Below are 72,089 nucleotides of genomic sequence, written 5' to 3'. Positions count from 1 at the left end.
GATACTAATCAAAACCAAAAATAGTACTGAAACTTGATACTCATTTTTCGCAGGTTTTGATACTTTAAAAGTCCAATTCACAGGACAGAAATGAACCTTTCCTGAATATCTTTAGAATGATCTTGAGCTGTATCTTTCGAGTTTGAAATGTTTGTATCGTGACAACATTAATCCAGAATACTGTCATAGATGGATAAGGCACACTCATAACTATCCTCTAAATGTTCGTTCAGAGCTTTTAACCATGTTATAGTTATAGTTTCCTTCTTATTCACCCCCATTTTCACCTTCACTGGTGCACACCTGCTGTGACGTACTTGCTTTTTTCATCAATTTTATTTACTTAATTGGTGATACACGTAGCCTTTAGTGGGCCCTGAGCAGAATTTGCCTTAGGGGCTCTCACCACATCAGCAACTCCAACCAAGCTCAACTATTGATGGTACAAATCCCACATAGGATCTTGATACTGCGCATACTCTACAGATCTCTACAGATTACAGGCTGTATAAATAATACACTATACAGAAAGATGCGGTTACAAGCTTTTGTATAGAAATCAAGAATTTTAAGTCAGACACTGTAACCATATCAAAATAGGTGGTGCATTATACTGTGGTCCTGTTGGCTAAAGTGAGAATATAATTACAGGTTGTAAAAGCTATAAAATGAACAGGTTGTTTAGACAAAACCAGTTTTAACATAATATACTTTTTCCTTTATAAATTTATGTTTGATATGATAAACACTGCCAAGAGCAAGTGACTAATCAGTCAATTGTTAATAGATTAGTATACATAATATAATACAATATTGGCTATAACATTGAGTCTGTGTTCATATAAGAATTTCTCACTTTATCACAGGCACTTAGAGGTTATTTGTGATTATTACATTATTTATTAATTTATTTTGCATTCATATAACAATAAAAATGAAAGTACATAAAAAACAGGTGCAGGAAGAGGCAAAAAGCCTAAAAGGGCTTATATTAAAGCATCCACCTTATGAACACATATAATTGAACATTGGTGCATTGCATATGATACAAAAATGTATTTAACTTAAAAAGTGAATTCAAACATGGATTAAAATTCAATAAAACATCCAACAATTGAAATATTATTAAACATTACAGTGAAACATCAAACATTTCCTTAAACTCTTTTGAAATTATGTTTCAGATCTGCACCATGAGCCAGATGTGAACATCCAGACTTTACAGCCTCTGGATCACAGCAAAACCGAGCTCTTCATGTGACATAGTTTGGAACATGTAAATTGTAATTTTGAGTATTATATCTTTAAAGCTTCATCTCTGCTGTTTGCAGATGATGTTGTCCTGATGGCTTCTTCGAGCCAGGACTTGCAACAGGCACTGGGGCGATTTGCAGCCAAGTGTGAAGTGGCTGGGATGAAAATCAGCTCCTCCAAATCCGAGGCCATGGTTCTCGACCGGAAAAAGGTGGTTTGTCCTCTCTGTGTGGGTGGTGAGTCTCTGCCCCAAGTGGAGGAGTTCAAGTATCTCGGGGTCTTGTTCACGAGTGAGGGAAGGATGGAGCGGGAGATTGACAGGCGGATCGGTGCAGCGTCTGCAGTGATGCAGTCGCTGTATTGGTCCGTTGGGGTGAAGAAGGAGCTGAGCCCAAAGGCGAAGCTCTCGATTTACCGGTCAATCTACATTCCTACCCTCACCTATGGTCATGAGCTCTGGGTAATGACCGAAAGGACAAGGTTGCGGATACAAGCGGCTGAAATGGGCTTCCTCCGCAGAGTGGCCGGGCGCACGAAGCGCGCAACTTCGTGGCAGCACCGCACCTTGCACCCTTAGGGATAGGGTGAGGAGCTCGGTCACACGGGAGGAGCTCAGAGTCGAGCCGCTGCTCCTACACGTTGAGAGGAACCAGTTGAGGTGGCTCGGGCATCTGCTCAGGATGCCTCCTGGACGCCTCCCTAGGGAGGTGTTCTGGGCATGTCCCACCGGGAGGAGGCTCCGGGGAAGACCCAGGACACACTGGAGGGACTATGTCTCTCGGCTGGCCTGGGAACGCCTTGGGGTCCCCCCGGAGGAGCTGGAGGACGTGTCCGGGGTGAGGGAAGTCTGGGAGTCCCTGCTTAGACTGCTGCCCCCGCGACCCGGCCCCGGATAAGCGGAAGAAAATGGATGGATATACATCTTTAAAGCTGTACATTAGTTTTGAAGTAAAATGTGAAATGTTCAGTGATAGGGATTATAGTTATAATAGTCTCCCATTAGCTCCATCAATGCCCCAGAGCAATGCAGCACCAAACACTGCAGAGACAGAGACAGCAAGACAGCACTGACAGCACTGACAGCCACACAGCACTGATAGCACTGACAGCACTAACAGCCACACAGCACTGACAGCACTGACAGCCACACAGCACTGACAGTACTGACAGCACCGCGGGCCTTAACCTGGATTTAATATTAAGAGCTGCAGAACAGCAGATTTCCTGTTAACTGTCTAACAACAATACTGTATACTACACACACACACACACACACACCCACATGCACACCCACACACACCCCCACGCACACCCACACACCCACACACACCCCCCCACACCCACACACACACACCCACAAATACACTCACACACATATAATTTACGGGAAGGTAGATGAATATTACAATTTAAAATGTGCAAATTATAAAATGATCCACAGATTTAATAGATTGTAACTATAGAGCGGACACAAGTACGATAGCTCTGCTTTAAGTGCCTGATTGATGTATTGGTGAAATCACAAGCCTTACCTCTTTGACTTGATGCTTTTGTGCTTTTTCACAACCACTTCTCAACACCTCCATAAGGGCTTGTAAGAAGGACTTCACAGGAGGCAGCTCAGTGCAGGGAGAGGGCCAGGTGCGGCACAGCTGATGGACCAAAGATGAACCTACTAACATCACTTTGGGTCGTAACTCTGGGACTTCCAATAAAGCCTAGCACAACACCTTCAGTTAGTACAAACGTGAGATCAGTGTGGATAAAAGGTACGTGGTGGTCTCCTACATTGACTGAAGCGATGATCTGGGGCGTTGGGCGAGGTATTGGAGGTAAAGTGGACAGTATGGACAGAGCCTGCGCCTCCCTCAGCTCCGGGCTCCTCATCAAATCTGTCAGAAGCATGATGCAGTTTTCAGACGCACACGCTGATAAAGCCTCTAACAGGGGCTGCCTGCCAAAGACATACATGAAAAGAGATATGACTGTGAGCTCAAATGGTAAAGGGTAAATGGCCACATTTTATGCAGCGCTTTTCTGTCTTCAAGGCACTCAAAGCAATTTACATCAAGGAACCACTCACCCATTCACACACACATTCACACACCAGTGTACGCAGACACTGGGGGTGAGGTGGGATAGTGTCTTGCCCAAGGACACAACGACAGTATCATCTATGGGAGCTGGAATTGCACCGCCAACCTGACTGTTCAAACACTGATGTTTATGTCAAGAGCGGGATTCAAACCTCCAACCTTTGCATCCATGGACAAACACTCTAAACTGAGCTACCGCCACTACAAGTAGTAGATCATTCATCATTTATTGTTACACTGATACTGACCAGTCATTTGAACATTTGAAGGATGCTTCTTGCCAGAGCAGTTTTAGCTGAGATAGAGGCAGGTCTCTGAGCTGGAACACGAGCTGAAGGAGTGTGTGTGATATCTGCAAACACAAACCGAGCACTGTCAGGATCTCTCCATGTGTCACCCAAGTACTTAAATCACGCACCCAAGTATTTATATCACATAGTATATCAGAGTAACCCTGCTCTATGGCACGTTTGTTACTGTTTCCACGGTAACCAGTCCATGTTAAAGTGCGCCAGAATAGTTTTGTGTGAATAGCTTGTTCTAGGGTGGTCAGGTAACAAAAATAAGATACTAATTGATACAAAAACTAGCATCGAAACTAGATCCTCATTTGAGCAGGAATTGATACTAAAAAGTCCCATTCACAGGAAAAAGATTTACCTTTCCTGAATATCTTTAGAATGATTTCGAGCAATGTTAGAACATAGATCAGAAAATAGTGTAATATGAGCCCTTTAATGTTTAAAAATCACATTCTGTTGCTCTAACATTATATGGAAGGTGCACCTGCTGTGGATCACTGAGGCCACATAATGTCCAGACTGTGCGCGCTGCATCAGGAGCTAACACTTTGTTTCCTCTGGAGCCTTCATCCTCAAACTGCAGATCGGTGAGCTCGAAACCTGAAACATGCAACAAAGAACCACACACATGTAGGTTTCATTCACTGTACACACACACACTTAAGCCCCATTCACACATGCAGCCTGACCTGGAAATTTACCTGCATTTTGCCGGAACAGTTCACACTATGTATGTGTGAATGGGGCTACAGAGTATGTATGTGGTGACAAAGTATCATAAGAATCTTCATCATTAGAACTCAATAATAATATAAAAGCATTGCATAATAATGTTCTTAAAGAGAAGGTATTTTACTTCTATGGGGTTTTAAAAATAACACATATTGAGATCACTATGTTATCTTTTATTGTTTTGAAAATGCTGTATTCCCAAAACAACGTATTAACATGTTTTATAAGTTTCAGTTTTGTTTTCATGCTCTGAGACCCCCTCCCTTTGTTCCCCACCTTAAGTCACCCCCCCCCCCCTTCAGAGCCCTATCACAACACAATCAGTGTGAATCCCACTAATGAAACTACTGCACATCACATCAGGTTTGTGACATTGTAGTGTATTGTGGGCTGAGCTTTGGGCAGAATTGTGCAGTAAGGAGGGTTTGAATAGGGCCCGGCAGAAATCACTAGATTACTCAAACATGCATGGATGATATCTAAAGCCTAATCAGGCATGTTTTTTTCCATCTTACTAGGATTGCAGATGTTCCATACATTTACATATTGTGCATATGTTGTATATTACTGTGTATGTGTGTGTGTGTGTGTGTGTGTGTGTGGTGCTGACCTGAAGTCGGCACTGTGACTCCAGGCTGGGCTCTGAGCAGGACCAGAGTGGACCTTGTCTGAGTTCTGACTTGTCCTGGGTTTGGAGACAACATCGCCATGGTAACAGTCTCAGTACAGTTCACCTCCTCCATCACCGAAGGGCCGTGGCGCTGAACACACTGTAGCTCCGCCTGCAGAGCCTTGATGAGAGAAAACATCAGACTCCCTCCCACTGTGTCGAAGTTTTAGAATTTTTGGAACTGTATGTAAGATTTAGACATGAAATTTGATAACCATGATAAACATGATCTAACTGTGTCTCCAGGCACGAGGTAAACGTAAACTCAACACAATTTTAATGCTGACTTATTCTTAATTACAGAAACATTGGACTTGATGGCTATGTTGGTTGGTTTTGTTATAATTTGATGTTTTGGTTCAAGACACTTATCCAGTCAGAAAGCAGAATGAGCCTCATATAAGTGTCTCATTTGTGTTGCCATTTTCAATCCTGAAATCCAGTTGGTTTAAACCTAAAATGTCTCTCCCTGATCTGAATAGTCACTACCTAAACCCTAGCACCTGCAGCCAATCATGAATCAGTGCTAGTGCAGCCTCTGCAGCTCAGTGAGTGAATTTGGCAGGTTCTGAGTTTTCACATGAGGCCTGTCCATATAGTGAGAATAAGAAAAACATGTATGTGTCCTCTATCTGCAGGTTAACGCTCTGGACACAGTGAGATACTTTTTAAAACTCCAATAGTGCGGCCTGCATACAGTTCCTTTAAAGCACATGTGACAGCTGGAGATGTGTTCACAAAGAGAATTTATTCATTCTCACTGTCTGGTCAGACACTGTGACAGAGTGGGGCCACAGAGCAGCCAGTCTGGGCAGATGGCACTGGTTTAAATCCCGAGTCTTTAGTAGAAAAGCTCCTCGCCTCTCATATCTGCTACTGCATGTGCCGTGTATGTCAGTCTGAAACACAAAAGCAAATGCCATAAGGCCACAGAGAAATCACGCAAACACACACACCAGAGCAAAACTGAGACTAAACTGGGATTAAACCCAGAACTAAACCTAGAACAGAGCCTTGAAATGAATCCCAAATGGTAGGTTAGGCCTTAAAACAGAGTCATGTGGCTATTTGGAGTTTAATCTGGACTACACTGGGATTAGGACAGAACCAAAGTGGCTCAAAATAAAACCAAGTCAAGTTTGTGTGCGCCAGGAGATTAAAGAGTCAAACAGAGAAGCATAACCACAGTGAAGTACTCACTCAAACTCCAAACAGACCCACGAGACTCACTCAAATTCCATACAAACCCACGAGACTCACTCAAACTCCAAACAGACCCACGAGACTCACTCAAACTCCAAACAGACCCACGAGATTCACTCAAACTCCAAACAGACCCACGAGACTCACTCAAACTCCAAACAGACCCACGGGACTCACTCAAACTCCAAACAGACCCACGAGACTTAAACTCCAATCAGACCCATGAGACTCACTCAAACTCCAAACAGACCCACGAGACTCACTCAAACTCCGAACAGACCCACGGGACTCACTCAAACTCCAAACAGACCCACGGGACTCACTCAAACTCCAAACAGACCCACGGGACTCACTCAAACTCCAAACAGACCCAAGAGACTAAAACTCCAATCAGATCCATGAGACTCACTCAAACTCCAAACAGACCCACGAGACTTAAACTCCAAACAGACCCACGAGACTCACTCAAACTCCAAACAGACCCACGAGACTCACTCAAACTCCAAACAGGCCCACGGGACTCACTCAAACTCCAAACAGATCCAAGAGGCTAAAACTCCAATCAGATCCATGAGACTCACTCAAACTCCAAACAGACCCACGAGACTTAAACTCCAATCAGACCCATGAGACTCACTCAAACTCCAAACAGACCCACGAGACTCACTCAAACTCCAAACAGACCCACGGGACTCAAACTCCAATCAGACCCAAGAGACTCACTCAAACTCCAAACAGACCCACGAGACTCACTCAAACTCCAAACAGACCCACGGGACTCACTCAAACTCCAAACAGACCCACGAGACTTAAACTCCAATCAGACCCATGAGACTCACTCAAACTCCAAACAGACCCACGAGACTCACTCAAACTCCAAACAGACCCACGGGACTCACTCAAACTCCAAACAGACCCACGGGACTCACTCAAACTCCAAACAGACCCAAGAGACTTAAACTCCAATCAGACCCATGAGACTCACTCAAACTCCAAACAGACCCACGAGACTCACTCAAACTCCAAACAGACCCACGGGACTCACTCAAACTCCAATCAGACCCACGAGACTCACTCAAACTCCAATCAGACCCACGAGACTCACTCAAACTCCAATCAGACCCACGAGACTCACTCAAACTCCATACAAACCCACGAGACTCATTCAAACTCCAAACAGACCCACAAGACTCAAACTCCAAACAGACCCACGAGACTCAAACTCCAATCAGACCCACGAGACTCACTCAAACTCCAAACAGACCCACGAGACTCACTCAAACTTCAAAAAGACCCACTAGACTTACTCATGTGCTACAACAACTTTTGGAATCTTTTATATAAGAACATGAGCAGTTTTCTGTAGACTGCGTTTCACAATTAAAATGTAAAAATGATCCGACCTCAAAGCCATATTAAAACATTGCAGTTGCAATGTTCAGTCATTGGAATCTTTTACCAACAGAGATTCTAACCTGCAGCAAGAAGTGACACATATCTTAACACATTTGTATACTTTAGAGATGAGTGAGATTTGAATGATCAGGAGCATGTAGAACTATGGTGTGTGTGCATGTGTTCGGCCCATAGACTGTATATATAAATGGACATACATAGCTAACCTGTTGGCTGCTGCATTCCTAATATGGCTTGGCTTCATATTGGCCCTTATTTATTTTATTTCTTTATTTCAGGGACAGTGCATATTAATCAACATTTGCATATAAATATGCCAGAGTTAGCCAGACGGCTATTTTTCATCTGCTAGCCTGGATGAGCTATGGTGATATTGGTGATGTCACACTTGCATAGTTCGCTTCTTTATACAGTCCTTGATGCAGCGGGGAGGGGCTAAGGGGAGCAGAATATATGTGTTTATGTGTATGGCTGTATGTTGTTTTTAGAATAGTATAGATATTGCATAACATAAAAATGACCAATAAACAAATCTAATCTAATCTGTATCTTCAGCATTTCCACGACCTGCTCAGGGACGACACGTGTAAATGAGCATTCATGCTAGAGCCAGTGCCAGCATCTCTCCTGTCAATTTTATCTTGGTGGATATGTTGGTGTGAGATTTGAAAATTAGATTTTAAATATTACCAATTCATAAATGTGTTTTTTTTAATTCTTTTTAATGAAGCATTTGCAAATTAAATGTTCAATTTCTATTTGTTTTATTAATATTGAGAGATACTAAAAGATATTAATAGATTAATATATTAATTAATTAATTAATTAATATTAACTTATCTGGTTTGAAAAAAACTTTCTGAAAATTGTAGTCATTTACAATTTTGAAGGATAGAGTACTGGACTTTTAGTAAAAATGTAAAAATATGTGAGAAATACGGATTTTTTATATTTTTATTATTTATTGGACATTTTAGTTCTTCTAAATATTTGTAATATATTTCTACAGTCTTGATGGTATTTGAAATGCAAGGACTGTACGACATAACTAAATTGTTCTAAAACTGTCACTAGAGCACGCACAAATGTAAAACACTCCCCCTCACCTCGTTTTGTACAGTGTATCTGGCGGCTGTAGCTGAGGTTTGGAGCATGCTCAGTACGGCTCTCTGAATGTTTCGGACCCACACCTGCTGGCCCTCCTGCAGACACAGGGTCGTGACACTGCCCCCCCGCAGGGAGAACTGGAGGCGCGCTCTCTCCAGCAATTCCCTGGAAACACAAACAGAAGATTAAAGCCGCAAGCGGCAATGATGGCCCTCGCCCCCCTCGCGACCGCTCCCCCACATGACCGCCCGGGGCCGGCCACTGCCCCCACGCACCATTCCTCCCGCCCGGCCATCCCCCGTCCGCTATCCATCCCCCTTCAGAAAAATTTTATAAAATTGGAATCGGAAAAATGTCCCATGCCCCCTGACTCGACGGTGCCACCTAAAATTTGACCCTTACAGGAGAGGAGGCTGGTTAACTTTGGAATACACTCACAGAAATCAGAGCAGTGATAGGGCACCGTGAGACGAGCATAAAAATGAATTGAAGCACTGCTCTATGATGGACAGGAAGTCAGCTATATTGGATTTAAATTTCCATGCCACTTTGACAGATGGGAAGAACTGCGTAAGTGGCGATGCCAATAATAACAACAAACTGCGGAAAGGCCTCTCACGAAGTGAGTGGCAAGGGCCAATTACAGGAAATGTAATTGGCGAGAGCCAATTACAGGAAATGTAACAGGCGAGGGCCAATTACAGGAAATGCAACAGGAACCTGTGAAAATGTTAAGTGCTACATCTGAAAAGACATCTGCTGTAAAAAGCCATGCCATCATCATGTACAAATTTCTGCGCACGCTATCACTATGACTCTATAAGTAGACTTGTACCGTGTATGTCAATGGCTTGTCGAATTACCATTTTAGGGTAAGGGTCTGTGGCTTTGCACCAGCAACCTCATGCATAATACAGATATAGTTTATTTGACTTTTTTGCCCCTTTTGAGGTCCACAATTATCTCCCCAAGTTTCATGCCAATCGGACAAAGTTGTGTCTTTTAACTGTACTGTAGGGGGCACTATAGAGGCCACTGGCCACATGCTCATTATGGTTCTCTATTCACAGTTTTATTCTGCATAGTTGGTTAGAATTTGAGCTTTTTAGGCTGATCCATCTGTGAGCTTGAATCAGATAAACAGGAAACAAAGGCGTTTTTTGGCTGGGGCGTACAGGCGTGGCATTTGGAGAAAATGTGGATGTTTTATGAAAACCCATGTGTCTAGATGTGGCATGTGAAGTCTGAGCTCATTTGCACCAAAAATCTGGAACTAGATACGTTTTGAAAACACACTGCGAAAAAAACTTGGCGAATTTTCGATCCAATATGGCCGACTTCTTGTCCATCATGGGGCAGTGCTTCAATTTGTTTTTATGCTTGTCCCATGGTGCTCTATCACTGTTCCGATTTTTGTGCATGTATTCCAAAATTTATCAGGCTTCTCTCCCATAGGGGTCAAATTCTAGGTGGCACTGTCGAGTCAGGGGCCATGGGACATTGTCACGATGCCAATTTTATGAATTTTTTCCCCGAGACAGTCGATTCTATACCCCCATGTGAGACTTTTCGTGCATGTTCAGGGGGTGAAAAATGCGATTGTTTGGGCAGAAAAATAATAATAAGAGAAACCCAGCAAGAACAATGCCCCAATGAGTTCCTGTGGCCTGAGCACAGACCAGCGCAGCCTCTGCAGCGGATGACACTCAGAGAATACACAGAACGAACACATGTGTCTATAGGCCTGACCAAGGTAACATATGTAGTACCTCAGAGTCTTCAAACTTTGTACTGAATGCTCCTTCTGAGCGGAAACACGCTTAATCTGGGGGTTTCTCATCTGTAAAATAAAAACAGACAAACATATCCAAAAGTATCAAATGAAGTGACTAAAAGTGTTACACAGAGGCAGAGATGGGGAGTACTCAGTTACATTTATTCAGACACATTTACTTGAGTAACTTTTTAAAGAAATTGTACTTTTCAGAGTACTTTTGTAGCAGCACACTCTTACTCCTACACATTTTCCAGTGTTAAACCAACACTTAGAGTAAAATTTTACACTATTTCCGAATATATATGGTCCTTATCCTTATGTACAGAGTAAGATTTACTCTAGCTTGAGAGTAAAAATTTTCAGTGTCAATTTTACACTTATTGAGTAAGCTGATGACACTGACCAGTGTTTTCAGAATTTTACTCTAGCGGATTATTTACTCTACACAGAGTTAATAGTACTAAAAGTAATGTTCATTGTTTACTCTCTTGCAGTGCTAATAATGACACTTATGAGAGTGATTTTAATAACACATACACTGTAATTAATAACACATATACTGTATAGAGTAGAAATTACTCTTTGTAAGGGTCAAATTAAATCGTCACATTTACTCTTGCAAGAGTCAACTTCACTCCTTTTGTAGTGTAAACTACAATTTGCTACTAAATAAATAAAACCACAATTTGAAATATAAATTTAATTTTATTGATGTTAAAACCATTTCAATAAAACATTGACTTAAAATACAAAATCACAGTAAGGTACAATATACTTGGATGAATCCAAGGTTCCATACTTCATTTGAACATCAAATGACTTGTAGTAACACAACTCATTCACTGTAAAAACTTTTCAAACTGTGTGTGGATGCCGTCTGATCTTAAAAGCATAGAAATGTTGGTCAAAATAGACAGTGTCCATCAGTTCACCATAGAAGACAACAGTCTCATTGATCACAGAAATGGCTTTGATCATACAAAACACAGGCATTCCAGAAATTACCTCCATACAAACAATGCTTTCTGGATGATATTCTGTGCCTTGACATTTAACCCACTTAACAGAAAGCACATTTGTTGACAAGTCACACCTCAACTTGGAAGCAATATCTGGACCTTCTATGATCTGACAGAGTGGAATGATCTTTCCTGGACCTAAAGTCAGCTGTTCCTTGGTAAATGACTCCTGGCACAACGCCATGCAACTCTGGTGCTTCTTGGCTAAAGTCAGAGTGATGTTTTTGAAGTTTTTTAACTGTTTTTTAAAGAGGTTATGTTTGGCTTCATAGCGCATGCACCATAAGTGGAGGATTGGACCAACTTTCCTTATGCTACGGGGATAGTGGAGCATGAAATGATGCTTTGGAAGGAGATTCTTTGTTGGAAATAAGCGCTTAAAAAGTCTATGATGATCAGCGATTAAATGTTTTAGGTATATTGTCATACTTTTAGAAAGAACAGGAGAAAATATAATGTTGACAATTTGAAGAAGCAAAAGTAGAAGTTCCCAATGCTCATCTCCTGTCTCTATTAAATCCCCGAACAATAGCGGCAAGTTGCGCAGTAAGCACCAAGATTGTATAGCGTTAAGCCCCAAATCATTGCTTCCATCACACAATTTGACTCCTGGTGGACGATTTTGCTGCTGATTGTAACCATAATCAAAAGAATGACAATTAACGCCACAATCTGAGACTTCAGCCAATTCAGTAACTAGTACAGTATGGTCAGTGTGCTTGACATTTAAGTGCTTTCTAAACCCAGAGAAGGAACCAAAGACACGACCACATCCAGTCTCAACACATCTAAGACTGGAAGAAACCCATGAATCAGTTTGATATGCCTAACAAGCAAATCTGAACTCTCAAACTCAGCCCAGCAAACACCGCACTTCATAGAAACACTAATGAAGTAACCTTGCTCTTATTTCTGCAATACAAGGTCTCTCCCTCACCTTGCCAACATCAATATTGTAAACTGTGGACTGTATGAATGTGTACATGTTGCGCAACATGGTGCGGTATGATGTGCCAAACACAAAATGTGCCTTGAACAACTCATCAAAAGCACTTAAAGAAGAGTTAGACATACAAGGGATGGCATTCTTGTCCAGGATAATGAAGTACTGGCTGATCCTGTTCCTTTGGGTGCCAACTGCGAGGAGGTAAGGCTGAGTGCTCGAAGTGATGGTGTCGAGATGTTCTTCAATTCTTGTGCCACTCTAAAAAACATGTAAACGTTGTTTAGTTTTTTAATAATAACAAAGTTCATCTTTAGACAGGAAATAACATGTAGGTAGCTGCACACTGGTTAACATGATTAGAAACAAACAAAAATATATATTTTTTCAATGATGTAAGCCACAATCTGACCAGAAACCATGCACACCTTCTTGAAGACCACAAGATGTTTTTCTGCTCGAGATGCTGACATCTTCCCTTGAGCAGTGGGTGGAACAAGATGCAGAAGCAGCAAAATAGAAGAAATGTCACTATCCCAGCCTTTAAAAAAAGAAAAAACAACACAAATTTCCTTAAAAACAGATGTTAGTTTTGAATTGAGTTTTAAATTTCACAGAGGACATTCGCATGTTAAAGAATTTAAAAGTTGGCCAATAATTTGCCAAAATCAGCGCCACCAGCATCATCCTTCTGAGGATCTGCAGCCAACAGAAGGTCATCCAGGTCTGTGGTAGATGGAAGTTTTCTGCACTGCTTGATTATCTTCTCCTTGAACATTGTTGGCCAGTTCTCCAGAAGCTTGCCAGATACATCCTCACCAAACATCAGAACAAAATCTTGTTCGATCTGCATTAAGAGAACAGAATAGCTCAGGCCTACATGAATTCTCAGCTGATGGCACCTTTTGATTTACCATGAAGCTTAAATTGATCAGATCAGATTTATTTTATCAGTAGATGGCAGATGTGAAACCTGTCCCTGCTCTCACTCCTCCCTCACCTGACCTTTACTCAGGTACACCCTCCACTGGTGTCTGAAATAAGGCATCTAATGATGAATTCAATGGGAATAGGAAAATACATATTTGTCAGCAAATTTTTTATATATATATATATATATATATATATATATAAACTTGAAAGCTATCAGTAAAATAGGAATATATGTGTCATTGTAATATGACTTATAATATTAAATGATAAACTGATAAAATATGCACATAATGATGTCTGATATCTAGATATAATTTATTCTTAATTCCAAAAAGTGAATACATATTTGTTAAGCAACCTTTGAATCAGCCATTCTCTTTTTTTGACAATTACCAATCCTGTGACATCTTTGAATCGTGGAAAGTGTGACAGTACGTTGCTTGACAACTGGGAGTCCAGGACCATGCTTCGCCGATAAGCAAATTTTGCTTCATTTTCTTCTTTACTGTGTTTTCATCAGCTGAATGTGTCATCAGTGACATGGCTCCTCGACATTCTTTGTCACTCAGAGGTGCCTCTGGAAGATACTGGAACTCCCGTCAGGCAGTTGGTCCTCCCAACAGTGCTTCACCACTTATTCCTTCAGTAGAAGAGGCTAGAACACACAAATAACAATCAAGATAACTGTAAAACAAAAAAGAGTAAATAATATTCTGAAGTTACCTTCAACTGATCTTCTTTCTTGGGCATTGCATCTTTGAATGTATTTAAGCCTCCAAGCCAAGTAACCACTGTCACTTTTACCATCATAATAATGCTCCTGGATGTCGCCAAAAAAAAGAAAAAAATATATACCGTAAATTTCGGATTATAAGCCGCTACTTTTTTCCACGCTTTGAACCCTGCGGCCTATACAGCAGCGCGGCTTATTTATGGAATTTTTACTGGATAACGGCCCCTGGGGGGCGCGCTCTAGCTGTAAACGTAAAAATGAGACAGACGTGGGGAAAGATTCTGCTCTGAAGAATTCACTAGTTTTGATTTTGAACGATCATTTTGCGCATCATGAAATGGATATGATGCAGTTTTTAAGATAAAGAAGGAAATAGAGCAGGGGTCGGCCTTTAACATGCAAAGAGCCATTTGGACCCACTTTCCACGTAAAATAAAACACTGGGAGCCGCAAATACTTTTTGACATCTAAAATGAAGATAACACTGTGTATAATAATATAACGGAATAATGTAGGTTTTATTTTCACGGACAAGCCTTCTACACGTGGCAGATAAATATGGCAAAAACAACTTAAGTGCATTAAAAAAATACAACTCACCAAACCGCTGCATCAGTGTGAGCCCTGCGCCCTGCGATTATTTGATTATGTCTACTCTGCAGTTTCTTTAAAAAAAAAAAAACCTCTAAAAGCGTATCGTTTACTCCCAGGTGCTTATTCTCCTTTGGCCCAAAGCAGTTTTGAAGGTTTCATTGCCTTATTTGCTTTTCCCGTATGTTACGCAGAGCGGACTCTGTGCGTGAGAGTCACCTGCAGCGACAAACCCAGATTTTAAGTAGGCATTGTCTGTTAAATTTATGTTTCTTTTTCTTGGAGGTCGTAGTCTCCTCTTCTGGCTCCTCATTTGGCCTTTTCTCCGTTGTTAAAAAGCTCTCCAAAGACTTTTGTTTTGGCTCATTTTCACTCGCTTGTGGCTCTACTTTTGGGGGACGTGTCTGATGTGTTATACGTGATACGTCATCGCGGAGACGAGAGCAGATAATATACTTGCTACTACATCAAATAGATTTCTGTGGCGATTTCCAGCAGGATTTTCATGATACATCTACGGACGAGCTTATTAGTGTGTCATTAGGGACGGGCGAAAGTTGCTCCTGACCCCTGTGCGCACAGCGTCTGAAAGTCAGGGCTCTTTACGCAGGACAGTGAGCCGTGTCTGTGTCTGTGAGGCATGAGCGGTGTTTGTTTTGAACATTGTTCCGCGAGTGTGACGCTTATTTTGAGCAACGAAAAATAAGAAAATATCATTTTATATTAAGATCATAATAATCTTCCAATTTAAACTACAACAAAAAAGAGCCAACACAAATAAAATACACTTCAGCCACGCAGAGCTGCAGCATAAGGCTGAAAGAGGCGCATACGGCTCCGGAGCCGTGGGTTGCCGACCCCTGAAATAGAGCCACTGCACGTAAGCTCGACATCAATGAATCCAACTTGGTCAATGTAAAAAGACAACAAAAGTTTTCAGAGGAAATAAAAGCAGATTTTCCGTGTTGGTGCAGTTTTATTTTCTAAACCTGCAGGTGTGTTCATCCCGTGTTGATGCCAATTTTCAGGCACAGTTTAAAAAAAAGCTTGTCGGTGCACCGTCTTTCTGTGTAAATATCTCATGTTACAATATGAAAACCTGCGGCTTATATATGTACAAAATTGATTTTCTCTTCAAATTTAGCTGGTGCGGCTTATATTCAGGTGCGCTCTGTAGTCCGAAATTTATGGTACTTTTTGAAAATAAAAGGTAATTCACTGAAATATACAACTCACATGCCCATTTTCTGAAAAGGGGTCCCAGAGATGGGGGAACAAATTCACAATCCCTCTGGCAGACTCAACATTCACTTTACAAGAAATAAATTAAAACAACCATTAAAAAACATACTGTATTCTGAGACCATCAGTGACTTAAAAACAATTCAAGAGTTACCAAAGCAAGATCAAGTCATGTTTTACACACAATACAAACCGGTATCATATGTGATGGTCAGAACACCGGTTTGAGGATCTTTTACCACATCCTCGAAAACCTCCTCATCAAGCTCAGGTCCAGAACTGTCAAGGATAAGCACACCTTCTGTCACAGGGGAAACACCGAACTTAATAAATGCTAAAGAAATAAAACAGTATGAACAATTTGGAAATAAAATGTGACACAGCCACTGAACATTATTTTTGCACTGGAGATAATAAAATTATTAAAATATCCCTCCCAAATTTCCTGCTTAAAAATGTTGTAATCCCAGCACATCTAACAGTAAAGATTACTGACAGACTGTTCTAATATTTCAGCAGTTTATGCACATTTCTTTGTGAGTTTACATTAGGTACCAGATAAGAATTAAAAATGTTATTACACTATATTGCTTACCTGCATTCAGAAATGCTCTCAGATTCAGCTCTGGAACTCGAACAAACTTTTGGACGTTGGCTATTTTAACTTTTAGTAGCATTTTCTCTGAAAAAACAGAAATGCTTTTAATGCTAAGGCACTTTTCACTTTATTTTGAAGTCAACAATTCAACTGTTATTTTGGACACACTCACACCAGCACTGCTGTGCTCAGGAACGATTATGGCAGATTTTGTTGCCTGCACGCTCACCTGCAAATAAAAACGCAGCACCGGTCCGGTGACGTCATCACATCGGACGTCAGCTATTCATGTAAACAGGGCTAACGCTTGCGCAGAGAAAATACGTCCAGCGAAATGAAATGTATATAAAAAGTGACGCGAATAGACGCAGAGGCTAATCGTCCACAATCCTGTTCAAGGTAAGCGCGGATCTGAAACACTGTTTTCTTCAGTTATGAGTAACATTAGTCGGGCTCACCTTCACCCATGGCCCTGACGGGGCTCGTGCACTAACGTCGTGCGTGTGCGCGTACACAAACAAACGTGCTGTACTTTGGCTCACCTCCTACAGCCGGGCCAAGTAAGAAACGTTCCGCGCCTGGATATGGGTCGTTTGCACTCACACTAGACACACTGCCGCGTCTGGCTCCGTGTTTAGGTTCGGTTCCATTGGGCTCATTATGAGCGGAACAAACCCTTAAGAAAACTCCTGCTAACATCGCCCTTTGTAACCGACTACTTCATGGTCCCCTCTGCTACGCTCCCTGTCACAATCTGCTCCATAGCACAGTAAAGATTCAATCAAACTGTGCTCTCTAACTACTTATTAGTTAAAAATGCGATATTCAATTTCAAATTATAATTTCAAGTCGCGCACTTTACTCTGTGTTGCTACGTGTAGTAAAGACGTGCCCACTATGACCATGAAATAGACGGAGACAGGGCGGCAGCCGTCTAATACCTGGTCACCGTTAGTATTGAAATTACGATTAAAGAGAATAAAAGCTTATTTTTGGTGGTGATATTGTAAATGTAAATATTTACAATATAATTATCCATTTGGAACAATTTTCAAATGCTAGTGTCCGGTTTTTTTTCTCCTCCGAAACTAGCTAGCCCAACCGCACCTCGCGCGGGCTCCATATAACCACTAAATATGTCTTAAATATTACAAGGTAAACGAAAAAGTGTGCCATGCTCGTCCATTCAACACATTTATACGTGAAATATAGTTGAAATTGCGAAACTACTACTTACTTGAGACGTGTAGCAGCCACTTGCCGAAGTGAAGCGATGAAGAAAAAATGGCGGACTCGAAAAAATTGGAGAGAAGTGTGAGGGGGCGGAGCTTCTCAGTGCAATTATGACACTGACGGGTTTACGCTCTATTTTTACAAGGGTGCTAGAGGGAGTTTCACTCTAACTTTTGTAATACTTACTCTTAAAGAGTTAATAAACTTTTACTATGGATTTTTTACACTGGGAAATTTACTGTGTCTTTACATTTACAATGACTTCAAATTATAAACCAGATGATTCGCCTGAACGCTTACTCTTTAAGATACTCAAATAGGAATACTTTTTACTCTTACTTCAGCAATTTCTTTGTACTTCTACTTGAGTAATACCATTTTGAAGTAACATTACTCTTATTTGAGTACAAATTGTAGCTACTCTACCTACCTGCATAAAAGGTGTGCTCACACTTGCACATTCACCATCCTAAAACTGAAACTAAACCAGGCCTAAACCTGGACTAGATCAGGACCAAACTGGGCTAAATCCAGGACCAAATTATGTTAAGTGTGAACGCACAAGATGACCAAAAGTGTTACATATAGGGTGTGTGCACATTAGCCTCATTAAAAAAGGGGCTAAACCTGAACCAAACCTGAATTAAATATGGACTAGATCAGGACTAAACAAGGACTAGAACAGGACCAAACTTAGTCTACATCAGGACAAAAATTAACACATAACGACAAGTGTAAACACACCCATAAATGACCTGGGACATGCTGTAAGTTTTCATCTAGTCACACATGGGCAGGGGTGTAGAGTATCCAAAAAATGTACTGAAGTAAGACTAACTTCATAATAATATTACTCAAGTAGAAGCAGAGAGTAGTGGTAAGGATTAAAAAAAAGTATTTGACAAAACGACTAAACCAGTAAAAGTAACTGACAAAACATTAATTAAAGCACAACTTATGGTATTCTCAAAGGACAGATACAAAAATAAGAACAAATAAATCATATCTGAAGGAGCTGCAAGAAACACAAATGTTTAAATCATTTAGTTTAGTTCTAACCTGCATGGTGAGATGACACTTGGAGACCACGTGGATGTGGACCAGGCAGTCCAGGGCCAGCGCGTTCCTACCAGAGCCGGAGCCGTGCACACTGCTGGAGCCGTGCACACTGCTGGAGACGGTGGAGCTGTATCTGTATGTGTATGTGAGGCCCGTGTGAGAGGACCAGTCTGACCCAGGACCAACACCTGAGACAAACAGGACAGAGCACAGAGGGTTCACAATATGTAATACATGTTCAACCACATCAAATACTCATGTTACTGTGATTGGGTAGATGTTTGGAGTACTTTATATTTTGAAGTGACATTACGCCAGGGGTGTTTTACATGTATCTCTATGGTGGAATGTTCAGCAGTTACCATGGTGACACAATGCGAACATGAGCAAACACTGTCAAAATGTTTTAAGATTATCTGAAAACTCAAGAAAAAACTAAATTGATTTAAACCACATATTTTCAGCAGCCTGTGATCAAGATAACTTCATGATCCTGTTTAGGAGTTTGAATTTCAACAAAAAGGTGAGAGTGACTGAAAAACTGTTGGCTAATGCGACCTAGTTTGACTGTAACTGTATGTGTGATGATTTGTTTCACATCTCAAATCAGCTCGTCTGTTCTAGTTCCATCGAAACCATCTTTTTTCGGTCAGATTGTGTTAAAATAATATCTAACAAGCCTCAGACAGAGCAGTGCCTACAGTTAGCATCACACTGCCAGAGAATATCAATGACATCAGCTGCACAGTATCATTTGTACTTAGTTGAGTCGATGTTTAAACCTGTATCTGTATTTATTAGTCAGGTAACTGTTTGTTTACTGGAGTATCATTTTTCAGTTCTATTTCTACCAATGTAGGGCTGAATGATTTAGGGATTTTTTTTATGTTTCAATAATATAAATCTGTTCAAAGTTCATATTTTAAACACATCCAGAGGAATTGACAAAAAGACTGAAATCTGCACTGACAAACTAATGCAAGAATCACATTTCACAACATGTTTGTACAGAACTACAGGGTTAGGAGATTTTAAGCAGTATCAATATTACAAAAGTCACATTCAAAGGACAGAAATTAACCAAACTTTACAATGATCCTGATCTGTATCTTTCACAAGTATAAGACACATAGACTCGTATACACCCATGGACCACTATGAACCTACTGCACACTGAGGGATTACACACATATAACACACATGGGAATATGAAAGAAAGTACTACCATTTAATCAGAATCATTATTGAGTTGAGTCTATTTCTTAATATCGAAATGGAGTTTAAAAGTTTAGTATCATGACTTTAAATTCTCACCAGAACAATTGGCATCACACAGCCGTGTCTCAGGTTCAAGAGAATCACCAACTGCACAGACACAAAAAGACACAACATTATTATTATAAATGAAACAGTAATACCTGTGTTTTCTTGTCACATGGTGTTACACAGGGGTGGGCCATACTCACAAAAAAATCATATCTCCAGAGTTAATTGCAGTATCTCAAGAACGATATTCAGACGGTAATTTAACAAAGTCGAGGTTCAAGTATCACACAACATGAATGGTCCAGATGAGCAGAGTTGGATAGTACATTTACTTAGTAATAATAATATAGTTACATTTACTTCTTCTTCTTTCTTATTCTGTAAAGCACTTTGAATTACCTTGTGTACGAATTGTGCTATACAAATAAACTTGCCTTGCCTTGCCTTGCCTTTACTTAATAATAATAATAGCTTACACTTGTAATGCGCTTTACAGGCTTGTCAAAGCACTACACTATAGTCATTATTCATTCATTTCCACACTTGGTGATGGTAAGCTACTACTGTAGCCACAGCTGCCCTGGGGCAGACTGACAGAAGCGAGGATGCCAATCTGCACCATCAGCCCCTCAGACCACCACCTATCATTTGCACACACCACTTTGATACTAGGCAATGTGGGTGAAGTGTCTTGCCTAAGGACACAACGACAGAACTTGGTCCGAGCAGGACTCAATCCTCCGACCTTCGGGTTGGGGGACCAACACTCTAACCACTGAGCCACTGTCGCCCACTTGAGCATTTTTTTTAAAAGTACTTTTCTAGCAGCATCCTTTTACTCGAGTAATGTTGTATTGAAGTAACAGTACTCGAGTAAATGTTGTGGTTACTCTTCCCATTGTAAGTGGAAAAATTATAAAACAGAAATTACATCCTGACATTTACTCTTTAAGTTACTCTTACTTGAGGAGTACTTTCCTCAAATACTTTTTCTCTTACTTCAGTAATTTCTTGAAACACTACTTTGTACTTCTACTTCAATAATATAATTTTAACATCATCTACTCTACCCTCCCAAGCCTTAAATCTCCACTTTAACAAAAGAAAAGCTGTTACTCACCTTGAAACTGGAGCAAACACAGAGCCAATGTGAAAGTATTGTAGAGTAATAAGAACATGGCTTTGGAGAGTAGAGTCACACAGCTGCAGCTACACACATGCAAGAGAGGAGAAGCACTCTGGTCTCAGCCTCAAGGACCACACTTGTACCAGGGCTCCAGGGGTGACCTATGCTCCTCACAGTGACCAATCAGGACAGAGCTCCAGGAGTGACCTATGCTCCAATCAGGACAGAGCTCTGGGGTCAAACAACACTGAGCTAATCACAAGCTCCAGAAACCTCAACACTCTTTACATAATATAAAGTTTAGGTTCAATAAAGGTTTAATTCCCTTCACATATTCTGTTCTATTTGATTTTGCCCTGAGCCACTGTGTGTGAGTCTGGAGACAAGACAATACAAAAGTCCCACTGAACCCTCATTCAAATGACACAGTTAAGGCTCAGTGGTAGTTTCATTCTTTATGTGTGGAGTTTGCATGTTCTGCCTGTGTCTGTGTGGAGTTTGCATGTTCTGCCTGTGTCTGTGTGGAGTTTGCATGTTCCTCCTGTGTCTGTGTGGAGTTTGCATGTTCCTCCTGTGTCTGTGTGGAGTTTGCATGTTCCTCCTGTGTCTGTGTGGAGTTTGCATATTCTGCTTGTGTCTGTGTGGAGTTTGCATGTTCCTCCTGTGTCTGTGTGTGCACTGGCCTCGTAGTGTCTAATGTCCAGGAGTTAAACATCTCCACACAATAAGTCACTGATGCCAGGATGGGTTTAGACTGTTTTTATACGGCAGGTGTGAAACTGTGACAACATAATACAGTGTACATTAGTGAACTTAAAAGAAATATGGCAAATAACAAATAGATTTAAAGTGCTGCCAGGGCCGGCCTCGGCCTATAAGCAGACCAAGCAGCTGCTTAGGGCCCTGAGGCCATCAGAGGGCCCCCAAGAGCACAGGCTTTTATATTGAAAATAATGATTGGATTTTTTGGAAACAAAACGGCGCTCGGGTGTTCATACTAGTCTAAATATCCCTCTAAAATGATTAAATGTGCTTTATTTCCAGTAGGTAAATATGTGCTGGCAGCAATTTGTTTTTGAGTCGGGCATTGGTGTGGACAGCTATGTGTTTACACCGGTGTGAAGGCCCCTCTTCCCTCGAGGTCTGCTCTGGGTGCCTCAGGTAGAGGTACATTTGAATGGGTGTTTTACAGACGAAAAGACTAGAAGTTAGTGAAGTTAAGTTTATCTAAAGTACGAGACAAAGCATGAAGAGCCCCAGAGGAAGATGGTTTTGGGGAAAGAGGGACTTTTCAGAGAGGACTCAAAATGTCAGTACTCTCCATCATTGGACATGTATTTATTACACTTATTAAACTCAATAGTTTTGGTTGTGGCTCACCATTGTGATCTAAACTGTCAGATGATGTAAGTGTAGGATTAGCAACATTGATTGTGGCAGAAACCTCTTTGTTACATCTGCTGGACGACTGAGCGACCCGTGAACGACTCCTGAATGCTTCCTAAATGCTCATTATATGCACTAATTTTGTATGCAAATGTAGGTCAACTCACTCATCTCTACATGCAAAGCCTGACGATATGTCGATGATCGACTTTGTTGTCGTGTCATCTGACCTCCGGCCCTGTGTCTTGGATACTCGGGAGGGGCAGAGCTGTCAAACATTTACCACCTGGTGGAGGAGGAAGCCGGACAGACCTCTCAGACCCAAGAGTATTGTGAGGGTCTGTCTGGGATGTCTTGCTGAGCCCTCTGTTCAACTCACGCCTCTGGGAGAGCTTGTCCCACATTCCGGGGGAGGTTGGGACATGGATTCAGAGTGGGCCAAGTTCTCCACCTGTATTGTCGTTCCACCGGCTCGTAGCTGTGGTCTACCGGGTTTGGGTGTTGCCGCCGCGACAAACCCCGAGAACGTTAAGTGTCTGGATGGTGTGGGGCTGTCTTGGCTGACACCTCTCTGAAACATCTCGTGATGGTCGGGGAGAGTACCGCAGGGCTGCCAGACTGGGGTGGTGGTCCCTCTGTTTAAAAAAGGGGAACGGAGGGTGTATTCCAACTACAGGGGAATCACATTTCTTTGTCACCTGTTTTGTTCATTATTTTTATGGCAAAAAAGGAGCTGAGCCGAAAGGCAAAGCTCTCGATTTATCAGTTAATCTACATTCTACCCTCGCCTGTGGTCATGAGCTTTGGGTAATGACCGAAAGGAAAAGATCGTGGATACAAGCATTCGAAATTAGTTTCTTCTGCGCGGTGGCCGGGCGCTCCCTTAGAGATAAGGTGAAGAGCTCAGAGTAGAGCTGCTGCTCCTCCACATCAAGAGGAGCCAACTGAGATGTCTCGGGCATCTGTTCAGGATGCCTCCTGGAAACCACCCTAGGGAGGTGTTCCGGACATGTCCCACCAGGAGGAAGCCAAGGGAAAGACCCAGAACACGCTGGAGGGACTATGTCTCTCGACTGGCCTGGGAACACCTTGGGGTCCCTCAGGAGGAGCTGGAGGACGTGTCTGGCGTGAGGGAAGTCTGGGAGTTTCTGCTTAGACTGCTGCCCCCGCGACCCGGCACCGGAAAAGAGGAAGAAAATTATGGATGGATTGATAGATGGAAAAATTGACAAATGTAAGCCCACTTTAGCCGACTGGAACACATTAAAATGCACTAGAAGTCAGGAAAGAAATGTCTAGAGTTTAAGCATTTCTCTGTGGGAGGCCCCCAGACCCCCCTTCCTGACATGTTTTATATTGTTATAATTGTGGCTATTGCTGTTGTGAGCCTTTAGAGTTTTCAGTCTTTTTTAAAACTAGTTGAGATAATGACTGTGTTGTCTTCATTTTGTCACATATGAAATACGTGGCACTGAAGCGGCGAGGGCCCCTGAAGGCTAGGGCCCTATGAATTGGTATGAAAAAGCCTGTTTTTACAGATTGTTGTTCTTTTAAAGAAGGACTTAAAGTACATTTCCCCAGGTTTGTGCATTTGTCCTATAGGAGTGTGAGTTTGACCTAGTCCAGAGCAAGAGCAATAGTAAAGAGTAAAGAGCAATACAAAAGTTATATTTTTATTAATGACAATAGACTGTTGTTTCCACTGCAATCATTTAACTTTTCACAGAGAGCTGAGTCTGATGGAGCTGTCCATGGTATCGTCCACACAGTGAACCACCACCGAAAGAGCCCTGATCCTGACATTAGAGAATGACTCAACACAGTGAGAAGGTAACTCGAGATTTTTGCACTTTTAGGATTCATAGGACTGTAGTTTAATCCTGCCAAACTCAAATCTAATATGTCATAATAATAATAATCATAAATAATCATAAATACATGATTGATTAGACATTTCTTTAGGTTTCATTAAAGGGACCCAAGTCTAGATTCTACATCTCTGTTCCTGTCTGTGTCTGCCAGAGAAAAAACATTTCCACAGTCATCACCATCTCTGCTACGTCTTCTACAACTCCAACCACTTCTCCAGCTCTAGTTCCAGTCTGATGAGGTCAGGATACTTCGACCATGTGCTCATCATTCAAGAAGCAATAGGCCCTACACCCTGTAGGGGCTCGGGCCTAATAATAATATGTTTAGCAAAAACAATATATCTGATAACATTACAATTTTTTTTAAAGTGCTTGTCTTTCCCCATGTCACCGTGGGGACAGTGGTGAATGATTCACCTCCCTTTGCCTTTCATTCATTTTAGCAGTAATAAATAAGGCCCATGGGTGCTTGGGTCGGGCCACGTGTTTGTTTGGGGGACATGTTGATGAAGATATGTTAGCAAGAACAGACATGTTAGCAAGAACAATGTTGAGTTGCAGACTAGAGTCGCGAAAGCAATAAGCCCTATGCCCGTATTTGTTTTTTTTGGGTTTTTTTTTCACATTTCATCACATTTTTAACTCTGGATTACATGTTACCATAGTGATTAACAGTTTAAAACAAAATATTACACTTTTGGATGAGGAAAACATTTTTTTCAGTAAAAAGAAAGACATCACCAACAAATGGGCTTCCCAGGAGTGGATACAGGCAGGAAGACCAAGATGTGGGCCTGTGTATGAACAAAAGCGGGTCACAAATGCTCGGTATAAGTATGCCTTGCATTTTATAACCAAAAATGAGCAAGCCATGAGAGCGGACTCGTTGGCCAGAAAACTCTCTTTCAACAACACGTTTGGCTTTTGGAAAGAAATAAAAAACATGACTGCCACTAAAACGTCTTTGACATGTGCAGTGGATGGAGAACATCTTGGAGCTTTGGCGTCAGCACTACAGTAGATTATTTAACTGTGTTCAGAGTGAGCCTTATGTTATGCCTGATGTTGACCATGCAGATGTAATCCTGTCACATGAAGTCCTTAAAGCTGTCACCAAACTATCTAATAATAAGGCCAGTGGGCAGGACGGTGTTTCAGCAGAGCATTTAAAATTTGCAAGTGTGAGGTTAGCACCACTGCTTTCCATCTGTCTCACGGGTTTCCTTATTCATGGATTTTTACCTGACTGTTTGTTAACTGTACTGCTAGTCCCTGTCATTAAAGATAAGACTGGAAAAGTTGGCAGCTCTAACAATTACAGACCTATAGCTTTGGCCAGTATAGTCTCAAAAATTATTGAATTAATCTTGCTTGACAGGATCTCCCACTGTATTAAATCCACAGACAATCAGTTTGGGTTTTAGGCTCTGCTGGGCAGACATGTGTATATATGCTCTAAAAGAGATTATTGACAAATACAGGAGGCAGAACTCATCAGTTTTTATGTGTTTTTTAGATGCATCCAAGGCATTTGACAGAATCACCAAAAATTATTTATGAAGTTGATACAGAAAGGTGTACCCAAATATATTGTGCGTATTTTAATTTATTGGTATGGACAGCAGACAATGCAGATTAAGTGGGGAAACAGGGTCTCTGCCCCATTTAGAGTCACCAATGGGGTTAGACAAGGAGGAATCTTGTCCCCAGTTCTGTTCAACTTGTATTTAGATGAACTGTCTACAAAGCTCAAAAGATGTAAAACTGGATGTGTGGCTGGGAATTTTGTCCTTAATCATTTAATGTATGCAGATGACTTGGTTGTGTTTAGTCCGAGCACCGCTGGGTTACAGCAGCTACTCAACATCTGTTCAGTTTATGGTGTGGAGTATGACATCAAGTATAACGCAACTAAGAGCATGATCATGATTTGCAGGACTAAAGAGGATAAACACATGCGGTATCCTGATTTTTGCCTGTCTAATGTTGTATTGAATGTTACAGCTAAAATTAAATATCTTGGGCATATCATCACTGCGGATATGGCAGATGATGATGATATCTATAGACAACGCAGGATGTTGTATGCACAAGCTAATACTCTTCTGTTCAAGTTCGGTTCATGCTCTGATGATGTAAAGTTAATGTTATTTAAATCATATTGCACACCACTATACACTGCCCACCTCTGGACTCAGTACAAAAAAGCCAGTCTACAGAGGCTGCAGGTGGCTTATAATGACGCGTTGCGGGTGCTCTTGAGGAGGCCACGATGGACCAGTGCGACTGAATTGTTTGTCACCGCACGAGTGAATACATTGCAAGCTGTACTGAGAACTTTAATGTACAGGTTTATCTGCAGACTGAACAAGTCAGAAAATGAAATTCTACTGTCACTCACAAGTATAAGATGCAGTGCAATTCGCTACCAGTCCAGAATGTGGAGACATTGGTATGGTTGTCTTTTTAAAACATAGATGTTTATTGTTTTGTATTGTTACTGTCTGTCTGTTTTTTGAATGGACCACGAGTCCGAAATAAAGATGAATTGAATTGAAGTGAAATGCAAATTAGAATTTATTTTTATTCAGTCGTTTAAATTTGGTTGTATTTTCAGTTCCACCCCTCTCATTCAGATTTTAGTTTATTTTATCTGTATAACGAAACAACTCTAGTTCAAACTCAATGCATTGTGGGATATTTACTCACACTGCACTGAACAACTAAAGGCATTTCTTAGAAGATAAATGAGTAATCCAAATGCGAGGGGTCTAAAATGAAAGTTACTCAATTAGCCCGTTTGACAGGGGCTTAATCTTCGTACATGCAAGGGAAACAGAAGGCCATGCACACTAGTCTGAAAAAATGATTTAGTGGAGAGCGGCCCTTGTTTATGTTAATCTGGACATGATTTTTCAGCAGCTCCACAAACTCTGGCATCGAACCTACCGTCTTTGTCATCCTCCACCCTTAGTAGCACAGCGTCGGATGAGCCATACTCCCTTTTAAGTTCCTTTGTGACGTTTTTGATTATTTTGTGCACACTCTTTTCGGTCTTCTTAATTTGAAAAAAAAAAAAAGTATTTAGTTTGGGTCGACTAAAGGAATAACGTGACGCTCATGGATCTATTAAAATAACGTGACGCTTTATTTCAAGAGAGAGCTGCACATCATGTGAAGAGACTTTTAGTTCTGTAGTGAAACTAGGCTGTGGATGTCTAAAATCACTGCTTTACGTGTTGTTTATGTGTTTTCATTTTGAAAAATCAACCAGATCGACCCCACAGTATAGTACAGTAATGGATATTCTTTAGTCTATGTCAATAATAATGTCCAGTTGCAGATATGAGCTTCACTTTCCTCTACTGCAGTACCACGGGCGACCAGTATGCGGCAGCAACACGCCACACGGCCACAGCGAGGAGCGCCGGAAAGAGGGAGCTTTTTTTTTTTTTTTTTACCACAACCAGCGGGGAAGGAAAAGAGACAGAAAACAGAAAAAGTGACAAAACCAAACGGTTTGTAAAATGTCTAAAGTCCAAAGGCTGAGAGATTTGGTGGAGGAGCGGCTGACTGCGGCTGCTGAAGACATATATGTGCTGTTTGAAAGAATCATAGCCGAGTATGAGGAGGAACTGTGTCGCTCCAAACAGGAGAACGAGAGGAACCAACGGCTCCTGGACTCGACTCTGAGCGCTCTGAACCCGAGAGTCCTGCTGACACGAGCCGGTGAGTCTGATGTGTCCGAGCCACGTGTGATGGGCTCGACACACGGGGAGCGACTAACGACAGCGTGCAGCGACACTCATCACAGAGGCTTTAAAATCGAACACACGGGCAGCGACAAACTGCAGCGACTAGCGGCAGCTTGTCACGTCGCGCTTTGTTCCAGAGCAGATCGCGAGCCTCCTACTCGTCTGATTAGCTGTTTATTTAGAGGGAATTTTGAGGTTAATAGCGGTAGACGGGAAAAAGACGCTAAAATGAAATCTCGTAAAGTTTTGCTTCATTTGACTAAAATATTACAATTGGTTGCACTCTACAAAACTAAAAAAAAGCGATCCTGGGTCCACCCTATTCTGCAGCTAATTCTGTTTAATGTAAAAATCTTAAATAAATATATTTTTTTAATGTTGAATCAGTCTTTGATACATTTGGTTATTAGCCTCCATAAATTTATCTGAATTAACAAATTTGTGCACCAACGAGTTCCCAGGCAGCTGCTTTATATATATATATATATATATATATATATATATATATATATATATATATATATATATATATATATATATATATATATATATATATATATATAACCCGAAGGTTGGAGAATCAAGTGCACGTAATTTTACGCACTGATCTTTGTATCCAGTCTCCTCCTTTTACGTGCGCAGCATAGTCTGTTTACGGGAAACCATTGTATGTCATGCATCGTCATGTTCCGCTGCTCATCGGCTTTAAGGGGAAAACATCACTAAACGTGTGTAATGTAACTGCTTGATTCTACAAGGGGGAGAGTGGGGCGTACTCTTTCAGTCATCTGTTGCACTGATTCACTGTCCGCGGCTCCAGTAACCCCATCTTATTGGCCAATGTTGGTGTCTATTACAAGCCAACAAGTTTGTTTTGCACTGAAGAACAAAGTTGGCGCTGTCAGAAGTTTATTATGCTTGAAATCGACAAAAGAAATGCAAAAAAGTGACGGAGAAGATTTCACTTTCGTGCAGCAGATTGGACATGGAGGATGTCGGTTTCTGTTCTGTTGTCAGAAGAACAGGCACAGAGGCTCGGGAATCGTTCTGTAGATTTTTATTTTACAGTCGGGTTAAAGGCAGCGTACAGCAGAATCAGATGCAAAGTCCATGTAACATCAAATGCAGAGTCTGACAATTTGTGATGACATCAGTGTTTTTAATCATCTCAGGGTGGGTGTCACTTGTTCTGTATCAAAGAAGCTATTGTGAAGAAATGCGAAATGTGGCCTTGGCCAAAATGTAACATTATGTCTGAGAGTAAGAAATGACACCGTCTCGTGGGAGACAGAACATACTGTAATATATTTGTATATTGTTCACAAGGACCTAACTTCTTTTGTGGACATAATTTCTTGACTTGATTATATTCTCGGGACCGTTACGGAACGAATGAGTGATGTCCAAATTCACATTTCTGACTTCTCTGTAAAAACAGCTTTCATTTCATTTCATAGCTTTCACTTGATGTGTAGATTGTTTGTGTGGGTGATGCAGAAATTTACGTACATTGCTGTAAAGTTGTAACATAAAGACGACGGCCTGTGGGCGAGCCATCGGAACGTCAAGTGGTTAATGAACAATACTTAACAGTCAGTAAGCAGTCTTTTAAATGAACTCTAAGGTTTGTATTTAGCATCTTCAAATCTCCATCGGTTTAACATTAGAGGAATTGAACATTCTGTGTGACGACATAATCCTGATCTCAAAAAGTTTGGATTTGGACTAAATGTACAACTTTATGGACAAATAATACATATGTTTGTGTAAGTAATTGTCATCTTGCTTGCTCATTGTCTCCTGTAGGTGTCCACATGTCCTCTCTGAGTCCTGGTCTCACTCTGAAACAGGAAATCCCAGAGACTCCACAGATTAAAGAGGAGCCAGAAGAACAGCACGTCAAACAGGAGGAAGAGGAGCTGCAAGTGTGAGTCCCATCATGATCAGATTAGAAATACATCTGAATTCAGGGACATTTAAGAATAGCCAGAAGTATAAAGTGATAATAATAATTGAATCCCAACAGAGTTAGCAGGTTTTATACATAAGAATACTTTATGCAGACACAGACACTGACTTCTCCTCAGAGGACAATTGTTCCAAACTGTTTTATTTATGTAGATTTTATTTTCTTCAGATCTGTCCCTGATGATGGCTGTGTGAAGACAGAAGAGTCCTCACTGTTTCAAAGAAAAGAAACTGATCACAGAGAGGACATCAACTCAGAGACACATGTCCACAGAGAGGACACACAGGGAGAGGACATCAGCTCACAGACACATGTCCACAGAGAGGACACACAGGGAGAGGACATCAGCTCACAGACACATGTCCACCTCGAGACTGAGGGAGACACGGAGTACTCTTCTGACACTGACAGTGATGAAGACTGGAGTGCTCCAATCGGCTCGTCAGCTGCAGAGATGGAGACAGATGCAGATGGAGACAACTACAACCAAGTCCAGACCAGAGCCAAAAGCACCACTGCACCAAACTCAAGTCTATCCCCCAAATACAAGTCTGCACCAGAGACCAGAGCCACTGTGGACAATGGGGACGTGTCAGGAACAGCCGAAGGAACTGCAGGGAAGAGACACCAGTGCTCTGTTTGTAAAAAGAGATTTGGCTTAAAAATAGATTTAATAAGACACTTTAGAATTCACAGAGGAGAGAAACCTTACAGCTGTTCTGTCTGTGAGAAAGCATTTAATCAAAAGAGTAATTTTATTTACCACATGAGAAAACACACAGGAGAAAAGTCTTACAGCTGTTCTGCCCAGAACATTGATGTGAAAAGACACAGGTGTTCTTTCTGTGAGAAAGCATTTAATCGAAAGAGTCATCTCACAAGTCACATGAGAACACACACAGGAGACAGGCCTTACAACTGTTCTGTCTGTGAGAAAGCATTTAATCGGAAGAGTCATCTCACAATTCACATGAGAACACACACAGGAGACAGGCCTTACAGCTGTTCTGTCTGTGAGAGAGCATTTATTAAAAAGAGTAGTCTTACATATCACATGAGAAAACACACAGGTGACAGGCCTTACAGCTGTTCTGTCTGTGAGAAAGCATTTATTCAAAAGAATAGCCTTAAATATCACATGAGAAAACACACAGGTGACAGGCCTTACAGCTGTTCTGTCTGTGAGAAAGCATTTTTTCAAAAGTGTGGTCTTACATATCACATGAGAAAACACACAGGAGACAGGCCTTACAACTGTTCTGTCTGTGAGAAAGCATTTATTCAAAAGAGTCATCTCACAGGACACATGAAAACACACACAGGAGACAGGCCTTACAGCTGTTCTGTCTGTGAGAAAGCATTTATTACAAAAAGTAGTCTTACATATCACATGAGAAAACACACAGGTGACAGGCCTTACAGCTGTTCTGTCTGTGAGAAAGCATTTAATCAAAACAGTCATCTCACACAACACATGAAAACACACACAGAAGAAAAGCCTTACAGCTTTTCTGCCCAGAGCATTGATCTGAAAAGACATACAAAAGTCATACAGGAGAGAAATAGTTTAAAATAAAGTCTAACAAGCCTCAAACAGAGCAGTGCCTACAGTTAGCATCACACTGCCAGGAAATGTTGATGACATCAGTTGCACAGTATCATTTGTACTTAGTTGAGTCGATGTTTAAACCTGTATCTGTATTTATTAGTCAAGTAACTATTTGTGTAGGTACCCTGGTTTTCTTCTCTAATAAAAGGACTTCACGCTCCTTACTGATGTTCATGTGCCATTGTTTAATCTCGTTCACACTTTCCACCTCCACACGGTGAAAACTAAAGGACAGATAAAGGAAAATTTGCATAACTCTAAAACTCTAAAACATACAATACATTAAAATAAATACAAAAACACAATGTTTACCATGTTCGCCATCATGACCAGCGGTAGTTAAATCTGACATCTTGCACTTTTCTGTATTTCTTTGCTCGTTCTTTTACACTTTTCGCGGCTATTACTAGTTCTCTCTCTCTTTAACTTCCGGGGCAAACGTGCTAACGTGACTCACAACAGTAAATATTTTTTACAAATATGATATATATAAAAATTAATAAAATAAATACATCAGTGCTTTGACACAAATACAGAACATTTTAATTAAATTCTGAAAACAAATATACTGACATTACTGCCAGCTACAGTTTGTTTACTTAAAAGATTTTTCAGTTCTATTTCTACCAATGTAGGGCTGAATGATTTAGGGATTTTTTTATGTTTTAATTATATAAATCTGTTCAAAGTTCATATTTTAAACACATCCAGAGGAATTGACAAAAAGACTGAAATCTGAACTGACAAACTAATGCAAGAATCACATTTCAGAACATGTTTGTACAGAACTACAGGGTTAGGAGATTTTAAGCAGTATCAATATTACAAAAGTCACATTCAAAGGACAGAAATGAACCAAACTTTACAATGATCCTGATCTGTATCTTTCACAAGTATAAGACACATAGACTCGTATACACCCATGGACCACTATGAACCTACTGCACACTGAGGGATTACACACATATAACACACATGGGAATATGAAAGAAAGTACTACCATTTAATCAGAATCATTATTGAGTTGAGTCTATATCTTAATTTCGAAATGGAGTTTAAAAGTTTAGTATCGTGACTTTAAATTCTCACCAGAACAATTGGCATCACACAGCCGTGTCTCAGGTTCAAGAGAATCACCAACTGCACAGACACAAAAAGACACAACAATATTATTATAAATGAAACAGTAATACCTGTGTTTTCTTGTCACATGGTGTTACACAGGGGTGGGCCATACTCACAAAAAAATCATATCCCCAGAGTTAATTGCAGTATCTCAAGAACGATATTCAGACGGTAATTTAACAAAGCATCAGTTTCAAATGTCTTGGTCGAGGTTCAAGTATCACACAAAACATGAATGGTCCAGATGAGCAGAGTTGGATAGTACTCAGTTACATTTACTTAATAATAATAGCTTACACTTGTAATGCACTTTACACTATAGTCATTATTCATTCATTTCCACACTTGGTGATAGTAAGCTACTACTGTAGTCACAGCTGCCCTGGGGCAGACTGACAGAAGCGAGGATGCCAATCTGCACCATCAGCCCCTCAGATCACCACCTATCATTTGCACACACCACTTTGATACTAGGCAATGTGGGTGAAGTGTCTTGCTTAAGGACACAACGACAGAACTTGGTCAATCCTCTGACCTTCAGGTTGGGGAACCAACACTCTAACCACTGAGCCACTGTCGCCCACTTGAGCATATATATATATATATATATATATATTTTTTTAAGTACTTTTCTAGCAGCATCCTTTTACTCGAGTAATGTTGTATTGAAGTAACAGTACTCGAGTAAATGTTGTGGTTACTCTTCCCATTGTAAGTGGAAAAATTATAAAACAGAAATTACATCCTGACATTTACTCTTTAAGTTACTCTTACTTGAGCAGTACTTTCCTCAAATACTTTTTCTCTTACTTCAGTAATTTCTTGAAACACTACTTTGTACTTCTACTTCAATAATATAATTTTAACATCATCTACTCTACCCTCCCAAGCCTTAAATCTCCACTTTAACAAAAGAAAAGCTGTTACTCACCTTGAAACTGGAGCAAACACAGAGCCAATGTGAAAGTATTGTAGAGTAATAAGAACATGGCTTTGGAGAGTAGAGTCACACAGCTGCAGCTACACACATGCAAGAGAGGAGAAGCACTCTGGTCTCAGCCTCAAGGGCCACACTCGTACCAGGGCTCCAGGGGTGACCTATGCTCCTCACAGTGACCAATCAGGACAGAGCTCCAGGAATGACCTATGCTCCAATCAGGACAGAGCTCCAGGAGTGACCTATGCTCCAATCAGGACAGAGCTCCAGGAGTGACCTATGCTCCAATCAGGACAGAGCTCTGGGGTCAAACAACACTGAGCCAATCACAAGCTCCAGAAACCTCAGCATAATCTCTTTACATAATATAAAGTTTAGGTTCAATAAAGGTTTAATTCCCTTCACATATTCTGTTCTATTTGATTTTGCTCTGAGCCACTGTGTGTGAGTCTGGAGACAAGACAATACAAAAGTACCACTGAACCCTCATTTTTCAATTCAATTCAATCCAATTCATTTTATTTTGTAACGCCCAAAATCACAACAACAGTTGTCTCTAGTGGCGTTCATGTTTTGGTTGATGGGGGAAACCGGAGTACCTGAAGGAAACCCATCCAGACACGGGGAGAAACATAAACTCCACACAGAAAGGCCTGGGTGACCCGGGGATCCAACCAAACCCTCTTGCTGTGAGGCATGAGCCACTCAGCCACCGTGCTGCCTACACACAAAAACAAAACAACAGGAAAAATCAGACAAAACAAGAAAAATCGGCCAGGCGAGGAGGAGGAAGACCAGACGAGGAGGAGGAGAGCCCGGCGAGGAGGAGGGCCAGGCGGGGAGGAGGAGAGGGTCCAGCTGTCATCGGGGCATCTGAAAGAGATACACTCCACAGGGGGAGTGGGACAGGGGACAACATGTGAATAGAATTGCTGATGAGAAAATAGGACAAAGCAGAGGATAGTGCTCAGGTTGCCATACTTCCCCCAGCTAGTTATCTCCTACTGCAGCCTGTCTTATCCCAGGTTTTAATGTCCCTAACTCCCTCACTATGTAACCTGGTCTATACCGAAGAGGAAGGTTTTAAGCCTGGTCTTAAATACAGAGACTGTGGGGGCCTGTTTAACATCAGCAGGGAGTTGATTCCATAGCACAGGAGCTTGGTAACTGAATGCTCTCCCTCCCACTGTACTTTTGGACACTCTAGGAACCACTAATAGTCCTGCATTCTGAGAGCGGAGTGCTCCGTTTGGCTGGTACGGGACAATAGCATCTTGCAGATAGGATGGGGCCATACTGTTTAGGGCTTTGTATGTCAGGAGGACGACTTTGAATTTGATTCTAAGCTCGACAGGAAGCCAGTGCAGATATTTTAGTACAGGACTGATGTGGTCTCTTCTTTTAGTTCCTGTTAGGACTCTGGCCGCTGCATTTTGGACCAACTGGAGGCTCCTTATAGTACTTTTGGGGCAGGCGGCGAGCAGAGAATTACAGTAATCAAGTCTGGAAGTAACAAATGCATGGATGAGTTTTTCAGCATCGTTTTTAGATAAAATATTTCTAATTTTAGTTATATTTCGCAGGTGAAAGTATGCGGTTTTACAAGCTAGGTTTATATGGCTGTGAATGAGAGATTTTGATCAAATAGGACTCCAAGATTTTTTACAGTAGGGCTAGAAGCTATACTCACATTGTCGAGTGAGATTATCTGGTCCGACAGAGAATCTCTTTGACCTTTGGGACCAACGACAATGACCTCTGTTTTGTCAGGATATAAGAGCAGGTAATTCAAGGTCATCCAGGTTTTGATGTCCGTCACACAGGCACTGAGTTTATCTATTTGATCAGTCTAATTTGGTTTCATTGATAAGTACAGCTGAGTGTCATCAGCATAGCAGTGAAAATTAATGCCATGTTTTCTGATAATGTTACCCAATGGCAACATATACAGAGTAAATAGGATTGGACCAAGCACAGATCCTTGTGGAACACCACAGGCTACTTTAGAACAGGGAGAGGTGCTCTGGTTTATACTAACAAACTGGTACCTATCTGATAGATAGGATTTAAACCATTTGAGGGCGGTCCCTCTGATTCCAATGTCACATTCTAACCTCTGCAGTAGAATGTTGTGATCAATGGTGTCAAACGCTGCACTGAGGTCCAGTAGGACCAGGACTGAAGCCAGCCCGTTATCAGCAGCTAGTAGTAAATCATTTGTTACTTTAAGCAGTGCAGTCTCTGTGCTGTGGTGAGCTCTGAATCCAGATTGAAATTTTTCAAATATATTATTGTCCTGCAGGTGGCGGCAGAGCTGTTTCACCACAACTCGTTCTAGAATTTTTGAGAGGAAGGGAAGATTAGAGATAGGTCTATAGTTGACTAATTCATCAGGATTTAGGTTAGGTTTTTTCAAAAGGGGTTTAATCACAGCATACTTAAAGGACTGAGGAACGTAGCCATTTTCTAACGACATATTTAATATGTTATGGATGGAATCTATTATTAGGGGGAGGGCTTCTTTGAGGAGTCTGATTGGAATAGGGTCGAGCAAACAGGTTGATGGTTTTGACGACATGATGACTGAGGTAATCTCCACCTCATCAACAGGAGTAAATTTATCTAATATTATTAGAGGGTCCATATGGGATATTGGCATTACAGACTGGATTTGCTCAGAGCTGATTTTTGGAGTAGCTTTGTTAATTTTGTCTCTAATGGTTGTAATTTTGTAATTGAAGAAGTGAAGAAAGTCATCACAACTAATGTTCGAGGGGATAAGAGACTCATTAGCAGTGTGGGAGTTTGTCAGCCTGGCTACAGTGCTGAACAAAAATCTGGGGTTATTTTTGTTTACTTCTATTAGATTTGAATAGTATCTAGTTCGGGCTTTCCGCAGAGCGGCCTTATAAGTGAGCAGGCAGAGCTTCCATGCCTTCAGAGACTGCTCAGAGCGCGAGCGGCGCCAAAGCTTCTCTGTGCGTCTTACATGTTGTTTGCGTGTCCTGAGCTGTAACGTGTACCATGGAGCCGGAGGTCTTGGTTTAATGCTTTTCTGTTTTAGTGGAGCTACAACATCGAGAGGAGATTTTAAGGTGAGCATTGTTCTGTCAACCAATTGATCAGTGACAATTGGATTAAATTATTGTCATTGTCACGTGACATATCTTTTTTTAATGACTCAATAATTTCTTTAAACTCTGTAACCGATTTATCTGATAATGTTCTTTTCATTATAGTTTTTTTCTGTGGGACTGGATAGTCTTTTAGTATAAATTGAAAGGTAATTAAGAAATGGTCAGAGAGTATAGGGTTTTGAGGAAGGACAATTAGATCATTAATCTCAATACCGTAGGTTAGAATGAGATCTAGAGTGTGATTGTGACAGTGAGTCAGCTTATTCACACTCTGGGTGAAACCGATCCCATCCAGGAGTGCGCCAAAAGCATCACTGAGGCAATCACTGCCGTTATCTACATGTATGTTGAAATCTCCAACTATAACAATCCTTTCCCAGTTCAAGACTAAACTTGAGATGAAATCAGAAAAATCTGTCAGGAAGTCGGCATATGGACCAGGAGGTCGATAAATTATTATAAATATAACAGCTTTTTGTTTTTTCCAATTGGGGCATGTAATGGAGAGTGCGAGGCTTTCAAAGGAGAGGTAAGTATAGTTAGGTTTGGGGCTGAGAATTAGACTGGAATGAGAGATGACGGCCACACCACCACCTCGACCTGTGCTCCGGGCACTCTGAAAGTTCATGTGACTTGATGGTGTAGATTCGTTTAGTCTAACATAATCATTTTCCCGAAGCCATGTTTCAGTTAGGGCTAACAGATCAATATTAAGGTTGCCAATTAGTTCATTTATTAAAAGAGATTTGGAGGAAAGAGACCTGATGTTTAGCAGTCCACATTTTACACACTTATCATTTTGTTTATTTGCGGCACATTTATTTATTTTTATTAAGTTATGAGATCTGACAGCTTCCTTGTCAGAGTTTAGAGGTGTTTTTATTGTGCTTTTTGTATGTGGGGCACGTGGGGCACACACAGTCTCTGTCTGTTTGGAGCTGTTCCCTCTGACTGAGCTGTACTTCACTGGTCTAAACTGCTCCCTAACGTCACTATCACTGTGCTTCCCTGAGCTATTCTGCGTGTTAGTCTTACCTGGTCAATCTAGACTAGCAATCATATTCTGCGCTAACAGGGCGGAGCCAGCCTGTGTGGGATGGATGCCGTCTCTACGTATAAGCCTAGGCTTCTCCTCAAATGCCCTCCAATTATCTATGAAGATGACACAATTCTGCGGGCACCAATTGGTCAAGCACTGGTTGACTGCTGAAAAGCGGCTGTACATTTCACAATTGGTATAGGTTGGGAGGGGGCCAGAGAAGTACACGGACTCCGACATCGACAGCCAATTGACCGACTGCAGCTATCTGTAACTTAACCACCTCTGACTGACCGCGCCGAGTGTCGTTACCCCCCGCGTGTATAACGATCCGGCGGTATCTATTCTTACTTTTCTTTAAAAGCCTAAGATTCCCCTCGATGTCACCCGGTCTGGCTCTAGGATAACACCGCGTGGAAGCTGCAGGCAGTTCCACGTCCCTGACTATGGAGCTCCCTATGACTGAAGTGTCCCGGGTCCAGCTCAGGGGAGCAAACCTGTTCTGGACGGGGAGCTCTCTACTCTCAACCCTGTGTCCCTGGTCTGCTACAGTCCAATTCTCAGCCCTGTGTCCCTGGCCTGTCCTACGCTTTCTTCTAACTGTCACAGACCTGTCCTGGTCTGATCCCGGCTGCACGGGATGCGCTGGGGGACTAGTCTCGCTAGTTACGCTAAAGCTACTGCGGTCCGCGGTCCCTACTGCTGCTACCTGACTGTAACTCAGGGTCAGAGCCTCCAATGAGCGGATCCGCGTTTCTAACTCCGAGACCCTCATTCAAATGACACAGTTAAGGCTCAGTGGTAGTTTCATTCTTTATGTGTGGAGTTTGCATATTCTGCCTGTGTCTGTGTGGAGTTTACATGTTCCTCCTGTGTCTGTGTGGAGTTTGCATGTTCCTCCTGTGTCTGTGTGGAGTTTGCATGTTCCTTCTGTGTCTGTGTGTGCACTGGCCTCGTAGTGTCTAATGTCCAGGAGTTAAACATCTCCACACAATAAGTCACTGATGCCAGGATGGGTTTAGACTGTTTTTATACGGCAGGTGTGAAACTGTGACAACATAATACAGTGTAAATTAGTGAACTTAAAAGAAATATGGCAAATAACAAATAGATTTAAAGTGCTGCCAGGGCCGGCCCGGCCTATAAGCAGACCAAGCAGCTGCTTAGGGCCCTGAGGCCACCAGAGGGCCCCCAAAAGCACAGGCTTTTATATTGAAAATAATGATTGGATTTTTTGGAAACAAAACGGCGCTCGGGTGTTCATACTAGTCTAAATATCCCTCTAAAATGATTAAATGTGCTTTATTTCCAGTAGGTAAATATGTGCTGGCAGCAATTTGTTTTTGAGTCGGGCATTGGTGTGGACAGCTATGTGTTTACACCGGTGTGAAGGCCCCTCTTCCCTCGAGGTCTGCTCTGGGTGCCTCAGGTAGAGGTACATTTGAATGGGTGTTTTACAGACTAAAAGACTAAAAGTTAGTGAAGTTAAGTTTATCTAAAGTACGAGACAAAGCATGACGAGCCCCAGAGGAAGATGGTTTTGGGGAAAGAGGGACTTTTCAGAGAGGACTCAAAATGTCAGTACTCTCCATCATTGGACATGTATTTATTACACTTATTAAACTCGATGGTTTTGGTTGTGGCTCACCATTGTGATCTAAACTGTCAGATGATGTAAGTGTAGGATTAGCAACATTGATTGTGGCAGAAACCTCTTTGTTACATCTGCTTGACGATTGAACGACCTGTGAACGACTCCTGAATGCTTCCTAAATGCTCATTATATGCACTAATTTTGTATGCAAATGTAGGTCAACTAACTCATCTCTACATGCAAAGCCTGACGATATGTCGATGATCGACTTTGTTGTCGTGTCATCTGACCTCCGGCCCTGTGTCTTGGATACTCGGGAGGGGCAGAGCTGTCAAACATTTACCACCTGGTGGAGGAGGAAGCCGGACAGACCTGTCAGACCCAAGAGTATTGTGAGGGTCTGTCTGGGATGTCTTGCTGAGCCCTCTGTTCAACTCACGCCTCTGGGAGAGCTTGTCCCACATTCCGGGGGAGGTTGGGACATGGATTCAGAGTGGGCCAAGTTCTCCACCTGTATTGTCGTTCCACCGGCTCGTAGCTGTGGTCTACCGGGTTTGGGTGTTGCCGCCGCGACAAACCCCGAGAACGTTAAGTGTCTGGATGGTGTGGGGCTGTCTTGGCTGACACCTCTCTGAAACATCTCGTGATGGTCGGGGAGAGTACCGCAGGGCTGCCAGACTGGGGTGGTGGTCCCTCTGTTTAAAAAGGGGGAACGGAGGGTGTATTCCAACTACAGGGGAATCACATTTCTTTGTCACCTGTTCTGTTCATTATTTTTATTTCCCTTAGAGATAAGGTGAAGAGCTCAGAGTAGAGCTGCTGCTCCTCCACATCAAGAGGAGCCAACTCAGGTGGCTCGGGCATCTGTTCAGGATGCCTCCTGGGCACCACCCTAGGGAGGTGTTCCGGACATGTCCCACCAGGAGGAAGCCAAGGGAAAGACCCAGAACACGCTGGAGGGACTATGTCTCTCGACTGGCCTGGGAACACCTTGGGGTCCCTCAGGAGGAGCTGGAGGACATGTCTGGGGTGAGGGAAGTCTGGGAGTTTCTGCCTAGACTGCTGCCCCCGCGACCCGGCACTGGAAAAGAGGAAGAAAATTATGGATGGATTGATAGATGGAAAAATTGACAAATGTAAGCCCACATTAGCCGACTGGAACACATTAAAATGCACTAGAAGTCAGGAAAGAAACGTCTAGAGTTTAAGCATTTCTCTGTGGGAGGCCCCCAGACCCCCCTTCCTGACATGTTTTATACTGTTATAATTGTGGCTATTGCTGTTGTGAGCCTTTAGAGTTTTCAATTTTTTAAAACTAGTTGAGATAATGACTGTGTTGTCTTCATTTTGTCACATATGAAATATGTGGCACTGAAGCGGCGAGGGCCCCTGAAGGCTAGGGCCCTATGAATTGGTATGAAAAAGTCTGTTTTTACAGATTGTTGTTCTTTTAAAGAAGGACTTAAAGTACATTTCCCCAGGTTTGTGCATTTGTCCTATAGGAGTGTGAGTTTGACCTAGTCCAGAGCAAGAGCAATAGTAAAGAGTAAAGAGCAATACAAAAGTTATATTTTTATTAATGACAATAGACTGTTGTTTCCACTGCAATCATTTAACTTTTCACAGAGAGCTGAGTCTGATGGAGCTGTCCATGGTATCGTCCACACAGTGAACCACCACCGGAAGAGCCCTGATCCTGACATTAGAGAATGACTCAACACAGTGAGAAGGTAACTCGAGATTTTTGCACTTTTAGGATCCATATGGAGGACTGTAGTTTAATCCTGCCAAACTCAAATCTAATATGTCATAATAATAATAATCATAAATAATCATAAATACATGATTGATTAGACATTTCTTTAGGTTTCATTAAAGGGACCCAAGTCTAGATTCTACATCTCTGTTCCTGTCTGTGTCTGCCAGAGAAAAAACATTTCCACAGTCATCACCATCTCTGCTACGTCTTCTACAACTCCAACCACTTCTCCAGCTCTAGTTCCAGTCTGATGAGGTCAGGATACTTCGACCATGTGCTCATCGTTCAAGAAGCAATAGGCCCTACACCCTGTAGGGGCTCGGGCCTAATAATAATATGTTTAGCAAAAACAATATATCTGATAACATTACAATTTTTTTAAAGCGCTTGTCTTTCCCCATGTCACCGTGGGGACAGTGGTGAATGATTCACCTCCCTTTGCCTTTCATTCATTTTAGCAGTAATAAATAAGGCCCATGGGTGCTTGGGTCGGGCCACGTGTTTGTTTGGGGGACATGTTGATGAAGATATGTTAGCAAGAACAGATATGTTAGCAAGAACAGATATGTTAGCAAGAACAATGTTGAGTTGCAGACTAGAGTCACGAAAGCAATAAGCCCTATGCCCGTATTTTTTTTTGTTTTTGTTTTTGTTTTTATCACATTTTTAACTCTGGATTACATGTTACCATAGTGATTAACAGTTTAAAACAAAATATTACACTTTTGGATGAGGAAAACATTTTTTTCAGTAAAAAGAAAGACATGACCATCAAATGCAAATTAGAATTTATTTTTATTCAGTTGTTTAAATTTGGTTGTATTTTCAGTTCCACCCCTCTCATTCAGATTTTAGTTTATTTTATCTGTATAACAAAACAACTCTAGTTCAAACTCAATGCATTGTGGGATATTTACTCACACTGCACTGAACAACTAAAGGCATTTCTTGGAAGAAAACACATAAGCAATGTGTTTTCATTTTGAAAAATCAACCAGATCGACCCCACAGTATAGGACAGTAATGGATATTCTTTAGTCTATGTCAATAATAATTTCCAGTTGCAGATGTGAGCTTCACTTCCCTCTACTGCAGTACCACGGGCGACCAGTGTGCGGCAGCAACACGCCACACGGCCACAGCGAGGAGCGCCCGAAGGAGCGAGCTTTTTTTCCCATGACAACCAGCTAGGAAGGAAAAGAGACAGAAAACAGAAAAGGTGACAAAACCAAACGGTTTGTAAAATGTCTAAAGTCCAAAGGCTGAGAGCTTTGGTGGAGGAGCGGCTGACTGCGGCTGCTGAAGACATATATGTGCTGTTTGAAAGAATCATAGCCGAGTATGAGGAGGAACTGTGTCGCTCCAAACAGGAGAACGAGAGGAACCAACGGCTCCTGGACTCGACTCTGAGCGCTCTGAACCCGAGAGTCCTGCTGACACGAGCCGGTGAGTCTGATGTGTCCGAGCCACGTGTGATGGGCTCGACACACGGGGAGCGACTAACGACAGCGTGCAGCGACACTCATCACAGAGGCTTTAAAATCGAACACACGGGCAGCGACAAACTGCAGCGACTAGCGGCAGCTTGTCACGTCGCGCTTTGTTCCAGAGCAGATCGCGAGCCTCCTACTCGTCTGATTAGCTGTTTATTTAGAGGGAATTTTGAGGTTAATAGCGGTAGACGGGAAAAAGACGCTAAAATGAAATCTCGTAAAGTTTTGCTTCATTTGACTAAAATATTACAATTGGTTGTACTCTACAAAACAAAAAAAAGCGATCCTGGGTCCACCCTATTCTGCAGCTAATTCTGTTTAATGTAAAAATCTTAAATAAATATATATTTTTTATGTTGAATCAGTCTTTAATACATTTGGTTATTAGCCTCCATAAATTTATCTGAATTAACAAATTTGTGCATGTTAACTTACCACTCATATTCACCCTGTCACCAACGAGTTCCCAGGCAGCTGCTTTTTTTATATATATATCTCGGTAGTCTCTTTGAGATATGTCAAAAAGAATTGGGAAATCCGACACCGTGAGCATAATTTTCTCCTCCATGATGTTTCTGAGGTGGACAGTGCATTGGCTCGTCAATCAAACTCTCGCTGATTGGCTGCTGTGCAGGTGACAGCGATAAAAGTAGAACATTTTTCAACTTTCATTAGTCGCGTCGCAGGCCCGCGTGTGCACGTCGACATGCACGAGCGCGAGGTTTTCACGTGCACGACTTTCGCTTGTCGCGGAGGTGAGAGAGACGAGCGATTTACACAGTGTCGCACAGAGACTATTGAAAATAAATGGAGAGCGAGCGACGTCGCTCCCCGTGTGTCGAGCCCATTACTGTCCAAATGTGGCGCACGTCCATAGACACGCATTAGCAACAACAATACAAGTGTAAAAGAGCCGTGCAACAGGCCGATAAGCTGCTGCTAAATACATCCATCACATTATAGTCTGTCAGTGTTAAGGTGTTTTTGGCAGAAGTGTCTCTTTGTACCTGGGGAAAAATGCTTGGCATATTTATTTTAATGCAACTCTTGCACAAACGTAAAGTACAAGCGTCATGACGTCACATCCGGTCTCTACAAAATAAATGTCTCTTTTTACACAGAGCGCTAATTTAACCCCTTAACATTGTGGGTCATTTTGGTGAAATTGCCTTTGTTCTGACCCCTCCAAATTAAAATGATCACCATTATTGAACCCTCAGTAGTAAATATACAAGTTTGGGTCTTTGTAAAGGAAACACCCTATAGTTTTACCCACAGGTGTCAGAATCACTAAGTTTGTCTGCTGAGCAGACTGCTTTTTTGTGAAAATGAAAGTGTAGAAAGCTGCAGTAGGGAGCAGGGGACGAAAACACTATATCTCAACTGACAAGATTGTTGACCACTTACGTTTCAAATTTGAGGTCAATACCTATAAAAATGAGAGTTTTACAGTCATTTTATCATCAGTAAGTCCAGGCCTCTCCAAAGCTATCCAAATGAAGACATTTGGAGAACTTTTGGAAAAACTGCAAGAACTTTTGAATGTTTCAACCCACAGACATCAGTGAGGGCTCTACTGAAAACTCACACTGAGAGGAATCTGTATCTGCACACCCAGCACCCTGCTCTATTACTGTACATTCATATATCATATCAAAACACAATATAAAATGTATATTTGTATATAAAATATAGTCAAAACAAGTGGTATGGGTCAAAATAAATATATATTTACAAACCACACATTGCAAACAGTGAACAAACACACACACACACACACTGGAAACTGAAAACACACTGTACATGATTGTACAGTGAGACAGTCATTCTGCAACAGTGGCTCAGTGGTTAGAGCTTTGGTCCCGCAACCCGAAGGTTGAAGGATCAAGTGCACGGAATTTTACGCACTGATCTTTGTATCCAGTCTCCTCCTTTTACGTGCGCAGCATAGCCTGTTTACGGGAAACCATTGTATGTCATGCATCGTCATGTTCCGCTGCTCATCGGCTTTAAGGGGAAAACATCACTAAACGTGTGTAATGTAACTGCTTGATTCTACAAGGGGGAGAGTGGGGCGTACTCTTTCAGTCATCTGTTGCACTGATTCACTGTCCGCGGCTCCAGTCACCCCCATCTTATTGGCCAACGTTGGTGTCTATCACAAGCTAACAAGTTTGTTTTGCACTGAAGAACAAAGTTGGCACTGTCAGAAGTTTATTATGCTTGAAATCGACAAAAGAAATGCAAAAAAGTGACGGAGAAGATTTCACTTTCGTGCAGCAGATTGGACATGGAGGACCTAACTTCTTTTGTATACATAATTTCTTGACTTGATTATATTCTCTGGACCTTTACGGAACGAATGAGTGATGTCCAAATTCACATTTCTGACTTCTCTGTAAAAACAGCTTTCATTTCATTTCATAGCTTTCATTTGATGTGTAGATTGTTTGTGTGGGTGACGCAGAAATTTACGTACATTGCTGTAAAGTTGTAACGTAAAGGCGACGGCCTGTGGGCGGGCCATCGGAACGTCGTGGTTAATGAACAATACTTAACTGTCAGTAAGCAGTCTTTTAAATGAACGCTAAGGTTTGTATTTAGCATCTTCAAATCTCCATCGGTTTAACATTAGAGGAATTGAACATTCTGTGTGACGACATAATCCTGATCTAAAAAGTTTGGATTTGGACTAAATGTACAACTTTATGGACAAATAATACATATGTTTGTGTAAGTAATTGTCATCTTGCTTGCTCATTGTCTCCTGCAGGTGTCCACATGTCCTCTCTGAGTCCTGGTCTCACTCTGAAACAGGAAATCCCAGAGACTCCACAGATTAAAGAGGAGCCAGAAGAACAGCACGTCAAACAGGAGGAAGAGGAGCTGCAAGTGTGAGTCCCATCATGATCAGATTAGAAATACATCTGAATTCAGGGACATTTAAGAATAGCCAGAAGTATAAAGTGATAATAATAATTGAATCCCAACAGAGTTAGCAGGTTTTATACATAAGAATACTTTATGCAGACACAGACACTGACTTCTCCTCAGAGGACAATTGTTCCAAACTGTTTTATTTATGTAGATTTTATTTTCTTCAGATCTGTCCCTGAGGCCAATGATGGCTGTGTGAAGACAGAAGAGTCCTCACTGTTTCAAAGAAAAGAAACTGATCACAGAGAGGACACACAGGGAGAGGACATCAACTCAGAGACACATGTCCACAGAGAGGACACACAGGGAGAGGACATCAGCTCACAGACACATGTCCACCCCGAGACTGAGGAAGACACGGAGCACTCTTCTGACACTGACAGTGATGAAGACTGGAGTGCTCCAATCGGCTCTTCAGCTGCACAGATGGAGACAGATGCAGATGGAGACCACTACAACCAAGTCCAGACCAGAGCCAAAAGCACTACTGCACCAAACTCAAGTCTATCCCCCAAATACAAGTCTGCACCAGAGACCAGAGCCACTGTGGACAATGGGGACGTGTCAGGAACAGCCGAAGGAACTGCAGGGAAGAGACACCAGTGCTCTGTTTGTAAAAAGAGATTTGGCTTAAAAATAGATTTAATAAGACACTTTAGAATTCACAGAGGAGAGAAACCTTACAGCTGTTCTGTCTGTGAGAAAGCATTTAATCAAAAGAGTAATCTCACACAACACATGGGAATACACACAGGAGACAAGCCTTACAGGTGTCCTCTCTGTGAGAAAGCATTTATTCAAAAGAGTAATTTTATTTACCACATAAGAACACACACAGGAGACAGACCTTACAACTGTTCTGTCTGTGAGAAAGCATTTATTCAAAAGAGTAGTCTTACATATCACATGAGAAAACACACAGGAGAAAAGCCTTACAGCTGTTCTGCCCAGAGCATTGATGTGAAAAGACACAGGTGTTCTTTCTGTGAGAAAGCATTTAATCGAAAGAGTCATCTCACAAATCACATGAGAACACACACAGGAGACAGGCCTTACAACTGTTCTGTCTGTGAGAGAGCATTTATTCAAAAGAGTAGTCTTACATATCACATGAAAACACACACAGGAGACAAGCCTTACAGCTGTTCCGTCTGTGAGAAGGCATTTATTAAAAAGAGTAGACTTACATACCACATGAGAACACACACAGGTGACAGGCCTTACAACTGTTCTGTCTGTGAGAGAGCATTTATTCAAAAGTGTAGTCTTACATATCACATGAGAAAACACACAGGTGACAGGCCTTACAGCTGTTCTGTCTGTGAGAAAGCATTTATTCAAAAGTGTAGTCTTACATATCACATGAGAAACCACACAGGAGAAAAGCCTTACAGCTGTTCTGCCCAGAGCATTGATGTGAAAAGTGATACAAAAAGTCACACAGGAGAGAAATAGTTTAAAATAAAGTCTAACAAGCCTCAAACAGAGCAGTGCCTACAGTTAGCATCACACCGCCAGGAAATGTTGATGACATCAGCTGCACAGTATCATTTGTACTTAGTTGAGTCGATGTTTAAACCTGTATCTGTATTTATGAGTCAAGTAACTGTTTGTGTAGGTACCCTGGTTTTCTTCTCTAATAAAAGGACTTCACGCTCCTTACTGATGTTCATGTGCCATTGTTTAATCTCGTTCACACTTTCCACCTCCACACGGTGAAAACTAAAGGACAGATAAAGGAAAATTTGCGTAACTCTAAAACTCTAAAACATACAATACATTAAAATAAATACAAAAACACAATGTTTACCATGTTCGCCATCATGACCAGCGGTAGTTAAATCTGACATCTTGCACTTTTCTGCATTTCTTTGCTCGTTCTTTTACACTTTTCACGGCTATTACTAGTTCTCTCTCTCTTTAACTTCTGGGGCAAACATGTGCTAACGTGACTCACAACAGTAAATATTTTTTACAAATATGATATATATAAAAAATAATAAAATAAATACATCAGTGCTTTGACACAAATACAGAACATTTTAATTAAATTCTGAAAACAAATATACTGACATATTACTGCCAGCTACAGTTTGTTTACTTAAAAGATTTTTCAGTTCTTTTTCTACCAATGTAGGGCTGAATGATTTAGGGATTTTTTATGTTTTAATTATATAAATCTGTTCAAAGTTCATATTTTAAACACATCCAGAGGAATTGACAAAAAGACTGAAATCTGAACTGACAAACTAATGCAAGAATCACATTTCAGAACATGTTTGTACAGAACTACAGGGTTAGGAGATTTTAAGCAGTATCAATATTACAAAAGTCACATTCAAAGGACAGAAATGAACCAAACTTTACAATGATCCTGATCTGTATCTTTCACAAGTATAAGACACATAGACTCGTATACACCCATGGACCACTATGAACCTACTGCACACTGAGGGATTACACACATATAACACACATGGGAATATGAAAGAAAGTACTACCATTTAATCAGAATCATTATTGAGTTGAGTCTATATCTTAATTTCGAAATGGAGTTTAAAAGTTTAGTATCGTGACTTTAAATTCTCACCAGAACAATTGGCATCACACAGCCGTGTCTCAGGTTCAAGAGAATCACCAACTGCACAGACACAAAAAGACACAACAATATTATTATAAATGAAACAGTAATACCTGTGTTTTCTTGTCACATGGTGTTACACAGGGGTGGGCCATACTCACAAAAAAATCATATCCCCAGAGTTAATTGCAGTATCTCAAGAACGATATTCAGACGGTAATTTAACAAAGCATCAGTTTCAAATGTCTTGGTCGAGGTTCAAGTATCACACAAAACATGAATGGTCCAGATGAGCAGAGTTGGATAGTACTCAGTTACATTTACTTAATAATAATAGCTTACACTTGTAATGCACTTTACAGGCTTGTCAAAGCACTACACTATAGTCATTATTCATTCATTTCCACACTTGGTGATGGTAAGCTACTACTGTAGCCACAGCTGCCCTGGGGCAGACTGACAGAAGCGAGGACCATCAGCACCTCAGACCACCACCTATCATTTGCACATTTCCACTTTGACACTAGGCAATGTGGGTGAAGTGTCTTGCCTAAGGACACAACAACAGAACTTGGTCCGAGCAGGACTCGATCCTCCGACCTTCGGGTTGGGGGACCAACACTCTAACCACTGAGCCACTGTCGCCCACTTGAGCATTTTTTTTAAGTACTTTTCTAGCAGCATCCTTTTGCTCGAGTAATGTTGTATTGAAGTAACAGTACTCGAGTAAATGTTGTTGTTACTCTTCCCATTGTAAGTGGAAAAATTTTAAAACAGAAATTACATCCTGACATTTACTCTTTAAGTTACTCTTACTTGAGCAGTACTTTCCTCAAATACTTTTTCTCTTACTTCAGTAATTTCTTGAAACACTACTTTGTACTTCTACTTCAATAATATAATTTTAACATCATCTGCTCTACCCTCCCAAGCCTTACATCTCCACTTTAACAAAAGAAAAGCTGTTACTCACCTTGAAACTGGAGCAAACACAGAGCCAATGTGAAAGTATTGTAGAGTAATAAGAACATGGCTTTGGAGAGTAGAGTCACACAGCTGCAGCTGCACACATGCAAGAGAGGAGAAGCACTCTGGTCTCAGCCTCAAGGACCACACTTGTACCAGGGCTCCAGGGGTGACCTATGCTCCTCACAGTGACCAATCAGGACAGAGCTCCAGGAGTGACCTATGCTCCAATCAGGACAGAGCTCCAGGAGTGACCTATGCTCCAATCAGGACAGAGCTCTGGGGTCAAACAACACTGAGCCAATCACAAGCTCCAGAAACCTCAGCACTCTTTACATAATATAAAGTTTAGGTTCAATAAAGGTTTAATTCCCTTCACATATTCTGTTCTATTTGATTTTGCCCTGAGCCACTGTGTGTGAGTCTGGAAACAAGACAATACAAAAGTCCCACTGAACCCTCATTCAAATGACACAGTTAAGGCTCAGTGGTAGTTTCATTCTTTATGTGTGGAGTTTGCATGTTCTGCCTGTGTCTGTGTGGAGTTTACATGTTCCTCCTGTGTCTGTGTGGAGTTTGCATGTTCCTCCTGTGTCTGTGTGGTGTTTACATGTTCCTCCTGTGTCTGTGTGGAGTTTGCATGTTCCTCCTGTGTCTGTGTGGAGTTTGCATATTCTGCTTGTGTCTGTGTGGAGTTTGCATGTTCCTCCTGTGTCTGTGTGGAGTTTGCATATTCTGCCTGTGTCTGTGTGGAGTTTGCATGTTCCTCCTGTGTCTGTGTGTGCACTGGCCTCGTAGTGTCTAATGTCCAGGAGTTAAACATCTCCACACAATAAGTCACTGATGCCAGGATGGGTTTAGACTGTTTTTATACGGCAGGTGTGAAACTGTGACAACATAATACAGTGTACATTAGTGAACTTAAAAGAAATATGGCAAATAACAAATAGATTTAAAGTGCTTCCAGGGCCGGCCCGGCCTATAAGCAGACCAAGCAGCTGCTTAGGGCCCTGAGGCCACCAGAGGGCACCCAAGAGCACAGGCTTTTATATTGAAAATAATGATTGGATTTTTTGGAAACAAAACGGCGCTCGGGTGTTCATACTAGTCTAAATATCCCTCTAAAACGATTAGATGTGCTTTATTTCCAGTAGGTAAATATGTGCTGGCAGCAATTTGTTTTTGAGCATTGGTGTGGACAGCTATGTGTTTACACCGGTGTGAAGGCCCCTCTTCCCTCGAGGTCTGCTCTGGGTGCCTCAGGTAGAGGTACATTTGAATGGGTGTTTTACAGACTAAAAGACAAAAAGTTAGTGAAGTTAAGTTTATCTAAAGTACGAGACAAAGCATGAAGAGCCCCAGAGGAAGATGGTTTTGGGGAAAGAGGGACTTTTCAGAGAGGACTCAAAATGTCAGTACTCTCCATCATTGGACATATATTTATTACACTTATTAAACTCGATGGTTTTGGTTGTGGCTCACCATTGTGATCTAAACTGTCAGATGATGTAAGTGTAGGATTAGCAACATTGATTGTGGCAGAAACCTCTTGTTACATCTGCTGGACGATTGAACGACCTGTGAACGACTCCCGAATGCTTCCTAAATGCTCATTATATGCACTAATTTTGTATGCAAATGTAGGTCAACTCACTCATCTCTACATGCAAAGCCTGACGATATGTCGATGATTGACTTTGTTGTCGTGTCATCTGACCTCCGGCCCTGTGTCTTGGATACTCGGGAGGGGCAGAGCTGTCAAACATTTACCACCTGGTGGAGGAGGAAGCCGGACAGACCTGTCAGACCCAAGAGTATTGTGAGGGTCTGTCTGGGATGTCTTGCTGAGCCCTCTGTTCAACTCACGCCTCTGGGAGAGCTTGTCCCACCCGGCTCGTAGCTGTGGTCTACCGGGTTTGGGTGTTGCCGCCATGACAAACCCTGAGAACGTTAAGTGTCTGGATGGTGTGGGGCTGTCTTGGCTGACACCTCTCTGAAACATCTCGTGATGGTCGGGGAGAGTACCGCAGGGCTGCCAGACTGGGGTGGTGGTCCCTCTGTTTAAAAAGGGAACGGAGGGTGTATTCCAACTACAGGGGAATCACATTTCTTTGTCACCTGTTCTGTTCATTATTTTTATGGCAAAAAAGGAGCTGAGCCGAAAGGCAAAGCTCTCGATTTATCAGTTAATCTACATTCTACCCTCACCTGTGGTCATGAGCTTTGGGTAATGACCGAAAGGAAAAGATCGCGGATACAAGCATTCGAAACGAGTTTCTTCTGCACGGTGGCCGGGCGCTCCCTCAGAGATAAGGTGAAGAGCTCAGAGTAGAGCTGCTGCTCCTCCACATCAAGAGGAGCCAACTCAGGTGGCTCGGGCATCTGTTCAGGATGCCTCCTGGACACCACCCTAGGGAGGTGTTCCGGACATGTCCCATCGGGAGGAAGCCGAGGGAAAGACCCAGAACACACTGGAGGGACTATGTCTCTCGACTGGCCTGGGAACACCTTGGGGTCCCTCAGGAGGAGCTGGAGGACATGTCTGGGGTGAGGGAAGTCTGGGAGTTTCTGCTTAGACTGCTGCCCCCGTGACCCGGCACCGGAAAAGAGGAGGAAAATTATGGATGGATTGATAGATGGAAAAATTGACAAATGTAAGCCCACTTTAGCCGACTGGAACACATTAAAATGCACTAGAAGTCAGGAAAGAAATGTCTAGAGTTTAAGCATTTCTCTGTGGGAGGCCCCCAGACCCCCCTTCCTGACATGTTTTATATTGTTATAATTGTGGCTATTGCTGTTGTGAGCCTTTAGAGTTTTCAGTCTTTTTTAAAACTAGTTGAGATAATGACTGTGTTGTCTTCATTTTGTCACATATGAAATACGTGGCACTGAAGCGGCGAGGGCCCCTGAAGGCTAGGGCCCTATGAATTGGTATGAAAAAGCCTGTTTTTACAGATTGTTGTTCTTTTAAAAAAGGACTTAAAGTACATTTCCCCAGGTTTGTGCATTTGTCCTATAGGAGTGTGAGTTTGACCTAGTCCAGAGCAAGAGCAATAGTAAAGAGTAAAGAGCAATACAAAAGTTATATTTTTATTAATGACAATAGACTGTTGTTTCCACTGCAATCATTTAACTTTTCACAGAGAGCTGAGTCTGATGGAGCTGTCCATGGTATCGTCCACACAGTGAACCACCACCGGAAGAGCCCTGATCCTGACATTAGAGAATGACTCAACACAGTGAGAAGGTAACTCGAGATTTTTGCACTTTTAGGATCCATATGGAGGACTGTAGTTTAATCCTGCCAAACTCAAATATAATATGTCATAATAATAATAATCATAAATAATCATAAATACATGATTGATTAGACATTTCTTTAGGTTTCATTAAAGGGACCCAAGTCTAGATTCTACATCTCTGTTCCTGTCTGTGTCTGCCACAGAAAAAACATTTCCACAGTCATCACCATCTCTGCTACGTCTTCTACAACTCCAACCACTTCTCCAGCTCTAGTTCCAGTCTGATGAGGTCAGGATACTTCGACCATGTGCTCATCGTTCAAGAAGCAATAGGCCCTACACCCTGTAGGGGCTCGAGCCTAATAATAATATGCTTAGCAAAAACAATATATCTGATAACATTACAATTTTTTTAAAAGCGCTTGTCTTTCCCCATGTCACCGTGGGGACAGTGGTGAATGATTCACCTCCCTTTGCCTTTCATTCATTTTAGCAGTAATAAATAAGGCCCATGGGTGCTTGGGTCGGGCCACGAGTTTGTTTGGGGGACATGTTGATGAAGATATGTTAGCAAGAACAGATATGTAAGCAAGAACAGATATGTTAGCAAGAACAGACATGTTAGCAAGAACAGACATGTTTGCAAGAACAATGTTGAGTTGCAGACTAGAGTCACGAAAGCAATAAGCCCTATGCCCGTATTTTTTTATTTTTTTTAAATCACATTTTTAACTCTGGATTACATGTTGCCATAGTGATTAACAGTTTAAAACAAAATATTACACTTTTGGATGAGGAAAACATTTTTTTCAGTAAAAAGAAAGACATCACCAACAAATGCAAATTAGAATTTATTTTTATTCAGTTGTTTAAATTTGGTTGTATTTTCAGTTCCACCCCTCTCATTCAGATTTTAGTTTATTTTATCTCTATAACCAAACAACTCTAGTTCAAACTCAATGCATTGTGGGATATTTACTCACACTGCACTGAACAACTAAAGGCATTTCTTAGAAGATAAATGAGTAATCCAAATGCGAGGGGTCTAAAATGAAAGTTACTCAATTAGCCCGTTTGACGGGGGCTTAATCTTCGTACATGCAAGGGAAACAGAAGGCCATGCACACTAGTCTGAAAAAATGATTTAGCGGAGAGCGGCCCTTATTTATGTTAATCTGGACATGATTTTTCAGCAGCTCCACAAACTCTGGCATCGAACCTACCGTCTTTGTCATCCTCCACCCTTAGTAGCACAGCGTCGGATGAGCCATACTCCCTTGTAAGTTCCTTTGTGACGTTTTTGATGATTTTGTGCACGCTCTTTTCGGTCTTCTTAATTTGAAAAAAAAAAAAAAAGTATTTAGTTTGGATCGACTAAAGTAATAACGTGACGCTCATGGATCTATTAAAATAACGGGACGCTTTATTTCAAGAGAGAGCTGCACATCATGTGAAGAGACTTTTAGTTCTGTAGTGAAACTGGGCTGTGGATGTCTAAAATCACTGCTTTACATGTTGTTTATGTGTTTTCATTTTGAAAAATCAACCAGATCGACCCCACAGTATAGTACAGTAATGGATATTCTTTAGTCTATGTCAATAATAATGTCCAGTTGCAGATGTGAGCTTCACTTCCCTCTACTGCAGTACCACGGGCGACCAGTGTGCGGCAGCAACACGCCACACGGCCACAGCGAGGAGCGCCCGAAGCAACGAGCTTTTTTTCCCATGACAACCAGCGAGGAAGGAAAAGAGACAGAAAACAGAAAAGGTGACAAAACCAAACGGTTTGTAAAATGTCTAAAGTCCAAAGGCTGAGAGCTTTGGTGGAGGAGCGGCTGACTGCGGCTGCTGAAGACATATATGTGCTGTTTGAAAGAATCATAGCCGAGTATGAGGAGGAACTGTGTCGCTCCAAACAGGAGAACGAGAGGAACCAACGGCTCCTGGACTCGACTCTGAGCCCGAGAGTCGTGCTGACACGAGCCGGTGAGTCTGATGTGTCCGAGCCACGTGTTACTGTCCAAATGTGGCGCACGTCCATAGACACGCATTAGCAACAACAATACAAGTGTAAAAGAGCCGTGCAACAGGCCGATAAGCTGCTGCTAAATACATCCATCACATTATAGTCTGTCAGTGTTAAGGTGTTTTTGGCAGAACTGTCTCTTTGTACCTGGGGAAAAATGCTTGGCATATTTATTTTAATGCAACTCTTGTACAAACGTAAAGTACAAGCGTCATGACGTCACATCCTGTCTCTACAAAATAAATGTCTCTTTTTACACAGAGCGCTAATTTAACCCCTTAACATTGTGGGTCACTTTGGTGAAATTGCCTTTGTTCTGACCCCTCCAAATTAAAATGATCACTATTATTGAACCCTCAGTAGTAAATACACAAGTTTGGGTCTTTGTAAAGTTAACACCCTATAGTTTTACCCACAGGTGTCAGAATCACTAAGTTTGTCTGCTGAGCAGACTGCTTTTCTGTGAAAATGAAAGTGTAGAAAGCTGCAGTAGAGAGCAGGGGATGAAAACTGACAGTATTGTTAATAATAATAATAATGCCTTACAGGCCTTTCAAAGCCTCTCAAAGCACTACACTATAGTCATTATTCATTCATTTCCACACTTGGTGATGGTAAGCTACTATTGTAGCCACAGCTGCCCTGGGGAGACTGACGGAAGCGAGGCTGCCAATCTGCGCCATCGGCCCCTCCGACCACCACCTATCATTCACGCACACACCACTTTCATACTAGGCAATATGGGTGAAGTGTCTTGCCTAAGGACACAACGACAGAACTTGGTCCGAGCGGGACTCAATCCTCCGACCTTCGGGTTGGGGGACCAACACTCTAACCACTGAGCCACTGTCGCCCCTTACGTTGTTGACCACTTACATTTCAAATTTAAGGTCAATACCTATAAAAATGAGAGTTTTACAATCATTTTATCATCAGTAAGTCCAGGCCTCTCCAAAGCTATCCAAATGAAGACATTTGGAGAACTTTTGGAAAAACTGCAAGAACTTTTGAATGTTTCAACCCACAGACATCAGTGAGGGCTCTACTGAAAACTCACACTGAGAGGAATCTGTATCTGCACACCCAGCACCCTGCTCTATTACTGTACATTCATATATCATATCAAAACACAATATAAAATGTATATTTGTATATAAAATATAGTCAAAACAAGTGGTATGAGTCAAAATAAATATATATTTACAAACCACACACTGCAAACAGTGAACAAACACACACACACACACACACACCCACACACACACACACACACACACACTGGAAACTGAAAACACACTGTACATGATTGTACAGTGAGACAGTCATTCTGCAACAGTGGCTCAGTGGTTAGAGCTTTGGTCCCGCAACCCGAAGGTTGAAGGATCAAGTGCACGTAATTTTACGCACTGATCTTTGTATCCAGTCTCCTCCTTTTACGCGCGCAGCATAGCCTGTTTACGGGAAACCATTGTATGTCATGCATCGTCATGTTCCGCTGCTCATCGGCTTTAAGGGGAAAACATCACTAAACGTGTGTAATGTAACTGCTTGATTCTACAAGGGGGAGAGTGGGGCGTACTCTTTCAGTCATCTGTTGCACTGATTCACTGTCCGCGGCTCCAGTAACCCCATCTTATTGGCCAACGTTGGTGTCTATCACAAGCTAACAAGTTTGTTTTGCACTGAAGAACAAAGCTGGCGCTGTCAGAAGTTTATTATGCTTGAAATCGACAAAAGAAATGCAAAAAAGTGACGGAGAAGATTTCACTTTCGTGCAGCAGATTGGACATGGAGGACCTAACTTCTTTTGTGGACATAATTTCTTGACTTGATTATATTCTCTGGACGTTTACGGAACGAATGAGTGATGTCCAAATTCACATTTCTGACTTCTCTGTAAAAACAGCTTTCATTTCATTTCATAGCTTTCATTTGATGTGTAGATTGTTTGTGTGGGTGACGCAGAAATTTACGTACATTGCTGTAAAGTTGTAACGTAATGGCGATGGCCTGTGGGCGGGCCATCGGAACGTCGTGGTTAATGAACAATACTTAACTGTCAGTAAGCAGTCTTTTAAATGAACTCTAAGGTTTGTATTTAGCATCTTCAAATCTCCATTGGTTTAACATTAGAGGAACTGAACATTCTGTGTGACGACACAATCCTGATCTCAAAAAGTTTGGATTTGGACTAAATGTACAACTTTATGGACAAATAATACATATGTTTGTGTAAGTAACTGTCATCTTGCTTGCTCATTGTCTCCTGCAGGTGTCCACATGTCCTCTCTGAGTCCTGGTCTCACTCTGAAACAGGAAATCCCAGAGACTCCACAGATTAAAGAGGAGCCAGAAGAACAGCACGTCAAACAGGAGGAAGAGGAGCTGCAAGTGTGAGTCCCATCATTATCAGATTAGAAATACATCTGAATTCAGGGACATTTAAGAATAGCCAGAAGTATAAAGTGATAATAATAATTGAATCCCAACAGAGTTAGCAGGTTTTATACATAAGAATACTTTATGCAGACACAGACACTGACTTCTCCTCAGAGGACAATTGTTCCAAACTGTTTTATTTATGTAGATTTTATTTTCTTCAGGTCTGTCCCTGAGGCCAATGATGGCTGTGTGAAGACAGAAGAGTCCTCACTGTTTCAAAGAAAAGAAACTGATCACAGAGAGGACATCAACTCAGAGGCACATGTCCACAGAGAGGACACACAGGGAGAGGACATCAACTCAGAGACACATGTCAACCCCGAGACTGAGGAAGACACGGAGCACTCTTCTGACACTGACAGTGATGAAGACTGGAGTGCTCCAATCGGCTCGTCAGCTGCACAGATGGAGACAGATGCAGATGGAGACCACTACAACCAAGTCCAGATCAGAGCCAAAAGCACCACTGCACCAAACTCAAGTCTATCCCCCAAATACAAGTCTGCACCAGAGACCAGAGCCACTGTGGACAATGGGGACGTGTCAGGAACAGCTGAAGGAACTGCAGGGAAGAGACACCAGTGCTCTGTTTGTAAAAAGAGATTTGGCTTAAAAATAGATTTAATAAGACACTTTAGAATTCACAGAGGAGAGAAACCTTACAGCTGTTCTGTCTGTGAGAAAGCATTTAATCAAAAGAGTAATCTCACACAACACATGAGAATACACACAGGAGACAAGCCTTACAGGTGTTCTCTCTGTGAGAAAGCATTTATTCAAAAGAGTAATTTTATTTACCACATAAGAACACACACAGGAGACAGACCTTACAACTGTTCTGTCTGTGAGAAAGCATTTATTCAAAAGAGTAGTCTTACATATCACATGAGAAAACACACAGGAGAAAAGCCTTACAGCTGTTCTGCCCAGAGCATTGATGTGAAAAGACACAGGTGTTCTTTCTGTGAGAAAGCATTTAATCGAAAGAGTCATCTCACAAATCACATGAGAACACACACAGGAGACAGGCCTTACAACTGTTCTGTCTGTGAGAGAGCATTTATTCAAAAGACTCATCTCACACAACACATGAAAACACACACAGGAGACAAGCCTTACAGCTGTTCTGTCTGTGAGAAGGCATTTATTAAAAAGAGTAGACTTACATACCACATGAGAACACACACAGATGACAGGCCTTACAACTGTTCTGTCTGTGAGAGAGCATTTATTCAAAAGAGTAGTCTTACATACCACATGAGAACACACACAGGTGACAGGCCTTACAGCTGTTCTGTCTGTGAGAAAGCATTTATTAAAAAGTGTAGTCTTACATATCACATGAGAAACCACACAGGAGAAAAGCCTTACAGCTGTTCTGCCCAGAGCATTGATGTGAAAAGTGATACAAAAAGTCACACAGGAGAGAAATAGTTTAAAATAAAGTCTAACAAGCCTCAAACAGAGCAGTGCCTACAGTTAGCATCACACCGCCAGGAAATGTTGATGACATCAGCTGCACAGTATCATTTGTACTTAGTTGAGTCGATGTTTAAACCTGTATCTGTATTTATGAGTCAAGTAACTGTTTGTGTAGGTACCCTGGTTTTCTTCTCTAATAAAAGGACTTCACGCTCCTTACTGATGTTCATGTGCCATTGTTTAATCTCGTTCACACTTTCCACCTCCACACGGTGAAAACTAAAGGACAGATAAAGGAAAATTTGCGTAACTCTAAAACTCTAAAACATACAATACATTAAAATAAATACAAAAACACAATGTTTACCATGTTCGCCATCATGACCAGCGGTAGTTAAATCTGACATCTTGCACTTTTCTGTATTTCTTTGCTCGTTCTTTTACACTTTTCGCGGCTATTACTAGTTCTCTCTCTCTTTAACTTCCGGGGGCAAACATGTGCTCACGTGACTCACAACAGTAAATATTTTTTACAAATATGATATATATAAAAATTAATAAAATAAATACATCAGTGCTTTGACACAAATACAGAACATTTGAATTAAATTCTGAAAACAAATATACTGACATATTACTGCCAGCTACAGTTTGTTTACTTAAAAGATTTTTCAGTTCTATTTCTACCAATGTAGGGCTGAATGATTTAGGGATTTTTTTATGTTTTAATTATATAAATCTGTTCAAAGTTCATATTTTAAACACATCCAGAGGAATTGACAAAAAGACTGAAATCTGAACTGACAAACTAATGCAAGAATCACATTTCAGAACATGTTTGTACAGAACTACAGGGTTAGGAGATTTTAAGCAGTATCAATATTACAAAAGTCACATTCAAAGGACAGAAATGAACCAAACTTTACAATGATCCTGATCTGTATCTTTCACAAGTATAAGACACATAGACTCGTATACACCATGGACCACTATGAACCTACTGCACACTGAGGGATTACACACATATAACACACATGGGAATATGAAAGAAAGTACTACCATTTAATCAGAATCATTATTGAGTTGAGTCTATTTCTTAATATCGAAATGGGGTTTAAAAGTTTAGTATCGTGACTCTAAATTCTCACCAGAACAATTGGCATCACACAGCCGTGTCTCAGGTTCAAGAGAATCACCAACTGCGCAGACACAAAAAGACACAACATTATTATTATAAATGAAACAGTAATACCTGTGTTTTCTTGTCACATGGTGTTACACAGGGGTGGGCCATACTCACAAAAAAATCATATCCCCAGAGTTAATTGCAGTATCTCAAGAACGATATTCAGACAGTAATTTAACAAAGCATCAGTTTCAAATGTCTTGGTCGAGGTTCAAGTATCACACAAAACATGAATGGTCCAGATGAGCAGAGTTGGATAGTACTCAGTTACATTTACTTAATAATAATAATAGCTTACACTTGTAATGCACTTTACACTATAGTCATTATTCATTCATTTCCACACTTGGTGATGGTAAGCTACTACTGTAGCCACAGCTGCCCTGGGGCAGAGTGACAGAAGCGAGGATGTCAATCTGCACCATCAGCCCCTCAGACCACCACCTATCATTTGCACATTTCCACTTTGACACTAGGCAATGTGGGTGAAGTGTCTTGCTTAAGGACACAACGACAGAACTTGGTCAATCCTCTGACCTTCGGGTTGGGGGACCAACACTCTAACCACTGAGCCACTGTCGCCCACTTGAGCATTTTTTTTAAGTACTTTTCTAGCACTGAAGTAACAGTACTCAAGTAAATGTTGTGGTTACTCTTCCCATTGTAAGTGGAAAAATTATAAAACAGAAATTACATCCTGACATTTACTCTTTAAGTTACTCTTACTTGAGCAGTACTTTCCTCAAATACTTTCTCTCTTACTTCAGTGCTTTCTTGTAACACTACTTTGTACTTCTACTTCAATAATATAATTTTAATATCATCTACTCTACCCTCCCAAGCCTTACATCTCCACTTTAACAAAAGAAAAGCTGTTACTCACCTTGAAACTGGAGCAAACACAGAGCCAGTGTGAAAGTATTGTAGAGTAATAAGAACATGGCTTTGGAGAGTAGAGTCACACAGCTGCAGCTACACACATGCAAGAGAGGAGAAACACTCTGGTCTCAGCCTCAATGACCACACTTGTACCAGGGCTCCAGGGGTGACCTATGCTCCTCACAGTGACCAATCAGGACAGAGCTCCAGGAGTGACCTATGCTCCAATCAGGACAGAGCTCTGGGGTCAAACAACACTGAGCCAATCACAAGCTCCAGAAACCTCAGCACTCTTTACATAATATAAAGTTTAGGTTCAATAAAGGTTTAATTCCCTTCACATATTCTGTTCTATTTGATTTTGCCCTGAGCCACTGTGTGTGAGTCTGGAGACAAGACAATACAAAAGTCCCACTGAACCCTCATTCAAATGACACAGTTAAGGCTCAGTGGTAGTTTCATTCTTTATGTGTGGAGTTTGCATGTTCTGCCTGTGTCTGTGTGGAGTTTGCATGTTCCTCCTGTGTCTGGGTGGAGTTTGCATATTCTGCTTGTGTCTGTGTGGAGTTTGCATGTTCCTTCTGTGTCTGTGTGTGCACTGGCCTCGTAGTGTCTAATGTCCAGGAGTTAAACATCTCCACACAATAAGTCACTGATGCCAGGATGGGTTTAGACTGTTTTTATACGGCAGGTGTGAAACTGTGACAACATAATACAGTGTACATTAGTGAACTTAAAAGAAATATGGCAAATAACAAATAGATTTAAAGTGCTTCCAGGGCCGGCCCGGCCTATAAGCAGACCAAGCAGCTGCTTAGGGCCCTGAGGCCACCAGAGGGCCCCCAAGAGCACAGGCTTTTATATTGAAAATAATTATTGGATTTTTTGGAAACAAAACGGCGCTCGGGTGTTCATACTAGTCTAAATATCCCTCTAAAATGATTAAATGTGCTTTATTTCCAGTAGGTAAATATGTGCTGGCAGCAATTTGTTTTTGAGTCGGGCATTGGTGTGGACAGCTATGTGTTTACACCGGTGTGAAGGCCCCTCTTCCCTCGAGGTCTGCTCTGGGTGCCTCAGGTAGAGGTACATTTGAATGGGTGTTTTACAGACTAAAAGAATAAAAGTTAGTGAAGTTAAGTTTATCTAAAGTACGAGACAAAGCATGACGAGCCCCAGAGGAAGATGGTTTTGGGGAAAGAGGGACTTTTCAGAGAGGACTCAAAATGTCAGTACTCTCCATCATTGGACATGTATTTATTACACTTATTAAACTCGATGGTTTTGGTTGTGGCTCACCATTGTGATCTAAACTGTCAGATGATGTAAGTGTAGGATTAGCAACATTGATTGTGGCAGAAACCTCTTTGTTACATCTGCTGGACGACTGAGCGACCCGTGAACGACTCCTGAATGCTTCCTAAATGCTCATTATATGCACTAATTTTGTATGCAAATGCCGGTCAACTAACTCATCCCTACATGCAAAGCCTGACGATATGTCGATGATCGACTTTGTTGTCGTGTCATCTGACCTCCGGCCCTGTGTCTTGGATACTCGGGAGGGGCAGAGCTGTCAAACATTTACCACCTGGTGGAGGAGGAAGCCGGACAGACCTGTCAGACCCAAGAGTATTGTGAGGGTCTGTCTTGCTGAGCCCTCTGTTCAACTCACGCCTCTGGGAGAGCTTGTCCCACATTCCGGGGGAGGTTGGGACATGGATTCAGAGTGGGCCAAGTTCTCCACCTGTATTGTCGTTCCACCGGCTCGTAGCTGTGGTCTACCGGGTTTGGGTGTTGCCGCCATGACAAACCCTGAGAACGTTAAGTGTCTGGATGGTGTGGGGCTGTCTTGGCTGACACCTCTCTGAAACATCTCGTGATGGTCGGGGAGAGTACCGCAGGGCTGCCAGACTGGGGTGGTGGTCCCTCTGTTTAAAAAGGGAACGGAGGGTGTATTCCAACTACAGGGGAATCACATTTCTTTGTCACCTGTTCTGTTCATTATTTTTATGGCAAAAAAGGAGCTGAGCCGAAAGGCAAAGCTCTCGATTTATCAGTTAATCTACATTCTACCCTCACCTGTGGTCATGAGCTTTGGGTAATGACCGAAAGGAAAAGATCGTGGATACAAGCATTCAAAATTAGTTTCTTCTGCACGGTGGCTGGGCGCTCCCTCAGAGATAAGGTGAAGAGCTCAGAGTAGAGCTGCTGCTCCTCCACATCAAGAGAAGCCAACTCAGGTGGCTCGGGCATCTGTTCAGGATGCCTCCTGGACACCACCCTAGGGAGGTGTTCCGGACATGTCCCACCAGGAGGAAGCCGAGGGAAAGACCCAGAACACGCTGGAGGGACTATGTCTCTCGACTGGCCTGGGAACACCTTGGGGTCCCTCAGGAGGAGCTGGAGGATGTGTCTGGGGTGAGGGAAGTCTGGGAGTTCCTGCTTAGACTGCTGCCCCCGCGACCCAGCACCGGAAAAGAGGAAGAAAATTATGGATGGATTGATAGATGGAAAAATTGACAAATGTAAGCCCACATTAGCCGACTGGAACACATTAAAATGCACTAGAAGTCAGGAAAGAAATGTCTAGAGTTTAAGCATTTCTCTGTGGGAGGCCCCCAGACCCCCCTTCCTGACATGTTTTATATTGTTATAATTGTGGCTATTGCTGTTGTGAGCCTTTAGAGTTTTCAATTTTTTAAAACTAGTTGAGATAATGACTGTGTTGTCTTCATTTTGTCACATATGAAATACGTGGCACTGAAGCGGCGAGGGCCCCTGAAGGCTAGGGCCCTATGAATTGGTATGAAAAAGCCTGTTTTTACAGATTGTTGTTCTTTTAAAGAAGGACTTAAAGTACATTTCCCCAGGTTTGTGCATTTGTCCTATAGGAGTGTGAGTTTGACCTAGTCCAGAGCAAGAGCAATAGTAAAGAGTAAAGAGCAATACAAAAGTTATATTTTTATTAATGACAATAGACTGTTGTTTCCACTGCAATCATTTAACTTTTCACAGAGAGCTGAGTCTGATGGAGCTGTCCATGGTATCGTCCACACAGTGAACCACCACCGGAAGAGCCCTGATCCTGACATGAGACAATGACTCAACACAGTGAGAAGGTAACTCGAGATTTTTGCACTTTTAGGATCCATAGGACTGTAGTTTAATCCTGCCAAACTCAAATCTAATATGTCATAATAATAATAATCATAAATAATCATAAATACATGATTGATTAGACATTTCTTTAGGTTTCATTAAAGGGACCCAAGTCTAGATTCTACATCTCTGTTCCTGTCTGTGTCTGCCAGAGAAAAAACATTTCCACAGTCATCACCATCTCTGCTACGTCTTCTACAACTCCAACCACTTCTCCAGCTCTAGTTCCAGTCTGATGAGGTCAGGATACTTCGACCATGTGCTCATCGTTCAAGAAGCAATAGGCCCTACACCCTGTAGGGGCTCGGGCCTAATAATAATATTTTTTAGCTAAAACAATATATCTGATAACATTACAATGGCATGTTATACATTTTTTTTTAAAGCTCTCATCTTTCACCATTGTCCCCATGTCACCGTGGGGACAGTGGTGAATTATTCACCTCCCTTTGCCTTTCATTCATTTTAGCAGTAATAAATAAGGCCCATGGGTGCTTGGGTCGGGCCATGTGTTTGTTTGGGGGACATGTTGATGAAGATATGTTAAGAACAATGCTGAGTTGCAGACTAGAGTCGTGAAAGCAATAAGCCCTACATCTTGTAGGGGCTCGGGCCTAAAAAAAAAAAAAAAAAAAAAAAAAAAAAAAAAAAAAAAATATATATATATATATATATATATATATATATATATATATATATATATATATATATATATATATACTCAAGCATATATACCTATAAATATGTGTGTGTGTATCAATATGTATTTTTTTTTTTGTTTTGTTTATTGTTTCTTTTTTTTTATTATTATACTTTCAACTCTGGATTACATGTTGCCATAGTTATTAACAGTTTAAAACAAAATATTACACTTTTAGATGAGGAAAACGTTTTGAAAAAATGATTTAGCAGAGAGCGGCCCTTGTTTATGTTAATCTAGACATGATTTTTCAGCAGCTCCACAAACTCTGGCATCGAACCTACCGTCTTTGTCATCCTCCACCCTTAGTAGCACAGCGTCGGATGAGCCATACTCCCTTGTAAGTTCCTTTGTGACGTTTTTGATTATTTTGTGCACGCTCTTTTCGGTCTTCTTAATTTGAAAAAAAAAAAGTATTTAGTTTGGGTCGACTAAAGGAATAACGTGACGCTCATGGATCTATTAAAATAACGGGACGCTTTATTTCAAGAGAGAGCTGCACATCATGTGAAGAGACTTTTAGTTCTGTAGTGAAACTGGGCTGTGGATGTCTAAAATCACTGCTTTACGTGTTGTTTATGTGTTTTCATTTTGAAAAATCAACCAGATCGACCCCACAGTATAGTACAGTAATGGATATTCTTTAGTCTATGTCAATAATAATGTCCAGTTGCAGATGTGAGCTTCACTTCCCTCTACTGCAGTACCACGGGCGACCAGTGTGCGGCAGCAACACGCCACACGGCCCCAGCGAGGAGCGCCCGAAGGAGCGAGCTTTTTTACCACAACCAGCTAGGAAGGAAAAGAGACAGAAAACAGAAAAGGTGACAAAACCAAACGGTTTGTAAAATGTCTAAAGTCCAAAGACTGAGAGCTTTGGTGGAGGAGCGGCTGACTGCGGCTGCTGAAGACATATATGTGCTGTTTGAAAGAATCATAGCCGAGTATGAGGAGGAACTGTGTCGCTCCAAACAGGAGAACGAGAGGAACCAACGGCTCCTGGACTCGACGCTGAGCCCGAGAGTCGTGCTGACCAGAGCCGGTGAGTCTGATGTGTCCGAGCCACGTGTTACTGTCCAAATGTGGCGCACGTCCATAGACACGCATTAGCAACAACAATACAAGTGTAAAAGAGCCGTGCAACAGGCCGATAAGCTGCTGCTAAATACATCCATCACATTATAGTCTGTCAGTGTTAAGGTGTTTTTGGCAGAAGTGTCTCTTTATACCTGGGAAAAATGCTTGGCATATTTATTTTAATGCAACTCTTGTACGGCCAACAGCGGCCATAAAGTACAAGCGCCATGAAGAGAGGAGAGCGCGCTTAAATGACGTCACATCCTTTCTTTACAAAATAAATGTCTCTTTTTACGCAAAGCGCTACTTTAATGAACAATACTTAACAGTCAATAAACAGTCTTTTAAATGAACGCTAAGGTTTGTATTTAGCATCTTCAAATCGGTTTAACATTAGAGGAACTGAACATTCTGTGTGACGACATAATCCTGATCTCAAAAAGTTTGGATTTGGACTAAATGTACAACTTCATGGACAAATAATACATGTGTTTGTGTAAGTAATTATCATCTTTGTTTTCTCATTGTCTCCTGCAGGTGTCCACATGTCCTCTCTGAGTCCTGGTCTCACTCTGAAACAGGAAATCCCAGAGACTCCACAGATTAAAGAGGAGCCAGAGGAACAGCACGACAAGCAGGAGGAAGAGGAGCTGCGAGTGTGAGTCCCATTACTTTCAACACAATTTATTATAAAATATAATCAGATTAGAAATACATCTGAATTCAGGGACATTTAAGAACAGCCAGAAGTATAAAGTGATAATAATTGAATCCCATGAACAGAGTTAGCAGGTTTTATACATAAGAATACTTTTCTATTCATTTGCTGCACTGTCACTCTTATTGTAAATAATAGTCTAATCTAAGTTTTTTATTAGGGTCTATTTTTAGTTTATTTTTTAGGTCTATTTTTAAAATTTTTAAAGCTATTATCTATTATCTTGTTTTATTGCATTTTACCATTTTCTTGCTGTTCTTGAACTGTGTGGTGCAATACTGGAATTTCCCCACTGTGGGACTAATAAAGGCATATCTTATCTGATCTTATCTTATGCAGACACAGACACTGACTTCTCCTCAAAGGACAATTGTTCCAAACTGTTTTTGATTTATGTAGATTTTCTTTTCTTCAGGTCTGTCCCTGAGGCCAGTGATGACTGTGTGAAGACAGAAGAGTCCTCACTGCTTCAAAGAAAAGACACTGATCACAGAGAGGACATCAGCTCACAGACACATGTCCACAGAGAGGACATACAGGGAGAGGACATCAGCTCACAGACACATGTCCACCCCGAGACTGAGGGAGACACAGAGCACTCTTCTGACACTGACAGTGATGAAGACTGGAGTGCTCCAATCAGCTCTTCAGCTGCACAGATGGAGACAGAGGCAGATGGAGACAACTACAACCAAGTCCAGATCAGAGCCAAAAGCACCACTGCACCAAACTCAAGTCTATCCCCCAAATACAAGTCTGCACCAGAGACCAGAGCCACTGTGGACAATGGGGACGTGTCAGGAACAGCCGAAAGAACTGCAGGGAAGAGACACCAGTGCTCTGTTTGTAAAAAGAGATTTGTCTTAAATATCAATTTAAAAAGACACCTTAGAGTTCACACAGGAGAGAAACCGTACAGCTGTTCTGGCTGTCAGAAATCATTTACTCTCAATAGTGGTCTTACAAGACACATGAGAACACACACAGGAGAGAAACCTTACAGCTGTTTTCTCTGTGAGAAAGCATTTAATAGAAAGACTTCTCTCACAACACACAGGAGAACTCACACAGGAGACAAACCTTACAGTTGTTCTGTTTGTGAGAAAGTATTTAATCTAAAAAGTACTCTCACAAAACACATGAGAACACACACAGGCGACAAACCTTACAGCTGTTTAGTCTGTGAGAAAGCATTCATTCAAAAGAGTACTCTAACTTACCACATGAGAACACACACAGGAGACAAACCTTACAGCTGTTTTGTCTGTGGGACAGCATTTTTTCAAAAGAGTAATCTTACTTACCACATGAGAACACACACAGGAGACAAACCTTACAGCTGTTCTGTCTGTGAGAAAGCATTTATTCAAAAGAGTGATCTTACATGCCACATAAGAACACACACAGGAGAAAAGCCTTACAGCTGTTCTCTCTGTGAGAAAGCATTTATTCAAAAGAGTCATCTCACACAACACATGAAAACACACACAGGAGACAAGTCTTACAGCTGTTCTCTCTGTGAGAAAGCATTTATTCAAAAGAGTCATCTCACACAACACATGAAAACACACACAGGAGAAAAGCCTTACAGCTGTTCTGCCCAGAGCATTGATCTGAAAAGACATACAAAAAGTCACACAGGAGAGAAATAGTTTAAAATAAAGTCTAACAAACTTCAAACAGAGCAGTGCCTACAGTTAGCATCACACCGCCAAAGAATGTTGATGACATCAGCTGCACAGTATCATTTGTACTTAGTTCAGTCGATGTTTAAACCTGTATCTGTATTTATTAGTCAAGTAACTATTTGTTTACTTGAGTACAATTTTTCAGTTCTATTTCTACCAATGTAGGGCTGAAGGATTTAGGGATTTTTTATGTTTTAATAATATAAATCTGTTCAAAGTTCATATTTTAAACACATCCAGAGGAATTGACAAAAAAGACTGAAATCTGAACTGACAAATTAATGCAAGAATCACATTTCAGAACATGTTTGTACAGAACTACAGGGTTAGGAGATTTTAAGCAGTATCAATATTACAAAAGTCACATTCAAAGGACAGAAATGAACCAAACTTTACAATGATCCTGATCTGTATCTTTCACAAGTATAAGACACATAGACTCGTATACACCCATGGACCACTATGAACCTACTGCACACTGAGGGATTACACACATATAACACACATGGGAATATGAAAGAAAGTACTACCATTTAATCAGAATCATTATTGAGTTGAGTCTATTTCTTAATATCGAAATGGGGTTTAAAAGTTTAGTATCATGACTTTAAATTCTCACCAGAACAATTGGCACCACACAGCCCTGCCTCAGGTTCAAGAGAATCACCAACTGCGTAGACACAAAAAGACACAACATTATTATTATAAATGAAACGGTAATACCTGTGTTTTCTTGTCACATGGTGTTACACAGGGGTGGGCCATACTCACAAAAAAATCATATCTCCAGAGTTAATTGCAGTATCTCAAGAACGATATTCAGACGGTAATTTAACAAAGCATCAGTTTCAAATGTCTTGGTCGAGGTTCAAGTATCACACAAAAGAGTTGGATAGTACTCAGTTACATTTACATGAGCAACTTTAAAAAAGAAAAAGTACTTTTCTAGCAGCATACTGTTACTTGAGTAATAGTTGTATTAGAGTAAAAGTTATGGTTGCTCTTCCCACTGTGAGTAAGTGGAAAAAGTTACTCTTACTTGAGCAGTACTTTCCTCAAATACTTTTTCTCTCTTACATCAGTACTTTCTTGAAACACTACTTTGTACTTCTACTTCAATAATATAATTTTAACATCATCTACTCTACCCTCCCAAGCCTTGAATCTCCACTTTAACAAAAGAAAAGCTGTTACTCACCTTGAAACTGGAGCAAACACAGAGCCAATGTGAAAGTATTGTAGAGTAATAAGAACATGGCTTTGGAGAGTAGAGTCACACAGCTGCAGCTACACACATGCAAGAGAGGAGAAGCACTCTGGTCTCAGCCTCAAGGACCACACTTGTACTAGGGCTCCAGGGGTGACCTATGCTCCTCACAGTGACCAATCAGGACAGAGCTCCAGGAGTGACCTATGCTCCAATCAGGACAGAGCTCTGGGGTCAAACAACACTGAGCCAATCACAAGCTCCAGAAACCTCAGCACTCTTTACATAATATAAAGTTTAGGTTCAATAAAGGTTTAATTCCCTTCACATATTCTGTTCTATTTGATTTTGTCCTGAGCCACTGTGTGTGAGTCTGGAGACAAGACAATACAAAAGTATCGTTTGTCCCCATGTCACCGTGGGGACAATGGTGAATCATTCACTTCCCTTTGCCTTTCGTTCATTTTAGGAGTAATAAATAAGGCCCATGGGTGCTTGAGTAGGGCCACGAGTTTGTTTGGGGGACATGTTGATGAAGATATGTTAGCAAGAACAATGTTGAGTTGCAGACTGAAGTTGCGAAAGCAATAAGCCCCACGCCCTGTAGGGGCTTGGGACTAATATATTATAATTATAATATATATATATTTAAAAAAAAGATATGTGCATCAATATGTATTTGTTTTTTTTTTTGCTTTTTGTTTGTTTCTTTCTTGTTTTTGTTTGTTTTTTTTTTTTTTAAATCACATTTTTAACTCTGGATTACATGTTACCATAGTGATTAACAGTTAACCCATAAGAACCCACAGTGACACCAGTATAACAAACACTTTGCAGAAATGTGTTCTATGTGGTCCACTTGGTCTGTGGTATATCCCACATAATTTTCCTTTAAGGAAAAATGGATCCGGGTTCTTATGGGTTCAAACAAAATATTACACTTCTGGATGAGGAAAAGGTTTTTTCAGTAAAAAGAAAGACATCACCTTCAAATGCAAATTAGAATTTATTTTTATTCAGTTGTTTAAATTTGGTTGTATTTTCAGTTCCACCCCTCTCATTCAGATTTTAGTTTATTTTATCTCTATAACGAAACAACTCTAGTTCAAACTCAATGCATTGTGGGATATTTACTCACACTGCACTGAACAACTAAAGGCATTTCTTAGAAGATAAATGAGTAATCCAAATGCGAGGGGTCTAAAATGAAAGTTACTCAATTAGCCCGTTTGACGGGGGCTTAATCTTCGTACATGCAAGGGAAACAGAAGGCCATGCACACTAGTCTGAAAAAATGATTTAACAGAGAGCGGCCCTTATTTATGTTAATCTGGACATGATTTTTCAGCAGCTCCGCAAACTGTGGCATCGAACCTACCGTCTTTGTCATCCTCCACCCTTAGTAGCACAGCGTACTCCCTTGTAAGTTCCTTTGTGATCTTTTTGATGATTTTGTGCACGCTCTTTTCGGTCTTCTTAATTTGGGATGTCAGTTTTCTCCCAAGCTTTTTGGGTTAAACGATTAAGGATTGTGTTATAAGTCTCGTTTCGCGGGTGTAACGCAACTTTGCCTTTGAACATTTTAACCATCAAAGCAGAGACCATTAATTGCGTAATGTACTGGCCTTGCCACAAATCTTTTTAGGAGAACAAGATTTTTTCTTGTATTTTGGTGGCGTTTTCAAGACAACAGCTGGTAAGTCTTTGGACACAAACGAAGGTACAACTGTGGGATGAAACATGGATCTCTCAAACAGGTCGTACTTTCGGTGACTGAAAGATTTGCACTGATTCTTGAGAAGATACGGACACGTGGAAAGATGGAGAGGTTTGGGCAGTGCTTGACACTTGTGTTGGCTCTTGTGCTGGTGCAGGCACATCTATAAACACTGGTTCCCTTTCCACACACATCTCAAACAGGAGAGCAAAGTTCTCTCTCAATGAGTGTCCAGTGGGGAGCACTTTGTGTATCAAGCAGCCTAACACAGCTTTTACTTGACATGAGCAGTAATACAACTGGAAGTCTGGAAGCTCCAGTCCCCCTTTATCTTTGGGTTTGGACAGCGTCTTGTAGGCAGTTCTAGGTGTACGTTTTTTCCACATAAATTGGGTTATATGTTTATTTAGTAATTAAAAAAATGATTAATCAATGTATGATTAATATAAGTATATGAATCCAGGTAATATATTCATATATTCATATTCATATAGTCCGGAAAAAAGGTAACGAATTATTGAATATAACAAATGAAATAAATGATTTGGCTCAAGTTGGACCCTGGTTTTCATGAGGTCCTGGTTTTGAATACAAAACGACGATTAATACAAAACGACATCAGATGTAAAAGAAGTAAAAACCAAACATTCCACTCTCCCAACACAACAACATACTTTGGTCACAGGCTCAAGATGAAAGTCAAATCTAAAACTGCTGAATCTGCTGATGATTTGAAGGCATCAGTGTCCCAACTTCATCAGATAAACCAGAGCCACGGTCAGCAGGATGAACAGGGGAGGTCCTAAAGAGAGAGGAGACGGGATAACCACTCTGCCACAGTCACACAGGGAGAACATGCACACTCCAGATCAGGAGTCTAACCCACAACCTCCTGGTGAGAGGGAGGAGACAGGATAACCACTCTGCCACAGTCACAGTCTGAGTGGCAGCAGCAGATTTGAGAGTAGAGTCTGCTTCAGTGCAGTTTATTGGCTTGTAGTTCTTGATTTTCTCCATCTCTTTGTCATCCTGAAAAAATACACTGTTTAGAAATGGATATAAATTGGAGATAAATTATGAAACAAATATGTTTATTCAGTACACTCAGCGGTCAGTGTGAAAATGAGAATGAAAAGCCTCTCATCCTGCTGGTTGCTTT

At 41.4% G+C, this 72,089-nt stretch overlaps 3 protein-coding genes and 2 long non-coding RNA genes across 5 annotated transcripts; 3 read left to right on the top strand and 2 right to left on the bottom strand.

Moving 5' to 3' along the window:
• Positions 1-13,951: 13,951 nt before the first annotated feature.
• On the bottom strand, positions 13,952-16,089 carry LOC129456951 (uncharacterized). The gene is made up of 3 exons (XR_008649007.1): positions 16,013-16,089; positions 14,176-14,272; positions 13,952-14,107 (listed from the first exon to the last, which is right to left on the bottom strand). It is a non-coding gene; the product is annotated as an uncharacterized LOC129456951 (long non-coding RNA).
• A 539-nt stretch (positions 16,090-16,628) lies between these two features.
• LOC129456952 (uncharacterized) lies at positions 16,629-17,958 on the bottom strand. The gene is made up of 3 exons (XR_008649008.1): positions 17,850-17,958; positions 16,789-16,840; positions 16,629-16,700 (listed from the first exon to the last, which is right to left on the bottom strand). It is a non-coding gene; the product is annotated as an uncharacterized LOC129456952 (long non-coding RNA).
• Positions 17,959-28,040: 10,082 nt separating this feature from the next.
• On the top strand, positions 28,041-32,052 carry LOC117383651 (zinc finger protein ZFP2-like). The gene is made up of 3 exons (XM_055227968.1): positions 28,041-28,286; positions 30,119-30,239; positions 30,450-32,052. The coding sequence occupies exons 1-3, from the start codon at positions 28,085-28,087 to the stop codon at positions 31,855-31,857; spliced, it is 1,731 nt and encodes a 576-aa protein (XP_055083943.1). The 5' UTR covers positions 28,041-28,084; the 3' UTR covers positions 31,858-32,052.
• A 24,954-nt stretch (positions 32,053-57,006) lies between these two features.
• Positions 57,007-58,665, top strand: LOC129456929 (zinc finger protein 501-like). The gene is made up of 2 exons (XM_055227990.1): positions 57,007-57,125; positions 57,336-58,665. Exons 1-2 carry the CDS (start codon positions 57,013-57,015, stop codon positions 58,606-58,608), a joined length of 1,386 nt encoding a protein of 461 aa, XP_055083965.1. The 5' UTR covers positions 57,007-57,012; the 3' UTR covers positions 58,609-58,665.
• A 6,621-nt stretch (positions 58,666-65,286) lies between these two features.
• On the top strand, positions 65,287-69,540 carry LOC129456924 (zinc finger protein 501-like). Its single transcript, XM_055227980.1, has 3 exons — positions 65,287-65,565; positions 66,138-66,258; positions 66,734-69,540. The coding sequence occupies exons 1-3, from the start codon at positions 65,373-65,375 to the stop codon at positions 67,968-67,970; spliced, it is 1,551 nt and encodes a 516-aa protein (XP_055083955.1). The 5' UTR covers positions 65,287-65,372; the 3' UTR covers positions 67,971-69,540.
• The last annotated feature ends 2,549 nt before the right edge of the window (positions 69,541-72,089 follow it).

This window comes from Periophthalmus magnuspinnatus, chromosome 16 (genome assembly GCF_009829125.3).
Source record: "Periophthalmus magnuspinnatus isolate fPerMag1 chromosome 16, fPerMag1.2.pri, whole genome shotgun sequence".
NCBI lineage: Eukaryota > Metazoa > Chordata > Actinopteri > Gobiiformes > Gobiidae > Periophthalmus > Periophthalmus magnuspinnatus.
This window is presented reverse-complemented; position numbering and strand designations above follow the sequence as displayed.

What these genes read in the sequence shown, in the direction of transcription:
- LOC117383651 (XM_055227968.1), top strand. Translation starts at nt 28,085, where the DNA reads ATGTCTAAAGTCCAAAGGCTGAGAGATTTGGTGGAGGAGCGGCTGACT. An exon ending in AGTCCTGCTGACACGAGCCG is followed by an intron (nt 28,287 to 30,118) that starts GTGAGTCTGATG and finishes TGTCTCCTGTAG; the next exon opens with GTGTCCACATGTCCTCTCTG. An exon ending in GAGGAAGAGGAGCTGCAAGT is followed by an intron (nt 30,240 to 30,449) that starts GTGAGTCCCATC and finishes TATTTTCTTCAG; the next exon opens with ATCTGTCCCTGATGATGGCT.
- LOC129456929 (XM_055227990.1), top strand. Translation starts at nt 57,013, where the DNA reads ATGTCCTCTCTGAGTCCTGGTCTCACTCTGAAACAGGAAATCCCAGAG. An exon ending in GAGGAAGAGGAGCTGCAAGT is followed by an intron (nt 57,126 to 57,335) that starts GTGAGTCCCATC and finishes TATTTTCTTCAG; the next exon opens with GTCTGTCCCTGAGGCCAATG.
- LOC129456924 (XM_055227980.1), top strand. Translation starts at nt 65,373, where the DNA reads ATGTCTAAAGTCCAAAGACTGAGAGCTTTGGTGGAGGAGCGGCTGACT. An exon ending in AGTCGTGCTGACCAGAGCCG is followed by an intron (nt 65,566 to 66,137) that starts GTGAGTCTGATG and finishes TGTCTCCTGCAG; the next exon opens with GTGTCCACATGTCCTCTCTG. An exon ending in GAGGAAGAGGAGCTGCGAGT is followed by an intron (nt 66,259 to 66,733) that starts GTGAGTCCCATT and finishes TCTTTTCTTCAG; the next exon opens with GTCTGTCCCTGAGGCCAGTG.